At 49.6% G+C, this 71,488-nt stretch overlaps 5 protein-coding genes and 1 pseudogene across 6 annotated transcripts in view; 5 read left to right on the forward strand and 1 right to left on the reverse strand.

Moving 5' to 3' along the window:
* Nucleotides 1-4,646, reverse strand: part of LOC106745583 (ubiquitin-conjugating enzyme E2 R2) — a 19,047-nt gene extending 14,401 nt beyond the window's left edge. Inside the window, exon 1 of the mRNA XM_014621302.1 lies at nucleotides 3,773-4,646. Coding sequence (XP_014476788.1) covers nucleotides 3,773-3,946 — 174 coding nt within the window. The 5' untranslated portion in view covers nucleotides 3,947-4,646. The remainder of the gene's footprint in view (nucleotides 1-3,772) is intronic.
* A 1,721-nt stretch (nucleotides 4,647-6,367) lies between these two features.
* LOC106745585 lies at nucleotides 6,368-7,441 on the forward strand (annotated as a pseudogene).
* Nucleotides 7,442-7,698: 257 nt separating this feature from the next.
* On the forward strand, nucleotides 7,699-10,160 carry LOC106745584 (microsomal glutathione S-transferase 1-like). The gene is made up of 2 exons (XM_014621304.1): nucleotides 7,699-7,977; nucleotides 9,362-10,160. Exons 1-2 carry the CDS (start codon nucleotides 7,864-7,866, stop codon nucleotides 9,689-9,691), a joined length of 444 nt encoding a protein of 147 aa, XP_014476790.1. The 5' UTR covers nucleotides 7,699-7,863; the 3' UTR covers nucleotides 9,692-10,160.
* A 9,953-nt stretch (nucleotides 10,161-20,113) lies between these two features.
* LOC106745575 (titin) lies at nucleotides 20,114-43,412 on the forward strand. Of its 2 annotated transcripts, XM_014621275.1 has the most exons (7): nucleotides 20,114-24,549; nucleotides 29,800-30,086; nucleotides 30,607-30,975; nucleotides 34,114-34,553; nucleotides 34,799-35,001; nucleotides 35,090-35,870; nucleotides 36,057-43,412. In XM_014621275.1, exons 1-7 carry the CDS (start codon nucleotides 20,788-20,790, stop codon nucleotides 43,358-43,360), a joined length of 13,146 nt encoding a protein of 4,381 aa, XP_014476761.1. In that variant the 5' UTR covers nucleotides 20,114-20,787; the 3' UTR covers nucleotides 43,361-43,412. The 2 variants fall into 2 exon arrangements, with proteins under 2 accessions (XP_014476761.1, XP_014476760.1); XM_014621274.1 differs by having other exon boundaries at nucleotides 35,090-43,412.
* An 11,938-nt stretch (nucleotides 43,413-55,350) lies between these two features.
* LOC106745566 (formin-like protein 7) lies at nucleotides 55,351-64,582 on the forward strand. Its single transcript, XM_014621266.1, has 5 exons — nucleotides 55,351-55,655; nucleotides 61,222-61,629; nucleotides 62,601-63,065; nucleotides 63,213-64,499; nucleotides 64,541-64,582. Exons 1-5 carry the CDS (start codon nucleotides 55,653-55,655, stop codon nucleotides 64,580-64,582), a joined length of 2,205 nt encoding a protein of 734 aa, XP_014476752.1. The 5' UTR covers nucleotides 55,351-55,652.
* LOC106745577 overlaps nucleotides 63,904-71,488 on the forward strand; it is a 36,196-nt gene continuing 28,611 nt past the window's right edge. The window contains exons 1-2 of the mRNA XM_014621276.1: nucleotides 63,904-64,936; nucleotides 65,941-66,029. Coding sequence (XP_014476762.1) covers nucleotides 64,776-64,936; nucleotides 65,941-66,029 — 250 coding nt within the window. The 5' untranslated portion in view covers nucleotides 63,904-64,775. The remainder of the gene's footprint in view (nucleotides 64,937-65,940; nucleotides 66,030-71,488) is intronic.

Raw genomic sequence — 71,488 nt, forward strand, 5'->3', positions numbered from 1 at the left:
TCTTGGTAGTATTTCAAGATTTCGCGTATTGCACGGTAAAAAGTTTCGTGTTAAAAAAAGGTTCACGGAAATTACTGCTCGTTACTTTAACACGGAGAATATATTTAAAAAAATACACAAATAAATTTTAAATAAATTTAAATAATTTTAAATTAACGTATTCACTTTGTTAAAGTAACACGGAAAATTGGTGGACCATTTGTAACGCAAGATATTTTACCGTGCACGGTGAACTTCCGGTTTTTGACCCAAACATGGCGGCCACAGCGGCGGCCGTCCAGACTCTTATTATAGGGACTCCGTTGCTCCCGAGCGGGAAAGCGTAATTGTTCGCGGTCGTGTAACGTCGGGACGCGCTCTATTCAAACGCGAAAATGAGACATCGGCGCAACAATGCGGCGAATGCGGAACATTTTTTCCGCGCCGATCCCCATTGTTTTCGGGACAATTTTACATATGCATCGAGAAAGGGAATAGAAAACACCGCGGAATGCGCGCCGGTCGTCGAAGTATCCGTCGACCTCGTCGTTCCTCCTCTTAATATATCGAATAAAGCGTTCTCGTGCGCGCCAATATTTTTCTTCCACTCTCCCCCTCGCCCCTCCCCCGCAAAGTTATCCCCGAGCAACTAGACGCGTACAGGAGCCAATATTTTTTCTCATCCGCCGCGATTTCGGTCACAAACGCCGAACGTACAATGCGGGGGGAGGTAGGTTTAAACGCCGGCACGAGAATCGTCGAAAGTAGTTCCTCCCGTTCGAAATGTTCCATTTCGCTTTAACAAGGTGACGAACGTCGAAAATGAACGAAGGCAAAACGCGATCGGATCGCATGCGCGATTCGCATATCTGTATTATCGAGTCATCGCTACGATCGCGCGCTCGCCGTGTATCGCGGCGAAAATCTCTCGATAAACTCCCGGTTACGCGACGCGTTTACAGACTACCGAGTAAACTCTCCAATGAAGCGATCAAATCAAATCCATTACGAATCACAAGCGAGACCGCTCTCGTCACCTTATATCCGCGCTATTTATACGTATTAAGGCTGCCGCAATGCAGCCGATGCCGCTCTCGCAGGATCATTATCCAAGGCGCGCCGGACCCGACGCAGTTCTGCTCCATAAATCGCGGCGGACGATCGAAAACACGGACGCGCGCGAACGGAGAGTTATTCATCTACGAAGCGTGATACCCGGAGCGTGAGCGCGAGGCGAGAGAGAGACTGTTTACCTGAGCGCAACGCCGATCACGACGCGAGCGTTCACCGGTTAAGGGCTAACGTGATTACGGTAAAGTGGATAATAGATTAATCCACGGCGCGTAGCGGCGTGACGGTGGGTCGCTCGCGCGCAGTCTTTCGAAATAGCCGCGCGGACGGATTTATACGCCGCCGGTATACACCTGGGGGATATATAAGGTTTACGCGAGAAACGACGTTGCACGGTCGCCGCCGCTCGTTACCGTTGCTGTTACGTTGTGGGAAGACACATTGCGTTACGTGAATAGGCGCGTTCACTCGTCGCGTTTGCGACGAGGCAGTGAGCGGAGTTTAGAAAGCGGGCGGCGGGATGACGACCGCCGCCCGACACACCGTGCGGGATATGCGAAAAAGTGTATACCAACCGCGGCAATGACGGGGACTCACTTTGCAGTCCGGCGTTTAACCCGGCCGGCCCGGCCGTTAAGACCACTACCGCCCGCCTCCCCGCTTATCTCACATATCACGTATATTGTGTATCGCACGATTACGTCAGAAGAACGGGGAGTTACGCGAGAATCCTGCCGTCGCGTTTCGAGGTGGACCCGCGCGCCCTCGTTCTGTAACTTTTCTACGCGTATACGCGTTACGAATCTCCGCGCGGGCAAAATGTACAGCGAAAAAATTGGCCGATCGCATCGGATTCCCGGGAAAAAATGATTGTATATCATTATATAAAGTCATACGTGAATTTTGCCCATATATTATGTCTATGCGAGGGAAAATTACGTTGTCATTTGGTTAAATGTCGATATCGTGTGCTGCCAGAAGCACAAATAGCCAGAAGCATTTACTACGATTGTATTTGCACATAATTTGCAAACAATAGTAACTTTTCGCCGTGGGGATTACATGTGCGGGCAAATTTCACATATGATCTTTTTTCCCCGGGTCGTTTCTCTTCTACGGCCGAAGATTAATTAACTGTGACCGGTCAGTTTGTTTACTTCCTACGTCTTACTGCTCGCGTTTTTCTATTCGCCACGGCCCTTACGGAATAATAGGGCGGGCTCGATTTTCTCGCCTCCGGCGTTGCGTATAAATAATTCGTATAGCATGAGGAAGTTTGCACGCAGGCTGTTGCAAATTCGCAATAAAACGAGTTCCGATATTAAACATGCAATGAGGCCAATGTTTGCATCTGATTGTTGCATCGTTGCGTTATTTAATTTCACGAAATATTAATGCGCCGGCGGGAGAGGTGAAGCGTTCAGGTAACATTGCGACGCGACTATTGTCACTCGGTTCGGTCAAGGTAGTCGCGGTGTCTCGTGTGCGATCGTCACGAAGTAGCTTGGCAGAGAAACTCTAAAATTTCCGAGATAAACATTGGCTGAGGTGAGACAAGGCGGCCATATGCGGCCGAACTCGAAATCCCGCAATAGCACACGTGCGAACGCCGTTCGGCGACATCGATGGTCGATAACGGCGACTATTTAAGTCATTTCGCTATCGGTTTGGACGTGGATATCAACTTACCGTTACCGCGACATCGATACGTTACGTAATTCGAATTTGTTCTAAAACAGTTTCCAAGCGCGTTTTATCCGCAGTAACCCGAGTAAACAGAATATTAACAAACCGCCGTCTAAGCGCGATAAGCAGGTACGCGAAACCGCTAAATACGTAAACACATCGGTCCACAATTTATTATCGAGACGTCGAAAGATAACTTGAACTTGGCGTTTAATTGCGCTGAGGGTAGTTCGTTGAGCAGAGAGAGAAAGAACTTGGACGCGACTTAATCGCGCGGAAAACGTGAAATTAATTCGACGCTCTCGATACTTCGTCTTTCTTTCTTGCTCCCTTTCTCTCTCTCTCTCCGCCTTTTTCGATATTACATTAACAGAAGAGCACGCCGAGTGTTCCGACGCGCGCGAACCCGCGAGACAGAGGTAACCGTATCGAAATTGCACTTTCGCGACACCGCGCGGAGATAACTATTTCGCGTCGCATTTAGCGCAATGCATCGCTCCTGCGGCACGTTTATTACCCAGCAAATCGAAACGGGCCCGTCAATAACATCGATCGGGGGGCAGTTGCGTATTACACGCGAGCAGAAAAACCGGAATACGCCGAATGAGCGACACTTTGAAAAGTGTCAGAGGCGCGAGCCGAATGTGGGGCTCCCTTTGTTTACGCTCTCCGCGCCGCTGAGACGGAGAAAGAATCGCTCGCCAAGGTGCAGCACCGGGACGATCGACACCCGGCCGCGTCTCGCGCCGGAAACCGATCAGCTCTTTTATTCCGTTCGCCGAGGGAAAGGAACGAACGCGGGGCAAAGCGACGCTACGCAAGGTGACGCGACGCGTCACGTCGCGTTCCGACATAACCAAGAACGGACGACGTGTATATCGTTGCAATAATATTACCGTCGATAACGCGCGCATAACCCGCCGCTCGAGTACACGCGCGCGAAAGCATACGTTACACGCGGCGTCCGAGAGAGAAAGAAAGAAAGAACGAGAGAGAAAGAGACAGACACACGCTGTAAACAGCCGTAACACTGTACCTTGAAATAACCGCCCTGATAGAGCGTGTCAGGCGGACCGAAGATCGCGACTTCCCACTCGAACATGTTGTCCTCGTTGACGAGTTTGACGCGGAAACCCTCGACGGGCTCCTCCTGCAGGCTCTTGTACTCCAAGGCTAGCGCCCGTAAAGCGCTGCTCGTCGGCTGTGCCATAATATCCAACTTCTCTCCTCTTCCGCTTGTTCAGCACCAACAGCGCGCGACGACGAGTCCGTGAACGACCGAGAGGGACTCGCGCTCTCGCCCGTCGAGTGTGGCCGCCGCTTAACGAACGGCCGAACGACGACGACGTGTCGGACGCGTCCTTTTTTGCGCGGAGCACCACGACGCAGCACGCTGCGGATAATGAGGGAGGGAGGATTTCGGCGAAGAGCGAGCGAGAAGTCCGAGAGGCGAGCTACGACGACGACGAGGAGCGCGGATTCACGACGCGAACACGATGCGACTCGGGTATCGCGCGAGGGTTCGCTCGTGGAGACCGCCCGTGAGCGAAGCGCCAGGCCACCGCGTTCTCTCCCTCTCTCTCTCTCTCTCCCGATCTATGTCTCTTTTCCTCTCTCTCTCTCTCTCTCTCCCTCTTCCTCCTACTCTCGCGCTCTCCCTCACACTCCGTTTCTCTGCCTTCTCTGGGCGCGTACGCGATGAACAAAGGAACGCGAGATTGCTATGACGGTGTAACGGCTACGAGAGAGAGATGCCCCTCCGAGTCAACAATGCAACACCATTCCCGATGACGACGGACGGGAACACGCACGCACCTCTGCCGAGAGCCTTAACAAAACAGCTGACGTACTCCCTGCGTCAGCGATCCGACCGTCGCGCACGCGCACTCCGCACTCGCGAGCGGCTGGCTCGTCGCCTCCGGTTAGACACCCTGCAACTGAACAGTCAATCGGATTTTAAATGTCGGCGAGAACAACGGGGGGAGACATGTCGCAATAACGGGAGGGAAAGAGTACGTTAGTCGAGTCGACGGGCGAGTTAATTGTCGAGTGATTTTTAGCGAACGACTGCGATCGATCACAGTGTTACAATGTACAGGCTGAACGTCGAGGTGTCACGTGTCGCAAAGCGTCGTTGTGATTGGCTTGTATATGCGTTGAAGACATTTATTCGGGAAGATTTTTATCGTTTTCCCCGAGCTTGTTAATGCTATGTTGTCGATAGTTCGTTCGTACACGAAATTATTCGCGTCACTTTCACTCAGTTGAAAGAGACTGGAAGTGACTCAAGATGGCGGATTGCACGAAGCATTGCTCGAGACTCTACTGTCGAGCATTGGACAGCAGAACGTTTTCCACTTCGCACGCGGCCGCTTCGAGAACCTTCTTCGGTAATATCCGAGCGTTCACCTCGCGGATAACAGCGCGTTTTCAACGAACGTCGGGTGTTTGTACGAATGATTGGCGGAGGGATATCCAATCATTCGCGGCGATTTATACTCGACACGTGCAACGAAGAAAGTACTACTTGTGGAGTATACTAACGTCGCAAATAGTTCATGACGCACATCAATTACGCGAGTTAGCATGACTGTTTATAAATAATATTTTCGAAGCTCAAATGTTAACCTTGTTCAAGCTGCTATTTCGCGTCAAAATAACATGATCAAGCGAGTGGAGATAAATGTAAGAAATTATAAAAAGGAAACGGAATATGTGCCGAAACTTGACAGAATAATTCTATTTGTTATCTATAAGAGAAAACCGAGAAAAAATTTCCTTCATAAAAGTCCCGCCAATCTACTTCATTTCAAATGAAGTTCGTGTTAAATTTTTTAAACGTCCTTTACAGAAATTGAAGTCATTAACCTCTTATAAATGCAAAACACGTCCTTCTCTTATAATGCGATTAAATACATACACACAAATTACATCAAGGAATGACTAAGAATTATAATTAGTTGAAATACGTGTGAAACACTGCGTATACTTAAAAAAAAATGTGAAAAAGTTATTTTCATATTTTGTTCATGATCGAAAATTAGTATAATCAAATTGCATAAGACGAATATTCATCGATATATGAAATGTGTACAAACTCTTTCCTTCCCCCGTCTCTCATGTTGAACTCATCTTGTCGACTCGTTGTTAGCTGTATGAAAAATTATTCTATTCCTTTTGTTATATCATTTTGCAAATACACTATATGTTATCGCTCACGAGAGAGCATATATATATCGCATGGATAAGATATTTTTCCTGCATGAAAGTCGCAGAATCACTGTTAATTCTCTGGTCTTTAACGCATGATTCGGGACATACGTAGTCACTGTTATAATCACTGTACTAATAGAACTGAAGAATATCAAAAAGCAAAGAAAAAGGATATCAATCCAGAGATCCTCGGTTTCTGGGACAGTATATCGGTCTTAAAAATATTGACGATGGTACTATTAACGGGACATCAACGATTTCGAAAACAGATATATATAACAAGCCTGACATGTATTATAAAAATATTTAATGAAATACGATACGTATCGGTGCTTCCGACGTTATTTCTACTTTATATAATATTAAACTCCCTGCGAGTTCTCAAGAGGGCCCCTAATTGAACAACAAATGATAAGAAGATTATGGATTTTTTGGGCTTGATAAAATGGCGTGAGAATACAATGTTTATCGGTTATACTTAAAAAGAGTAAAACAACTCGGTTATACGTGCGGCAATATCTCTATAGAGATACAAAACCGACATATGTCAAATGAGATCTATATTTTCTATATTTGGACGGGGGCAAATAAGATCAACTGGTGCTCAGAATTACTTTAGTTAATATTAAATGATAAAAGTCGAGCAAGACCAGAAACTCCTTCTGTCACGGAGAATCTTGAACCATGATTGCATACTTCATTCCACGTCTGGAGGACGAAGGCATTGAATCATTTAAACTCAACGGCCTCTTTCGGCGGTTCATGCGACTATCCGTAGTTAGTAATTTGCAAACGGTATTACGCAGTTTCATGCTTTATAATTCACGCGTATGGTCAGCGACTAGAAGGTTATAATTTTTTTCTTTTCTATGGATTGCGTAACGCAATCTCGTATCTAATAGGAAAATGTATCTCCTGAAAATCCATCCAATCCACAACAAGAACAAATTTTCCTACGGGACAGAATGCGTTCCAAAACTTGTAAAACAAAAAGTGTCACAATCTTTTTGCCGCTGGCCATACGTTCGTGAACTGCACATACATATGTACGACGCGATGATATACAGCATTGTGAAGAGCAATAAAGCGAAAATGGCATATGACGATCCGGATGTGGAGTGTGTACAAAGGGCGCACTTAAACGACCTGGAGAATATCATGCCATGGTTCATAACGGCTGGTTAGGCACCGGGCCTTCGGTGGCATTGGCGAAGACACTGGTACGAACCTTCGTGCTTTCTCGAATAAATTTATATCTTGTCGCACGCGGTTATGCCGCAACAGCCCACCAGAGCTATATCTTTCTTCGTTGGGTTTCTCATTATGGCGTCATACTAGGCGTTTATCTCGTTATTATATTATTGCTAATTTCACGTGCAACGATTAAGCAACGGAGAACAAATACTATCACATATACTATATACTGCATCTATACTATATATTAATAACAGAAATGATGGGTTCTAACTGAGAATTATAATTAGATGAGATATGTTCGAAACACTGCGTATACTTTTGAGAAAAAGTGTAAAAGCAATTTTCATACTTCGCTTATAATTGAATATTGGCATAATTAAATTGTTATTTATTCATCATTAATTCTGTCATTCATTCTGTCCTCCTCTTGTGTTAAATCTTGCCAACTCATCGTTAGCTTATGTAAAACTGTTGTTCTACTCTTTTTGTTACACCGTTCTGGAGTGTAGTGCATGTTATCGTTCATGAGTATATATATCGCACGGATATGGTCTTCCTTCCCGCAGACGCATGCGAGTCGCGCGAGTGTACGATCACTGTTAACTCTCTGGTCTTTCCTCTAACGCGTAGTACGGGATATACGTGTTCACCGTTATAATTACGCTACCAGTGAAACTAAAAGAGTATCTGAAAGCGAGTATCTGAAAGCGAGGAAATATGACTAATATCAATCCAGAGACCCTCAAGGTATTCGGCTTCTGGGGCAGTATATTGGTCCTTAAGGTACTGGCGATGTCGCCGTTAACGGCTCGCCAACGATTTGCAAAACAGGTATGTAGCCCGGCATATGTTATAAAAATACTTAATAAGATGTGACACGGATCGGCGCTTTTGACACGTTGCGTTATTTCTACTTTTGACACGTTGCGTTATTTCTACTTTATATAATATTGTACTACCTGTGCTCTCGAGAGGTTCCCTAACCGAACGATAAAAGATAAGAGGACGTAGATTTTAGTTTTGCTTGATAAAATGATCTGGAGATATTTATCGGTTACATGGTTGCGGCAGTATCTCCACAGCAATACGAAACCGACGTGTGTCAAATCAGATGTATAATTTCTGTAACTATTATAATATATAATATATATTTCTGTAACTATTATAACTATTATACTATGTAACTATTAAATATTTAACTAACTAATATTTGGACGGCAAACAAGATCAACTGATGTTCAGATCACAAATTATTTTAATTAATATTAAATAATAAAGATCGAGTGAGACCACAATCACTTCTGTCATAGAGAATCGCGAACCATGACTCTACGCTTCCTTTCATGTCTGGAGCACAGAGGAACCAAGTTATCAAACTCAACGACCTCTTACGGCAGTTCACGTGACTGTCGAGGTTCTATGTCGACATAGTTAGATTGCAAGCAGTATTATGCAGTTTCATGCTTTATGATTTTTTTTTCTATGAATTTCGTAACGTGAATCTCGTATCTAACAGGAAAATGCATCACCCGAAAATTACTAAGAACAAATTTTTTTAAGGACAAAATTTATGAAAGAATGTCGCAACTTTTTTATAGCCGACTACACGTTCATTAATTACATTCACGCATGCACAACGCGATAATATGTATTTCCATAAGATCACATTTTCATAGTTATCATCTGCGCAGTACACAAGATAAATGTGGAAGTACCATTTTGTTAATGAACGTACGTCGTTTATTGTGATACTTATCGTAAACACATTATGTTGGTTTCCACACACACACACTCACATACACGAATCTACCTATTTTGTAAACGTTGTCCTGATTGTCTTCAGCCATTGCCTAAAGCGCTCATAACATGGCGAGTGGCTATTTTTAAATTATGCAACTATGGAAAAATACAGTCTTATGAGAGATATGTTATATCACGTTAGATTATCAAAGACGTGTGTGCGCGTAAATGTCTACAAAACAGCCGGTGATATAATTAACTAAAAATAAATATTGTATACGAATATTGTATGCAATTGTATTGTAAGCTAATTATGCACGCGTATACCGAGCGATGGGAGCGGTCGGTAATATCAATACTCTTCAGCGAACTTGCCGGGCTGGTATCGTGCGAACTCTCAGCGGATTTTTTTTCCTTTCACAATTTTTCACTCATCCTTGACCCGATTCTTAAAACTTATAAATAATTTTTACAGATATTCGCTAATCCCGAAGATGTTAGCTTAGCGAAGAACAGTAAAGCGAAAATAGTATACGATGATCCGGATGTAGAGCGTGTACGAAGGGCGCATTTAAACGACCTGGAGAACATCGTGCCGTGGTTCATCATAACGTACATCTGGTTAAGCACTGGGCCTTCGGTGGCGTTGGCGAAGATACTGATACGAACCTTCGCGCTTTCCCGAGTAGCTCATACTTTGGCGTATGTGATTATACAGCAACAGCCCACCAGAGTTATATCCTTCTTCATTGCGTATCTCATTATAGGATACGAGGCGCTTGTCTCGTTATTGCATTATTGCTAATTTTATACGCGATTATCAAGCGACGATACAAATATCTAACAGGAATGATGAGTTTTATATATGCGCACAATCCAGCAGCACAAGCCAGTTGGCTAACTATTTCCCAATGTTGGCCGAACGTTGGGCAACGACGAGCCAACCGATTTGCGCGGCTCGGGTAATAACGATGATACTGCTTCTCGGAGATTCGTAGGCGAAGTTCGTAACTATTAAAACCGAAAACTGTCATATTCGTACGGAGCGTACATAATATGTTCACGTATGCTTCCCAAGAAATACATAAACGTACTTTAGATATCGCGATGAATTTCACAAGAGGGTGTTTCAAGGCGGTTTACAGAGTGTAAAATCATCAGATGCAGTCCGACGTATTTTCGGTGGAACAAAGCTAGTATCATATATATAAACGCGTACTATATTGTATAAGGCCATTTCAGTGAAATATATAAGCGGCAAATGTTTACAACAAGTTCACACGCCGGCACCTCTTAAAACCCGAAGCGCAACGTGACGGCGTCGTTTTGCTCTTTGTTATTCTTACCATTCCCCAATTACACTCGGAAGACGCGAAACGATGATACATTGAAAAGCTCGGACGCATGTCACTTACATACCGCGAACGATTCGCGATAGCTTTCGGCCGCGCACGCGTTTTAACACCCTTGCAGGGCGCATACGCGAGTTTTGTCATACGCGGTCGTCATGACGGCGGCACGGCGACGCCGACAAACGCGGGAACGTCAGACGTCGCGATGCGTCTGTGACGTGCCAGTCGTAGCCGCCGTCGGTGCCGCGGCGTCGTTCGACGATCGAACATGCGACGATTCGCACCTTCGCCGCGTTGATCGCGAAAACTCGCCCGATTCTCGAAGCGCCGACGCCGAATGCCGAATTGTACCTGATACCAGCGAAAGTGCTGAAAACCGCCTCTGTTCATCGCCTGCCGAGAAATCGATAGGAGTGGCGGAGTGATCAAGAGACGCACGATCGCAGGTAAGTGATTTCTTTTTTCCTCTACTTTTTTCCTTCTTCAACGTCAAGTAACAAAAACGTGCGCACAAAAACGTGCCGCTGATTTGAATTGCAAGTTAAACAACGAGAGTTTTTAAGAGTCACGCTCTGTGCGTGGCATCTAATCGCGCGACGTACCTATTTTCCCTCTCTCTCTTCTCCTTCATCGCTCCCACCTCGTCGTTTTTATTCCGTTATTATCTCAAATAGTTTCACCACATTTCTCTCACATTGATCGCGCCGTTGTACATGCATGAGAGAGCACCACCTGGAAAATAAGCGAGGTTGAGGCGTCAGCGGCTGAAAAGCGCGCGCGAGAAATTCCTTATCTTATATCCATGCAATTTTCCCCTTTGTCCCGGCGACAAACACAGGATCTCTATGAGTTACACGCGAGCGGAATCAAGAGAACGGATCGTTCCGTCTCTTGCGGCGCGCGATTTTCCGGATGGATCGCGAGTCTTTTCTTCCCCCTCCATCCTTTGGAAAAGCCAGTTGAACGATTCTTTCTCACGTGCTACGGTTTGCATAGGGCGGTACAAGAAGGCGTGTGCCTTATCGAAAATTGGAACCGAGTTTCCAACTTCTTTACGCGTCTGATAATTTCCCGAGCTGTTCGCTCGCTGAATGCATTTTCTCGGGTCGGGTCAGGCTAAGCGGTTATACGGCTCGAGATTGAATGCAACGGCAAAATCTAATCTCGATCGCGATAAGAAAGTTAACACTTCTTGCGGCGAGTGAGTGAGTGAGTGAGTGAGGGGGAGAGAGAGAGAGAGAGAGGAGTTCTTTTCAGAAAATAAGGGAGAAGTAATTTCGCGCACGCAGAATTTAAGCGTGCGTCGATAATTTCGCGCGCTAATTCTTCACGCCGACGAGTCTTATTCCCGTCCTGCAGCGACTACTGGAAGTATTCTCCTCCACGGAAGCGCCAATGATACCGTAACGCGTTTGCCAACGGTGCGCCAATGTTTGCCTACTTTCCGGAGCTTAGGGCGTTATGAAATTTTCTCACGAACGGTACACATCGCGGTGCGCGTAGAAAGATTCCTCCGGGCGGTCCTGTTTTATTACAAGGTCTCTCACGGAAGTATCGATCGCGCGATTAATTAACGTTTCTACGAATGCGCGATATTTATCGTTTCGATTCGGATTCGCGATTTCGGGAGAGAGAGAGAGAGAGAGAGAACGGTCCGTGCGCTTTCGCGCGCTCGGAGTAATAACGCCCGTTACGCGATACCGCGGACTATCGTACCAACAATATTTGCGACAACATTAATGCAAATGGACAAATCTCAGCGTTGTTTCATCAATACCGTCCGTAGTAACCGTATTTGGCACATATAGATCGCACACACGGTGCTTGAGTGCATGCAAGTAAACGCTCGTTACCTCAGAGATGCGCATCTTGCAAGGGAGGTTTCCAGTAAGGGCATTTCCACGCGCTCGCTTAGCGAAACGAAACTCACGTCTGTCTCGAAGAGTCCCGAGATCAATATTAATATGATATTAATAAATATGTTAATGATAATATAACGTTGATAATGCGAGCTTACTATTGTTTTTCACGTTATTGCAAAAGCAGCTTGTCACTGCTGCTCGAGAGGACTATGTTTTTCTTCGATTCTATTCACGACCGCAACAAAGTTTCTATTCAGCGCACGGCTCAATCGGTGCTACGTTCAACGACCGTAATACATAACATACCGGTTTCGAGTATCGAGATACCGGTATTTTGGCATTTATTACAAGCCCAACTGACCAAATGCGCAAGAGATATTCAATACGAGGGAATAAAGACTTCGATTTAACTAAGAAATTCTACCTGTGTTGGTATCTCTCTTATCTTACACATCGATATAAGAATGTGACCGAGTACGAATTTATTTATTTATTTATTTAATTTACCACATTCAAAAAAGAAAAACAGCATTTGTTGCATCTGTGTTTTGCAAAACGTAAAACGTAGATTAAAATTTACATTATCAGACTCCAACGCAGCTGCGCTCGCGTTATTTAGCTAATTACGCCGAAAAAATCTCAATTCACGTAATTAGACAGGCACCAAATTGAAATTCGCTGACGAGAAAATTGTATCTCTGTTGTTGTCGCGAACCTACGCGATAATAGCCAGCAACGATTCGCTGATCAAGATCGAGACTTCAAGACAGCGGGGAATCGATATCGCGGCAAAGAGACATTCAACGTTCCGATACATTCGAGCTGTTTGATGAAACGCCGTTTTTAGGAAGGAGTTATTATTACGAGCCCCTTTGCGCCGCTCGTTGTCACGCAGGTCCTGCGTCCGAACGGCCGGCGGCGCGTCGCTCAAAGGTCGAGGCCCCGGTTGTAATCGATATTTGAGATATTCACGTTTTTTTTTTTGGAATATAGCAAATATTAATTAGCGTTACACAGCGTTGCTCCGCACAGCACGCATGCATGCGCGATTACAAAGCGGCGGTATCGACCACGTACCGTCCCTAAAGGCAGTTTAAGCACAAGGGAGAGCGCGTTCCATGCCGGTGCATGCCTGCGGCGGCCCGGCAGATGCACGTGGTGCGCGCGGTTATCGATAATCGCGTTCAATTTTCCGTGTCGCGTGGTCACGCCTTATGCGTGCGTGCCATCCGAAATTGCATTTCTCTGTATCGGCGGCTGTGACGCGCTGCCGCCGCCGGCTGCGATTCAATTTGTCCCAAGATTCTAATCGCATTTGCGAACGCTTCCACCCTTTGTAAGCAACGGACAGACGGACCGTATCTGCAAGCGCTGCCGCTTATCGATGCGGAGTCAGCTTTTCGCAAATCGCGACTCAAAGCCGCGAGATCGTGTCCCCCGTCGGTGAAAATCCCGGCGACTTCGGGAATGAGTAGACGAAGAGGCAGGTCTATTACGCGAGAGAAGAAACACACCATGCGAGAACCGCAGTGCGTGCGTACATGCGTACATACGTGCGTTTTAGTGTCACGGTCGCGATCTCGTTGAGCGCGTACAAGATCGCGGGGGATCTCGGCATCGGACTTATTCTCAGATATTTATCGCTGTATTAAGAATCCCCGGCGGAGACACCGCGGCCGATAGAGGAGCGAAACGGCTCGTGACATCATAGGCTGCAAATGCACACGCGAGGTCTGCGGCGGCCGGCCTACCCGGACGACCCCGGCGAGCGAAATTCGTGTGCCCGCTTATGGCGTGTGCGCGCGCGCGCAATTAGGACGCATGGAAATGTCGTACTTGAGAACCGGCGTATTGTCATCCTCGAAAGGAAAGGGCCACGGTGTGACAAACGCGAGTGGCTGCCGCTAAGGTCGCGTTGTCCCGCGAGAGTCTGACTCCGCTCGTGAGTCGTCCTTGAAAGGGAGGTCGCGTCGTGTTACGAAGAATCGCGACGAGAAAAAGGGAAGAAATAGGGGGAGAAAAAGAGAACGAAAATCCGAAGAATTCCGACTAATCGTAACGTAACACTGAAACAGTGTGCCCATTGTGAGCGCACGCACGATTGTACATCGCGATCGCGACGTGCGTGCGAGCTAACATCGTCTCACGTCCGATGACTTCACGGCACCGATATAGCGTTTCGGCGTTAAGAGGACGCCATGCTTACGCATACTTGAAAAACTTTACCGATATTGGATATTGCTTTTTTTTCTGCGAAGTTTACGTCTTATTGCTGCGGAATTACAGATGCTTTCACAGAGTGAGAAAGTACGCGTGAAAACGAGTTGAAATATTGCTCAGTATGCGGTGGAAATGATGAAAAATGTCGAAGTGTCTAACAATTCGAATAAATATTTACCTGATACGGAAACTCTGCAGCTTGCAGGGGAGACCGTGGTTAGTTAGTTCAAGGAGTGAGTTGGCTGATTGATTATTTCTGCTGTTTTCCGACAGAATCGAGCAAGCTGGGATTTCATCACCATCTTTGACCACGTTTGAAATCTTTACTTGGCAGCAAGTTGACGAACGACCATTCCCCTTACAACCCAAGAATAATCGACTTTAGTTGACCAATTTTTATTACGGTTAAAACCGTAACGGAAAAATTGCGTGACTGAAATTTCATCACGTGCTTTTAATCCGACCCGTCCATCTCGTGCGGGCGTGAGTACCGTCGGCGTAAGTATTTCGATCGCGACTCCGGTGGTATCCGGACACTTTCGCGTAATCGAGTACAAGCCGACGGACCGTTAATCGCGAAGGGACACACCGCACAGCCTCCACCCTAGACGGAGTTTTGCAGTTTCGCGTTAATTGAAATAACGCCGGGAATTGGAGTGCCGGATCAGAATCGCGCCGGTCGTGGCGCTTCTGATTCTCTGAAGGGGCTATAACACAATAAATTCGGAGCACTCTTAATCACCGAGGGAGGAGGGGGGTGGCGTCATTTTGCAAGATGCGTCTGGTTTTCTCTGACGCCAACGTAACGACGCGTCAGCGAGGAGGAGGTCAGGCTGCGCGTCGCTTCGTCTTAGGAGCGCAATTACAAAAGTTTCCCTTTTAACGTTAATTAATGAGAGTCCGCCGCGCACCGTACTTCATTATGGCACTATCCATTACGGAGGCAGAGCAGCCTCCTCCTCCTCTCTCTCTCTCTCTCTTTCTCGCTCGCTCTCGCTCTCTCGAGTTGGACATGCTTTCAATTCTCCCTCGAGAGAAAGACCGCGCCAAACTGATTTACAGAGAGCGATTGACTTTTTCTCCTCGCATAAAGTTAACCCCGTTAACCATAAGGATCCGCGGACTCGTTTTCTGCGAGAGACGGTAAGCGATTTTTGCGCGATTTCGGTAAGCGGAGCACGCAGCCAAGCCGTCGATATTTCTCGAAATCGTGACTGATTAAGGTATCCCACCGCCGCCTGCGTGGAATCGGATCGCCTGCGATTTTCCCGATCGGAGAAGCGTAAGTGGACCGACCGCGTGTGTTTCGCTGTACGAGGAATGAATAGTCATGCGCCTTACGTACGATCCGGGAAAGGGCAAGAGAGACTCTCGCGAAGACGGGATCAGCAGCGGTCTCGGAGAATGCGTTTGCGAGTCTAAGCCGCAATGTTTTATCCCCTGTTGCCAGTTGTGTGAAACGAACTAACCCGCAAGTCCGACGGATGATTTCTCGACTTGCGTTTGTTTTCGTTAACGCATAAAATAGCGAGATTTCTCAGAGCTGAAACGCAAAAGGCTGCGAGTTTTCTTTCGTGACACGCACACGGAGAGGAAAAGATTGAATTAATGCGGGAATGAACGAACGGGTTCTTTGTTGAAGGAAGCACGGCATTTTTCGCTCTTACGAACGATTCTTAGGACCAGAAATTCTGTTTCCTTCAGTCAAAACGCATTTGTTTCTGTTCATCACGGGAGAGGGGAATTAGCTGTCCATATAATACAACTGAAATTTCATCATCAGACCTAACGTTCAGCTGTGGGAATAATAAACTAGGGACAAAGGAAAACAGCTAAATTAATCGAGTGTCAATTGTATTACACGGACAGCTAATCTTTCAAACCAGTGGGAGCTAGTTTTTTAACCGTGGAAGCTGCTTCTTTCTCCCGTGTTTGTCACGTTGATTCGACCAATCTTTCCCAGCAATTACCGTCAGCGCAGTTTATTTCACGCAATAAGAAACGAAGAGACGAGGAAACTCGGTCTTCTCGTCCATTAAAATTCTTTCATCATTTCTTTCGCGACTCTCAACGCTCGTCTCGCACTCTCACAGCGAATTCGCGAATGCGTGAACCGGGTATCGGTCGGTCTCGAGAACATTCGTCTGGCAGACGCGGAGAGAACGATGCGCGTTTATGCATACGGCAGACCTCGGGTGTCACCCGCGTATTCACAGAACCATTCACGTTGCTCACAGTTCACGGATGACGCGCTCGATCGCTTACCGGTTCGCCTACAGATTTCGACGCATTCGCCAAATACGGCGCATCGGAGTCAAACCCGAGAAGCCGTAGCCGTCTGGTTTTCTACCCACGCCGTGACCCGCCGTCGCTTTTTACGGGAAACGCGAACAGACGGGCGCGGTACTTTCGCTCCTTAAGCGAAATGGTACGTGCGAGCGTCGGGCGTGAATCGGAAGTTTCTCGCGATTCAACGCGGAGACGTGCGCCAAAATTGGGAAGTAGAAATCGGGTACCTCTGCTTCATGTCACTCGATACGACGCTGTGTTTCTCGGAATACTTTTCACAGTTATTTCACCGATCCTTTGTTTTTTTTTTTTTCTTTTCCGGACGACAGTTCCGATTATGATGACGATCAGCGGGCGGAAGAGTCAATGCTTGTCCTATTTCTTTTTCGAAATAATTTTACGCGAGGAAAAGAAGTACGTTGTTTTATTCGAGATATTAATGCAAGTTAAAATACTTTTCTCTTCGAAGGATGAGGAGAAGATTTGCAAATATTTTTTTATACTCGAAGACAGACAGAGGATTAGACAAAGTGCGCTTACGCAAAGCTTCCCAGAAGCAAAGCCGGCGGAGAGCTGTGCCGTGAATAAATCAGCTTAAACTTCAATTCGATTGTTAGCGCAGTCGTCTGCGTGTCTTCATGTAATATGAAATAGATTCCGACGCTATTTGTCGCGTACAATGCACGCCGTCGGCTGTCTCTCCGGTGTTTCTCTCTGACAGCTGCTACTGCTCCGCTTAACTTAATAACACGTTTGATTACACACGTGAATCGCAATCACTATAAGAAACTGGCGTTCATTGAGACTAATAAATGCCTTTAAGAGGCGAGTGTACGTAAGCTTTTTTTTCACCAACGAAACACACCTCACGTCGACGCCCACGTCGGTGGATTTAAACATCTCAAAGTGAGCGTGTTAGCGTTTTGATGATATGAGAAGATTGCCCGTCCGGTTTACCACGAAGGACGCGTACAACGGGTATATGTATAGCAGGAAATAAATATAAATTGCGCAAATATAAACGACTTTACGACCTTATTTCGACGACTTAAAACGTTTCATCTGCCGGCCGTTTATCGTTTCTTTAATGCGCTTCTGCCAACTAACGATTTGTGACCACGTAATCGGCACGTATCAATTCGAGCGACTCGAGCCGCCTTATCGCGCGATTTTCGTCCCGATGACTCAATGTTTTCCGAATAACGTATGCGAGATACTTAGCATTCTTGAGGATCGGTTATCTTATCGTGGATGATCGCGGACTTTTGCTCGCATGGGCTGTTAATTAGGACAGAGAGGCGAATTTGACCGAGTCGATATTCCCCGTCAATAAGCTCGTGACAATCGCAGAAGCGACTGTTCCTTCGCGAATCGCAACTCGTTGGCGTCTATAACACAGCTAACTCTCTCAATCGTCTTGGAATAATAGACATCGGTGACACTTGTCGGTCACCCCGGGAGGAAACGACCACGGTCTCCGTCGTCGTACTTTTGTAGCCTACGTCATCGCCCGGTTTACACCGTGGCATCACGGATGGACCGGTTCTGCGAAGGTGCCCCCACCGATGTCACGTTCGCGGCACACTCGTCGGCCGCGATTTTTCTGCGGCTGCGAAACGTCGCGACGGAGAATTACAGGGCGCTGCGCGCGCGCGTGAATCATTGCTTATATACTAATATAGATATATAAGTGTCTCAAGGATTTTTCGGTTCACCCGTGGGTCACCACGCCCTTGTTCCCCCTCCCCCCCTCCCCATTGTCATCCACTGTGACCGTTCGCCATTTCGCGTATCCGATTGCGCGAGTCCCCGATTTTTTCACGTGTCGTCGTGAATTATATGATTAAAAAAAAGTTTGTAATTTCCATAATATATTCTCGTCGTAAAAACATTTCAGCATAGGCAAGAGCGAGAGGTATGTTGTCTGCACTGAGAGAAAAATATTTGGTATTTGTAACTGTACACTGTTGAAAAAAAAAAAAAGACACGGGGATCCATGTGGGAAATCCATATGAAATCCCATGAGATTGTCCCTGGCGATCTGCACGTCGCAAACTCAGGTTCTAGGTAACAATCCACATGAATTCCTGTATGAACTTTCGCACACCATGTGGAATCCTGCATGGATTTTTAATATCTCGTATGGATTCACGTAAGTTCTGTTGGATTTCCGTGGGAATCCACCTGGGAATTTTTCATCATCACGGTAAAAGAATTTAGTCGGGGAACCATTTTCTTTTTTATAATACAGCGTCAGTGACAATAACTTTACACGCGTGTTGTTATCGCTCATTTTTATCTCGAACCGTAAAAATGACATATAATTGAAGCCGAAGATTAACTATAACTTCTCCCCGGTGTGCGAGTGGAGAAGATAAAATATCTTTTTCTAGCTCGCGAACACGAGGAAAAATAGCAGTTCGGCTGACAACGCATGTTCAAAGCGATTACGGCTAACTGCATTACAATTCAGTTGTAAAAGCTTCATTTAAATGTGCGCGCGCGCGCGCGCGGGATTGCACTTTGCACAGGCTGGCATGGGTATGCGGGAATTTAGCTCGAAGTTTTATCCGCGCATAATGTGCGAGAGAGATCAACAGGTGCACACGCGCACACCGACGCTGGAAAGATAAAAAGCACCATATCCTGCGTTTACGCGAGTGTTGCGTAACGCGTCCGATGTGACACTGCGTGTGCGCGCACGTGCGCGTCGCACACACTCGAGGAAGCCGATGCAACATGAAATACCATCGAGCAATCCTAATTGCTCCCCGTTACACATAGCGAAAAGCGATAGACGACGTAAGCGATAGCGACGTAAAACAGAGAGCGCCTCAAGGTTGTCTTCGCGCAATTAACGTCACGTTTAACCGACGATAACGACGCGCCTATACGCGCTGGAAAGAATACCTCGCGAAAGTGGCGAGCGAGCGAGCGAGCGAGCGAGCATCGATTCTCCGTCGGGCTTCGTCGGGCATTCATAAAAATCCCGCCGACCGATTATTATTCCCCGCCTCTCGGGAATCGCAGGAGCCTCGCGAATCGGCGCTTCATCACGACCGTCGACATCGTCGACCCGCGTCTGTGGTCGCGGGGAACGGCAGCGCGGGACGAAGAGGAACAGAGCAGATAAGCCGGACGCGGGAGGGAGACAGAGCGAGTGGTCCCTCGCGGAGCGTCATCAACCGTGCGAGTGCGTTTTACCTACGCGAGCGGTTCTACACCTGGGAGAGTCGGCCGACTCGGTGTGTTCACGCCGGCTACAGGTCGACGCGCAGCCGGTATATACGCACAATACACGTGAACACGCGTCCCACGCTCTCTGTGTGTGCGGTGTGCGCGGGACACACAAGGATGGGTGGTAACGTCCCACGCCGGGCCACGTACGTACCGTACGTACCGTACGTGCTGAGGTTCGCGCGAATAAAGTAGGGATACACCGGCGGTGTTCTCGAGGCATAAAAGGTCCATGCTTGGTGTATGTCAGTGTCAGTGACGGGGAGAGGTACGGAGCGGAGAAGTGAGCAGAAGTGTGGTCACCTAGAGAGAGAGAGGGCTGACGACGGCGCGGGCGAGTCGGATCGTCGACGCCACATCGACTCGCGGTATCGAGCCGAGAACATCGGCATCACGCATCTCTCGTACACACGGGCGAACAAGCGAGAAAGGACCACGACGAACAGAAGAAACGAGTTTGTAAACGAGGCCGGTCACCGCGACAGCCTTCGGCTCCGGTCTGCTCCGGAGTGGCGCGGCCAGCGAGAGAGAGAGAGAGAGAGAGAGAAAACGGTGTAGTAAAGTAGTTGTATGTAAGACCGCGCGTGGAGAAGACACACACGTAGTCATCTCTAAGAGAACGTCGCCGAGTGCCGAGGATAAGCGAGTACACACGTCGAGCGATTAACGTACGGCTGACGAGCGAGTTTCCCGCGCGCGCGCGCGCGCGCGTTATCTGAGAAGTCGGGGAGACCGCTAATTCGACGGTGAAGTTACAGTGAATCCGAGAAGGGGATCCGAGAAAATCGCCGATGTGTATGTGTGATTTCTTGAGTTAACGAAAAATCAACGGAAAATCCGATCCCCCCGCTTCTTACCGCTTGTTCCACCGACGACCACGAGAGCTCGTGCGAAGATCGTAATCGAGTAACCAGGCTGTGAACGAGGCGCGAGCCATCGCGATGACCATTCACAAGAAAGGTGTCGGGCTGTCGAAGACGAAGGGCAAGGGGGTCGCGAAGAACGAGATGGCGACGAACTCGACGTCCTCCACGGACGTGGCGACCACGGAGACTGTCGAGGTCGTGTCCTCGAGCAGCGTGGTCGAGGAGTCGCGACAGGTAACCCAGAGCGAGTCCAGGAGCAGCGTGGTAGAGGTGACGAGCGGCAGTCGCGAGGTCATCATGGATTCGAAAGGTAACGTGATCAAGGTCATCGAGACTGCCCCGCGCAGCAGCGTCGAGCAGAGCTCGAGCCGTAGGACAGGCAAGACTTCCCAAGACTTCATAGCCGGCGAGCAAACGCAATCGATCAAGCAGGCGAGGACGAAACACGAGATCCCGCGCGAAGGCGCGGAGTCTTTCTCGGAGAGTCGCATGCTTCTTCGAGGAGAGGACGCGAGCGAGGAACGAGTCAGCCAGTCTGTGAGTCAGAGCGAGTCCCGCAGCAGGGTTCAGCAACAGTCGGTCTCGTCGAGCACCCTGACGGAGAGCACCTCGAGCGAAGACCGCACCGGACGTCGGTCCACCTCCCACGACATGAGGAACGGCGACCTCGCGCCCGTGGTCCAGACGTCGTCGAGATCAAGCGAGAGCGCTCGAATGAGCAGCGAGACGAGCGAGGCGATAACGAAGGACGGGCAGACCGTGTCGAGCACGACGAGGATCCGCGAGACCGAAGGAAGGGTCGACGACAACGGCAAGACGATGTCCACGTCGAGCCGGGAGGTCGACAGCGAATACACGGTCGATCCGACGGACGGTCGGTCCGTGAAGAAACGTAGCGACGACATCGAGAGGATCGGTGAGAAAAGCGCGTCGTATATCGGCGACTCGAAAGCGGAGAAGTCGAGCGTCGAGATCGGCGCGCGCTGCAACAAACCCGGCCAGTCCACGTGGGACGGCACGTTCGTCTACGAAAAGCCCGCCACCCCCAAAGGCAAAGCAGACGGGAAGGCGGCTCGCGATGACAAGGCCGACATCGTCGGCAAAACGGTCACCTCGAAGGTGCACGGTGACGGCTGGCGGGACAGCGAAAAGAGCGTTAAAGTCACCCAGGAGTCGTCGTCGTTGTCCTCCTCGTTCTCCGCCGAGGCGACGTCGGTTATCGATCAGGTCGTCTCGTCGAGCACGGCCGTGACTCGGGACTACAAGACCACGATGATCGACGAGGGTCGATCGTCGTCGACGACGAGCGATCGTCGCGATACCAGGTCGCGGCACCAGCTCGCCACGGACACGACGGACTTCGGCGACGAGCGGAGGAGGCACGTTGCGAGCGAGAAGTACGCGAAAGCGCCGGCTTCCGCGTGGGACGGCAGTTTCGTCGTGGAGAAAGCGGCGGAGGTGAAACGACGGCGAAACGATTCCGACAGCGACGTGTTCCTGCATCGTCGTCACGACGACGACGACGTCGTGGAGACGACGCAGCGAAGGGACTTCAAGGAGAAGAGCGTGGACGGTACGTACGAGAAGGAGTTGTCCGAGACGGCGCGCGTGGTGAAGGGTGGTGACAGCACGACGAGGTTCATCTCCGAGGAGCGGCACGACGTGAGTCGGGAGAGCAGGATCCACGTGGGCGACTCGAGCAAGGAGGAACGCACCGCTCGTGTACCCAGTCCGACTCGTCGGAGAGTCGGCAGGCCCGGCGATTCCGCGTGGAACGGCGAGTTCGTCTACGAAAGAACGCCGGACGATGGGAGGAAGAGGCCCTCGGACGTGACCGTGGTCCGACGAACGGAGAAACGCGATTCCGTCGACATTGAGGACGTCACCGAGGAGCAGAACATCTCGAACGTCTCCGAGTCGGTCTCGGCTTCTTACATCGTCGAGTACGCGAGCGCCAGCGACAGGAAGAACGTTGAGAAGGTGACGTCCGTGTCCGAGGTGATCGTGGAGGAAGACGGTCCTCCCGGCGAGGACAAGAGTACGCGTACAAGCCCCGAGAGGCAGCCCAAACCAAGACAAGACGTACCTCCTCGCTGCTACAAACCCGGCCAGTCCACGTGGGACGGCACCTTCGTCTACGAGCAGCCGAAGACACCCGACGACGCTCGTCGCAGACCGGAAGAGAGACGTACCGTCAAGACGGTCGATATCCGGGATGTCACGGAGGACAATTCGATCAACGAGGCGGACGTCACGAGCACCTCTTACATCGTCGAGCATTCGTCGAGTCAACAGAGTTTCTCGGACGTCCGAGACGCCAGTCTCTCGTCCACGATCTACGAGACGGTCATTTACGAGGGCCATCCCGTCGAGATGACGATCAGGATTGAGGAGGACGTTTCTCGGGGCAGAATCCCGACGACGGAACGTCAGACCAGTCCTACTGCGCGTCCCACAAGTCCCGAGAAGACACCCAAGGAGAGGGACCTCCGGGGCACGAAGCCCGGCTCGTCGACGTGGGACGGGACCTTCGTGCGGGAGAAACCGCAAGAGAAAAAGCGACCACCCAGCAGAGAATCCATCGATGATAGACCATCGGACTACAAACCACGTCCGGCTCACAGCCCGAAGACGTCTCCATCGGCGGATACGCCGAGGAAGCACGTCAGCGAGACCACTATCGATCTGCGGGATATCACGCGAGGCGTGTCCGGCACGTCGGAGATCCTGGAGAGCTCCGTCGTAATGGAGCAATCGAGGATGCACGAAAGTTACACGGACTCGAGCAACCTCGGCTATTCGACCACCTCGATGGAGGCTGTGATCGGCAGCGACGGGCAGCCGGTGACGACCACGCAAAAAAGCGTGACCGTTCAAGAGGGCCCTCGTAGCCCCGCGAAGAAGCCGCCCGGCGGTGACGTAATCACCACCGCTGACGTTAAAGAGAGTACTATTAAAAGCTCCGAGAAGAAGGAGTCTTATGTGGACGAGAGAAGTTACCGACCTACCAAGCCAGGTTCATCGACATGGGACGGCTCGTTCGTGCACGTGAAGCCGGAGGAGAAACTACCGGCCGACAGGAAGATACCGAAAGAAACGACCGGAGTCGCGGGTAAACCGAGCCCGTCCAGGGAAAGACCAACCGACATCACCGGTCATAGAACGTCCGTTACGATATTCGAGGACGCATCGAAGGACGTAACGAGCTCCGTCAAGCTCGAGCAAACGCTCGTCACCGACTCGAAGACGTACGACTCTTCCGAAATGTTCATCGAGGACATTAAGGAGGACATAACACGCTCGATCGATTACGACAAACCGAGACGGCCGTCCGACGAGAAACTGACACCGTCGCCTTGGAAGCGTCCGGAGGACCGCAAGGAAATCCCCGAAAAATCGCCGAGGAGTCCGGCGGACAGGACGCAGCGGCCGTTGAAGCCGGGCGCCTCCACCTGGGACGGATCTTTCGTTTACGAGAAACCGCAGGATCTGCGGAAGAAACCGACGACCGGAGAGCCGGTCGACGTGACGAGGAAACCGACGGACGATGGGAAGCCGATCAGTAAGGAGAAGGAACCGACCGAACGGAGAGAGGAGCCGGTCGTCCCGACACCGGTCCCCCGAAAACCGACGGACGACAAGAGACCGCAACAGCAGGACGTCACGGTGGTCAGATATATCGGAGATGTCGCGGATGTCTCGCGCACGTCCGAAGTGATGCAGCAATCCACTTACGTGGTCGATCAATCTTCGAGCTTCACTTCTGTGCAAGACGTCCGCGATGTTAGGGACGAGCGTGTCATCACTGAATTTACAACGGACACGCGCAAGGATGCGGTGAGTAATTCCGCGAGGTCTTCCATTGTTTCCTCTCTTCATCGTCCGCCCGTACCGGGAAATTGTTACTTAAGGTTCTCCGACTCATATCGTTCGGCGGAATAAACTTTCCGATGGAATAATATCCTTTCCCACATTATCGAGTGCATTATTTATAAAAGATAAATCGAAGCTAAATATATATATGACCGAATATGAAACATTTACACCGGCCGTCGACGTGCGTTCGGGCTGTCGGCAACTGACAGTAAGCAGACGTCGAGAGAGAGAGAGAGCAGGTACGGTAGACTTATAAAAATCTTACCGAGACACTTCCAGCTCGCAGTCCTTGCGGAAGAGACCCGAGCGATACTTTCACTTCCAAAGCGGGCGAAGGTCGTATATTCACATGCGTTGCGCCGTTGAAAATAAATCTGACGTAATACACCGCGGTTCTTGGAAGGACGGAGAAGGGTTTGAGCGGCGACGGGGAAAAAAACGGGAGACTCGTCGTTAACGAGCCCGCGTCTGGAAACGGGCGGGATCGCGTTCCTGATCGAATTTCTGCACGGCTGGAGATCGCGGATTCATCGGGACGCTGCAAAAACCCCATGCGAGAATCGATATCTCGCGTATGAAGAACGGTTTTAGGCGCAACGCGCGTCTCGCGTTATATCACGACCGTTCTCTGTACATCGCGCGTGATTGCGCGTAGAATTTAGTAATTTGCACACAACCCGTAATCTTTTCGGTCAATATAGTCGTCGGCGACTACGACGACGATAGCCTCTTACGATGAAAAATCTCGTCGCGATAACACTTCCTCCCGATTGAGAACGTGGACTTTGACGCTCGCTCGCTCGCGGAAGCCGCTTAATAGCCGCGTACAAATCAACAAATCAGGGAATTATCGCGTCGATTATTGTACCGAGATTAAATTAAAATCGACATCTCGCGTTGACGGAGCAATGACAGACTTAAACAGCCGTGTCAAGTATAAAGTCGATAGAAAAGCACGGTTAATTTGATTGCCGGTTGATTGAGTCGCGTCGAAGTTATTTACGAGGGAATATCTGCTCGTCGAGAATTCCTCACGGCATTCGGCGCGCTCTTACTTTCGGCTCGCGAGCAGGAGGTTCTACTAGTCGTCTCTAGCATGCGCCATGGGTGGGCGAGTGTAATCACCTGCAATCAGATTCAATCGGGCGTATGCAGAGTGATAATAATTACATCCGATACGAGTAAATTCCGTAGTGATGTCACTGTCCAACGTAGCCCGGCTTAATGCACGACCAATTGAATTTCACGCGTGTCCCCGCCTCGCTTATCGCGGTCGCCCTGTTAAGTGCTATAGAAATCTTAGTTAAGAGAAGTTAAGAGGTATATACGTGTGTGGCTATAGCCGCGCGCGCATACACAGACGTCATTGTGCATCACCGTGTCCGACAATAATGCGGTCGATAGTGTTAAATAAAATGACGATTTACCGCACTGCAGCGATTATATCGTTTTTCTCGTTTCACGATGATTTATTGCGCGCCGATATGTCGTAGATTTGAATATTGATGTCCTGTAATTATGCGTGATACCGACGATTTTCGCATTATGGTCGCGTCGCATCGGCTGTAAGTAACGTGTTTTCATAGAAATGCCGGATCGATATCGAACCGTGAAAATAAATGCCGCGGATTACACTTCGGACTCTCCGCTAGCGCGGTTGGCTCGGAACACTGCGAACATCAGCGTTTTCAGAACGCTGTAATTTCAAATTCCCAGTAGCTCGGTTTTAGGCTCGATGCTTTCGAACGATTTCCTCGGAAGAGATACTTCAATTCTCCTCAATTGGCAACTAATAATCTTATAACTGAGCAGCGTGAAATTTGCGACTTAATCTGAAGTTTAATAAGCCACTTCTTATATATTTTTGGTTACTAAACGCAAATCTGTGGGCGAAATGTCTGTGTAACGTCAGGACTTTGAGAAATCTGCTGTTAAAGTTGCTAAAAATCGCAATTTTAGCATTTTTCGATAATTAATAACTCAACTATGAAACGTGCTAGAAACTTCCGTTCCTAAGGTTTAGAAGGAAAGGTTGAAATTAATATTCTAGAAGATCAAAAATTATTCAGAAAAAGGCAGCTTAAAGATTATATTCATAGACAGTATAGATATGCTCTAGATCGAGTGTTAAGGAATGGGAATCGAGATGTATGAAAGAGTGCATTAGACACGCGCGTTGACACGCGAACGAGGGAGAACGCAAGAGGCATAAAACCGAGTGCATCTTCTTCCTCGACTCTCACCCCTCAAATAAAGGCAAACGATCTAGATAATCTCACGTTGAAATCTAAGTTGATGGTCAGCACGATACGTCAGTAACGTCCAAATATTACTGTTTTATCAAATTTGCACACGCCATACATTTTGTATCGTCCATTTTGAACTTCGAAGTTTCAAGTTTACGCTCGCACTCGGAGACCCCAAAACCCGCCAACTGCGCATTTCCCAATAGAAAAAAAATTTAATTCTATACGAAAGAAATCCGCATTAACCAGAAACGGAACATGCAGATGCTCGTTCTGGCTGAAGGGGACAGAATTTCTAGTTCTTATACCGTGTTTCCTGCCACCAAAATGCACCTGGTTCCCCTTCCGGCTAACGTTTTCCAACAATTTCCTACGATTTCACGTAACATTTTGTAAAACGTGCGTGGGCGTTAGAACTATCGTGTATCTTGCTCGTCTATTAGAGAGCCGAGGCGAATGCATCTCGCTCGTCAACGACAACAGTGAACTTCCCGAAGACGCGCGGAATAATCTGAAACTTCGCCCTGAGTTCGCGTTAGTACCTCAAATACCGCGATCGACGTACCGGAGTTCACGTCAACCGACGTCACCGCGAGAATATCCCGTCGCTCAAGGATACCGCGCATAATCCAAACCACGCCGGTAATTTGCGCGACGGTAGCGCGCGCGCGCGCGTGCGTGCACATTAAAAATAGACACATTCGCAATCTGTTCCGCGTTACGTGGATTATTGCGCGCTCTCTTATGACCGATTCGCACCGATTCTCGTTGCCGTGACTTTACCCCGAGGTCTCAAGATGATCGATAAAGCGCCTTGGCGAGCGCTTAACGCACGTGTTACTCGCGAATCTTACTTCATCCGTCGCTTATCAATGATATGCGCCCGGATATTTTCCGTAAATAAAGTTCTCGCTGTTGCTGCCGATGCGCGTGTTCACTGTGATTACGATCTCTCTCTCTCTCTCACTCTCTCTCAATGACGTCACTACAAGCAATTCGGAACAATCCATCTCGATAACAGGCGCGTTATACGGACGCTTCTGCTTGTTTTCGATTGTTCAACATGCAAACAGCTATATGTATGCAGAAAGATAGTTAGGGTGGAAAAAAGAGGAGGGGGGAGGGGGAGAGCTCGCCCTACTTGCATCGAGACACGATGATACGACGTTCGCGAACACGCGTGATCGCGTTTTCTCGTCGAATCTGCATTATTATTTTACGACGACGCAGGCGCGCGCGATGTCTCCTCATGTCAGATATTACGACATCGATAAATGTGATATTTTTTTAACGGCGCTCGGTCGTGTTTTGCCAATGCCGTTTCCAGACGGATGTTCCGCCAAATTTCGAGTGAAACAACACCGCACGGCGCGGCATTTGTACTTTCCTCTCTTTTTATTTGTCCCCGTGGAAAAGTTTACGAACACACGGGGTTGCACGGAAATGCATGGAAATTTAGCGAGCACCAAGTTGCACAAACGAGCTTCATTATGAGCGGTTCTCGATATTGCGAAGAAGGGGCAAATCAGCTTAAAGGCTCTCGCAGGCCTGCTTAACTGCTAATTAAATGCCAAAACTCCGGTGCGCTCACGCGAATTACCCTCAGGTGTTAAAAACGGAGGAAAGGATTTGACTAATAGTATCAGCGCGGGCGTTATTTGCTATCGAGTTGCCGCCGTTAAGTCGGCGAGCGAGCGTGCTCGCGAGGTATAATGAGCGGATTTAACGAGGCGAAAATAGACGCGCGCGAAATTTTTAAGCCGGTTCACGCGCGTCCCCACGTCGGGAAACGTCAGCATCCAAATGTGCAATTTCAACGTCAACAACGTCGTAATTAAGAATCGATCATTACAAGCGGAGAAAACGCGAGAGCCAAAAAAGAAGGAGAGAGAGAGAAAGATCTTCGATGAAAGATTCGACTTGGTTCGAAGAGACGATTCGCAATTTCGAAAGCAACCTTTACGAAACGGATCCTTCTGTGTGTAAATCCTTTGCCATCGATAGTATTACCTCTACACGGTCCGCCTCTATCTACCTGTTTCCAGAAGCGACGGCGGCGGTCCCACCAACGGCGAAACTATATATACATATATACATATATATCGCAAAAGTACGGTTCGACGGTTCGGCGAGCACGTTACACGATACGCTGTAAGCGTGCGCATAAAAGCCATACGCTCGCCGATCTCGCGTTACCTGCATTCCGTCGAACTAAGCACTACCACCGGCGCTCCTAATCTCGCTATGCCGGCGGCGGCGCTCATTATACAGCACGTTTGAAGCTCGTAATGAACGCCCGCGGAAAAACAGAGTCGCATTCACGAGTCGTTATTACGCCTTTAAGCCCGCGCAAAACGGTCCTATTTCAGGGCGTTTACGAGCGAGATTAGCCCGTCGATATAAACTCGCGAATCCCCGTGGTATATTTCTTTCTTTTCCCCCTTTTTGTCAAACGACCCTCGCGACATTGTGATCACTGAGCGGGCAAATCCGCGCGTGGCATTCAAATCCTCCGTGCGTCGCCGGTGGGCAAAGTAGCGTTAAACCTTTGCAGGTAGCAACGAGCGCATAAGTGGTCATTCATATTTAGCGGCTGCTTCTTAGCGACCCATAACGTAACACCGAACTGCGAATACTCGGTTATACCCTCGATTTCTCCATCCGCGTGTAAAACAGAGAATAAAGTTTATCGTTGCAGCACAATAGAATTCTGAATATCCGCAATTTGCATAATGATATATAATTTACCTGCGTGATTATGTTCAATGTTATGCTCCGTGTGACAATTAACCTCGCTGGTTCGCACCGCGCGTGAAAACGTTATTAGCAATAATTAACGAAACGATAATTTCGTCGCGGCTGTTGACCGTCATGAGGTATCGACCCGACGATATAGCGCTGTCGCGACGATTCGAAGGAGGAGGACACTGAGCCGAAGGATAATTCATTCGGTTTTCCTTCTCAGAGAGATGTCACCGAGTCAACGAAGGAATTTATCGATAAAGAGCAGGTGACTAGCATGGTAGCACGGGATGTCGTCGACGACACCCGATTCGATACCGTCACCGGCCACGTGCCCCGGACTTCGGCGGACTCCACGAGGAAACCGTCGCCGGAACGGCCCGGCTATCCCCGCGGAATCCCCGGACTCCGGGAAGACGACCGACCGAAACCGATCCCCGCCGCTGGGAAGCCTAGCCGACCTCCACGAGAACGCGAGAGGAGTCCGCAGAAACCGGCGGAACATGGCAGGTGAGCGAAGTTGCCGGGTCTTCCTTGACCCGAAAAAATCTGCAGGATCACGCAAAAAGTATAAAGCCGGCGGTTCGGTGCTGATTACAAAGTCGCACCGGAACAGCACGGCGATGTACTATCCAGAAAACAAAAATGTGTTATATACAATAATATAAAATTATTTATAATTGGATGCGATTTATATATGTGTGTATGCGTGAATCTCGTCTCTATATGGCTGCACATACAGTTATATGTAATTATACAACATATATATACGTATGATTATATATGTCCGCGCGAAATAAAAATACTGTTGGATAAAAAGCGGGAAAAATTGCTTGATTCAATTAAGTGTTTACATCGTGGGCAGCCATAAACGTAAACATTTACTTCAATTAAATTCGTACAACAGCACTTCTTATAGACACGGAACACGTATAATTATATATTACTATATACCGGCCACATAGAGGCAAAATTTCACATATAATCATTTCTTCCCGTATACTCAGACGCGACGTTGATTGTTCCGCAGACCTTCGGAAGTTCGACCGAAATCGCCCGAGAAGCTGCGGGATTTCCCGTTGCCGAGCAAGAAACCGCAACCGGCAGCTGGCAAGCCGAGTCGACCGGAGGAGAGACCCGTAGCGCCCAGAAGACCCGATGAGGAACCGAGCGGACCCACAAAAGCCACGGATCAGAGGCCAGCCGCGGGTAAACCCAGTCGACCCGCGGACAAGCCTCAGAAACCGAAGAAGCCCGAGCAGGCCGACAAGCCGGCAAAACGGGGAGATCAAACCCCAGACTCGCTCGAAGACGAAGACGTTCGCCCTGCGCCGATACCCGACATACTTTCGAAGATCCCTCTGAAGGAACAATGCATCTGCGAGCTCTGTACCTGCGGGTGAGTCCTCAACACGATCGTACCTTCTTTCCTTCTCTTACGGGTAAATGACAGTCGAACTCGAGGGACGTTCTACGTTGAATCAACCTTGAAACACCATACTTGACTATATCGCGCCCATTAATTTTCTCAAGCAAATAGCGTTTTTTGGGGATAAGAAAATTTCAGGCTTCTTTCAAAATTAAATTAAATCTCTCCCAAACGTCAATTCCGTAATTCCGACGACACAGGCCGCGTTCCTGACATCCCGGCATATAATATTTAAATACGTAATACGTTTCGAAATATCCACTTCTCCGGTAGTTATTAATAGTTGAAAGTGGTTAGCCGGGTGTCGTATATCCGGTATGGTGAAATCGGGACTCGCGGGAAGTGTGGTGTTCTCGAGTTCAAGATTGAGACGCTCGATCTGACCGGGATACCGCCTGGGCGCGTCGCAACACGTCCCTGTTGCAAAACTGACGATGAAGATATCGCGGAAGGCAACAATATCAAGTAATATAGCCCACGCGAGCACGATTCGATTCGATCCGTACGCTCGTCCGAGATGAGCACGGCTGACCTACTTCCGAACGCTATTAACGAGATCGGAATACAAAACCTGGCCGTAGCCGAGATGCAAATTGACGGGAAGAGCGGCAGATTGTCCTCAAGGCCATCTTTCGTGCTCTGTTTAATTCGCCCCGACGATCTATCCGCAGTCCGTTGCCGGAGGATTCGTTAAACACGAGTCTGTATCGCGCTGCTTCGACGTTTCGTCCCGAGATGCGAGAGCCAGCCGGCGGGAATATATTTATTTCACGTCAACTCGCTGATTAATGGCCGTCTTCGCCTCATTTCATCTCGAGCCGATGAAAAAAGGAATTACCGAAAGCTTAAGCAGAAAGATATTAACATGGGCGAAACGGTCGGAAATTTATTCGAGAGGAGAACGACATTGGCGGCTTTCTTTTTTTTAGGACGTTATACGCGCGTGTGCGTAGAGCGCGCGAAAGTAGGCCGCGAGACAGATCCTTTTACGGCAGGTTGTACCCGGCCCGATCGCAAATCATCGTGCGATTCCTTCCTTATTTGAGCGAACCTCGAGCCACGTCGATTGTGCGCGCGCGACGGATGACGGATCGTGTAGAAATTTACGATACAGCCTCGGTAATTGCATTTGGACACATCGTCAGCCGCGAAGGATATTCGTCGCCATCCTCCGGGGATGACGCCGGCTGATTATGTGGTACGAGATTAACGTCGCTGCATTGCAAACTTTTTGACGCGCAAATTCCTCTCAAGGTTCTCGCACGGGAACGAGGAAGGGAAAAAGATGAGAAAAATATCCGAGTATCTCGGGTAAACGCGCGCGGCAATCGATATCAACGCCTCGAAAGTTTCAGCAAAATGACTTTCTTTTTAATTAACTTTCAATATTCGTGACCTTCGCCAATGGCAGTAGCTATCGAGCCGCGCCACGTGTATGTGTGCATGCGTGCATGTGTACACGCGAATAAATCCGACACTATCGTCGGGTTAGAAATCCTGACCCGGATAGGATCGCGCACGGTGCAAAGAGATTCGACCGACCGGGGAGTAGCTGGTGGAAAATTAGCCGTTCCGCGGCCGCCTCGAGTAGTAATTGGCGGCTCGTTTTAGTTGCCGCGGCGATTAGTCGCCGGAAATTTCTACGTGAGTCCGAAATTTCTACTCCGACTCTCTTCGAGGGAGCTGCCGGTGTAACTTCTCTGCGGGCTTCATCGTCGGCTCTGGAGGGATGTTCGGCGCGTCACGTTGCACGCGTGGTTTTAGCCGATCGAAAATACACGATGACCTCCCCCCCCACGTCGTCCCCGATCGAGTCTGACTTTTACGGAGTTGTATTTCGCAATATCCCGCTGCGAAGAGGCAGAAGAGAAGGACGGCGAGAGGGTGGGAGAATGACAATGACTGAATCTCGATATCGCTCGATGCACGGCTGGAAGCAGGATGAAATCGCGTTCTCCAAATACGTCGAATCGCTCTGCATAAAATATTGGCAAGAGCGGGCCCGTTTCTTCTTCCCCGCCATCTACGGCGACCGATCGGCATCGTGAAACGTGAAAAGTATCGGCCGAAGTGACGCGTGTCGCTCGGAAAGGAGAGCCGGTCGGCTTTTCGTCGATTAATTCGATTAATTAATGTCGAGGGAGAACGTCATCTCGCGCGGCCGTTCGACAAGATCTCGAGAGGCGCATCAATTTGCAGATGAAGGGTATTGCGAAAAATTCGCGATATGGTCAGATTATGTAAGAACTCGATTGGTATTCCTGCGGCCGGGGGAACGTCTAATTAGCTCGAACAGGCAGAGATAACGATTCATCTTGCGTGAGAACGCGCTTCGTTAATACGCACGTTGCGTCGGTTTGGCTAACGAGATCTCTCCCTGTCGAGTCGCGCATGAATGAAAGATTTCTCAAGTGTTGCGCGACGAATGTTTCCAGCTCATCGACTTGAATCGGTTTAAGTGAATCAAATCCTCGTAATGTTGAACGTTACGATCGACGAGCTTTGTAATCCACCGACATTATCATACAACGCGCACTTAGAAGATTGTCTCTGTTAATTAACAACGCGTAATATATTACGGCTAATTGTACAAGATACTCTTCGGAACGGTGTGTGTGCGTCGAGCGAGCCTACCGCACCGTCGGGGAATTAATGAGTCTCGTTAAAAAAGAATGGCGCCTATAATGGAGCAAGTGGTTGCGTGACAATAACTGCCTAGAGAGAGACCGCAATTACACGAATCCGGCGTAGGTTTTTACGACGCAGATTGCGCTCCGCTTGTACGCGTGTTGTGTCCGGTCGTGCGCGGCAACGGCTCGCTGTGAACACCAGCTGTACAACTAACGAAGCATCGAGGATCACGACACAATCGGACGGACTTTCACGCTCACGATAAAAGGGACTCACGAGTCCTTCCGTGTGCAGCACTTTGAAACCGGCGATGTTTCCCGGTGCTATTTGCGCCGCATGCTCTATTTTTCTCCGGGCCGGAATGATCCCTCGCGAATGTTCTTCTTGTTCTTATATTATAATATTCAACAGGCGTGTGCGTATCGCCGATGTTCGCTCCGCCGTGATTGGAATTTGAATCCGTCGTGATCATTTCAGACGGCATCGTTGCCCGCACAACCTCCCCGACGAACACCTCGACATTTCGCACGACGAGTCGATGAGCGCGGTGAGCTCCTATCGGCAGGAGTACGACGAGAAACACGTGGAGAGGCAGACGAGATACTATCACGAGGACCAACTGCATGTAGGCGGCGAATTTATCGGGGAGAGGCGTGCCGATTACGTGGCTACCAAAGGCGAGAGAGCGCCCGTCAGGAAGCCGCAGGATCATCTCAAACCGGAGGGCGAATTCGTCAGGAGGCCGAAGGAGGAAGCGCCCGTGAGGGGCGAGAGGGCACCGGTGAAGAAACCGCAGGACAATCTGAAGCCGGAGGGCGAATTCGTCGGCAGACCTCGGGAGGAAGCGCCGAAGTTTGGCGAACGAGCGCCGGTCACCAAGCCGAAGGATACCTTGAAATTCGAAGGGGACTTCGACAGTAAGTCCCGACGCGTCGTTCGAATATAGTAATAATAATAATATAATAATAACTTCATTCGTGTGCGTCTCAATCCGTTCAATATATCGATGGATTCATTTTCTCCCGCAAGAAACTTCAAATTCAATCCGCTGGCTTTTAACAGTTTTTTTTACAGTTTCGAAATATATATCTTAGAACGAGTAATCTTTCGCAAAAACGATATCACGATGTGGATGACAGGAGGTTCCTTTATCGCTTTTCAGCTACCACGACGACCGAGCTGGTCTTTACCGGGGCTCCCGGCGAACGACCCAGCCCGATCCGCCGCAACACGTACACGAAGGTGGAGGGTGATTTCATTGACGAAACTACGACACGGTCCCAGTATGTTGATCATCGCACTGTTCAACGCGCCGAAATCGTCCGGCGAACGGATAACCTCACCGTGGGAGAGGGTGAATTCACGGTGGGTGGAGTGTCCGCGCAGATCGAAATGATAATCCTTGCTCTACGTGCTTCTTGTTAGCTTATCGTTTTTAAAAATTGTGTCTCAGGGTACCTCTCATATCAAGGAGGACTTCCAGACTCATGTTATCGAGCGTGAACCTCAATGGCGACCGAAATATCCTGAGGAGACCGATCGGTTCTATAGCAAAACCGATGTGATGGACAGTACCACCACCACTCAGGAACAATATCGAACCTTTGATCAGACGGATTACAGAAATACCACTGTAGTTAGGAGGGCGGACAATCTGAGACCCGAAGGACCCTTCGAGGCATCGCCTCACACGAAAGATGAATACATTGCACCGATATTATCACGTAGACCGGAACCACAGAAACCGAAAGATAATTTAAAACCCGAAGGACCATTCGAAGGACGACCTAAGGATGATTATAAACCAACGAGAGGCGAGCGAGCTGACGTTAAGCGTCCCGAGGATAATCTAAGACCGGAAGGACCGTTCGAAGGCCGACCTAAGGACGATTATAAGCCAACCAGAGGTGAACGTGCTGATGTTAAACGTCCCGAGGATAACTTACGTCCTGAAGGGCCATTCGTGGGGCGTCCTAAAGATGATTACAAGCCAACTAAAGGCGAGCGCGCTGATGTTAAACGTCCTGAAGATAATTTGAGACCAGAAGGACCATTTGAAGGACGTCCTAAGGATGATTATTCACCTAAACGCGGAGAACGTCCTGAGGTGAAACGCCCTGAAGACAACTTACGTCCTGAAGGACCGTTCGAAGGCCGACCTAAAGATGATTACAAGCCAACTCGGGGCGAACGTGCTGACGTCAAACGCCCTGAGGATAATTTGAGACCCGAAGGTCCATTCGAAGGACGTCCTAAGGATGATTATTCGCCTAAACGCGGAGAACGTCCTGAGGTGAAACGCCCTGAAGACAACTTACGTCCTGAAGGACCGTTCGAAGGCCGACCTAAAGATGATTACAAGCCAACTCGGGGCGAACGTGCTGACGTCAAACGCCCTGAGGATAATTTGAGACCCGAAGGTCCATTTGAGGGACGTCCTAAGGATGATTTCTCTCCGAAGAGAGCGGATCGCCCAGAAGTGAAACGGCCGCAGGATAACTTACGACCTGAGGGTGATTTTGTGGATCGTCCGAAAGATCGGTATACACCTGGAGAGAAACGTACACCGATTAGACATCCGGATAATTTATATCCTGAGGGTGATTTCGAAAGACCCGAACTGATACCTTATGGTCCCGGTGATAGAGCTGCCATTGTGCGTCACCCGGACAATCTGTTCCCGATTGGAGAATTTCCAGACAGGGAAGTCGAACCTTTCCGACCAGCTGAGCGAAGAACACCTATTAAACCCGATGATAACCTTCGTCCGGAAGGTGACTTCATAGGAAAGCCCAAAGACGATTACAGACCGACTAGAGGAGAACGCGCTGATGTCAAGAAACCGGAAGATAATTTGAGACCAGAAGGACCATTCGAAGGTCGGCCTAAGGATGATTACAGCCCTAAAAGAGCGGAGCGTCCAGAGGTGAAGAAACCGCAGGACAATCTAAAATCGGAAGGACCTTTCGAAGGACGGCCTAAGGATGATTTTAAACCAACTAAAGGAGATCGTGCAGACGTCCAGCGTCCGGAAGATAACTTGAGACCCGAGGGACCCTTCGAAGGACGTCCTAAAGACGATTATTCGCCTAAGCGTGCTGAGCGTCCCGAAGTAAAACGTCCGGAGGACAACTTACGACCAGAGGGTCCTTTCGAGGGACGCCCGAAGGATGACTACAAGCCGACTAAGGGAGACCGTGCGGATGTCAAGCGACCGGAAGATAACCTAAGACCGGAAGGGCCTTTCGAAGGACGTCCGAAAGACGATTACATGCCAAAGCGTGCCGAACGTCCCGAAGTGAAACGTCCAGAAGATAATCTACGTCCCGAAGGTGATTTCCAGAGGCCAGCGAAGGAGCCTGTTGGCCCGGCGGAGAGACGCACTCCGATTAAACATCCGGATAATCTGAGACCCGAAGGCGAATTCGAACGACCGGATCAAGAAGCTTATCGTCCGGCTGAGCGGCCAACAGTCAAGAAACCAGTAGATAATCTGAAACCAGAAGGCGAGTTTGAGAGACCTCGTCCTGAGAAATACTCCCCGGCGGAAAAACGAACGCCTGTGAAGCACCCGGATAATTTGAAACCGGAAGGAGAATTCATCGGCAAGCCCAAGGATTTCACACCCACCAAAGGCGATCGCGCGGATGTTAAACGGCCGGAAGACAACTTAAGACCGGAAGGACCTTTCGAAGGACGCCCGAAGGACGATTACTTGCCCAAACGTGCTGAACGTCCCGAAGTGAAGCGCCCGGAGGACAACTTACGGCCCGAGGGTCCATTCGAAGGACGCCCGAAGGATGACTTCTCGCCAAAGCGCGCCGAACGTCCTGAAGTAAAACGTCCGGAGGATAATCTACGTCCTGAAGGCGACTTCGAAAGACCGGAGAAGGCGCCTATTGGACCAGCGGAGAGACGCAGTCCGATTAAACATCCAGATAACCTCAAGCCGGAAGGTGAATTCGTTGGCAGACCGAAAGAAGATTTCACACCTACCAAAGGTGATCGCGCGGACGTTAAGAGACCGGAAGACAATCTGAGACCAGAGGGGCCATTCGAGGGCAGGCCGAAGGATGACTATCGACCGGTGCGTGGAGAACGCGTTGACATCGTTAAACGCACGGACAATTTGCGTATGGAAGGAGATATCGAGACGTACAGATCCAGAGATGAATACACCGACTTCCTGATACGCGAGAGAAGCGAAATCACGCGGTACGAAGACAACTTACGTATGGAGGGTGAATTCATCGATACGAGAACACGAGACGATTACAAAGTCGTTAAAGGCGAACGCATGGACGTTATTAAGCATCTTGACAATTTGAAGCCGGAAGGTCCATTCGAAGGCCGTCCGAAGGACGATTACTCGCCCAAGAGAGCCGAGAGACCGGAGATCAAGAAGCCGGAAGATAATCTGAAACCGGAAGGTGACTTCGTACGTCGACCAAAAGAGGAAGCTCCCAAAAAGGGCGAGAGAGCCGATGTTAAGAAGCCGAAGGATAATTTACGTCCGGAAGGCGACTTCGAGAGGCCGGAGAAGAAACCAATTGGTCCAGCGGAGAGGCGTTCTCCGATTAAACATGCGGACAATCTGAAACCGGAGGGTGAGTTTGAAAGACCGAGACCTGAAGAATTCAAGCCTGCCGAAAGACCTGTCGTGAAGAAACCGCACGATAACTTGAAGCCAGAAGGTGAGTTCGTCTCGAGACCGAAGGAAGAAGCGCCGAAGAGAGGCGATCGAGCTGACGTGAAGAAGCCCAAAGACAATCTTCGTCCCGAAGGCGACTTCGAGAGGCCGGAAAAGGCGCCTATTGGACCGGCGGAGAGACGCAGTCCGATTAAACATCCGGATAATTTGAAGCCCGAAGGCGATTTCGAACGACCTTATCAAGAAACTTACCGTCCGGCTGAAAGACCAGAAGTTAAGAAACCAGTAGACAATTTGAAACCAGAAGGTGAGTTCGTCTCGAGGCCGAAAGATGAAGCGCCGCAGAGAGGCGATCGAGCTGACGTGAAGAAACCCAAAGACAATTTACGTCCCGAAGGCGATTTCGAGAGACCGGAAAAGGCGCCTGTTGCACCAGCGGAGAGACGCAGTCCGATTAAACATCCGGATAATCTCAAGCCAGAAGGTGAATTCATCGGCAGACCGAAAGAAGATTTCACGCCCACCAAAGGTGATCGCGCGGACGTTAAGAGACCGGAAGATAATCTGCGACCGGAGGGGCCATTCGAAGGCCGGCCGAAGGATGACTATCAACCGGTGCGTGGAGAACGCGTCGACGTTATCAAACGCACCGATAACTTGCGCATGGAGGGAGATATCGAGACGTATAGATCCAGAGATGAATATACCGACTTCCTGATACGCGAGAGAAGCGAAATCACGCGGTACGAAGACAATTTACGTATGGAGGGTGAATTCATCGATACGAGAACACGAGACGATTACAAAGTCGTTAAAGGCGAACGCATGGACGTTATTAAGCATCTTGACAATTTGAAGCCGGAAGGTCCATTCGAAGGCCGTCCGAAGGACGATTACTCGCCCAAGAGAGCCGAGAGACCGGAGATCAAGAAGCCGGAAGATAATCTGAAACCGGAAGGTGACTTCGTACGTCGGCCCAAGGAGGAAGCGCCTAAAAAGGGCGAGAGAGCCGATGTTAAAAAACCGAAGGATAATTTACGTCCGGAAGGCGACTTCGAGAGGCCGGAGAGGAAACCAATCGGTCCCGCGGAGAGGCGTTCTCCGATTAAACACGCGGATAATCTCAAACCGGAGGGTGAGTTCGAGAGACCGAGGCCTGAAGAATTCAAGCCCGCGGAGAGACCGGTCGTGAAGAAACCGCACGATAACCTGAAACCGGAAGGTGAGTTCGTCTCCAGACCGAAGGAAGAGGCGCCGAGGAAGGGTGACAGAGCCGACGTGAAGAAGCCTAAAGATAATCTCAAGCCCGAAGGTGACTTCGAGAGGCCGGAGAAGGCGCCGATCGGTCCCGCCGAGCGGCGTTCTCCGATCAAACATCCGGATAATTTGAGACCGGAAGGTGACTTCGAGCGGCCGAGGCACGAAGAGTACCACCCGGCAGAGAGACTTCGAGTGAAGAAGCCGACGGATAATCTCAAGCCAGAAGGCGAGTTCGAGCGACCGCAGCCGAAGAAGATCAAACCAGCCGAGAAGAGGACTCCGATCAAACATCCAGATAACTTGAAACCAGAAGGCGACTTCGTCGGCCGTCCGCGGGAAGACGCGCCTCAGCGCGGAGAACGAGCCGATGTCAGAAAGCCGCAGGACAATCTGCGGCCGGAAGGTGACTTCGAAAGGCCGGAGAAGAAAGCAGTCGGTCCAGGGGAAAGGAGAACTCCGATCAGGCACGCGGATAACTTGAAGCCGGAAGGCGATTTTGTGGGCAAGCCTAAAGAAGAGGCTCCGAAGAGGGGAGATAGAGCTGACGTGAAGAGACCGGCGGATAATCTCAAGCCCGAAGGAGACTTCGAGAGGCCCGAGAAAGCTCCGATCGGGCCGGCGGAAAGACGTTCTCCGATCAAACATCCCGATAACTTGCGACCTGAGGGTGAATTCGCGACTCGTCCGAGGAAAGAGACGCCGCTGAAGGGCGACAGGGTGGACGTGACGAAACCGAAGGACAACTTACGACCGGAGGGTGAATTCGAGAGGCCTCAGAAGTCGCCGATCGGCCCGGCGGAACGGCGCACGCCCATCCGACACGAAGACAACCTATATCCGGAGGGCGAGTTCGTCGGACGGCCGAAGGACGATTTTGTTCCGAAGCGTGCCGACCGGCCGGTTCAGAAGAAGCCTAAGGACAACTTGAAGCCGGAGGGTGAGTTCGTAGGGAAGCCCAAGGACGATTACAAGCCGACCAGAGGAGAGAGAACGGAGCTCGTGGTGCATCGGGACAATCTGAGGATGGAAGGCGACATTGACGTCTACCGATCTCGCGACGACTACACGGCGACGACGAGGCGCGAGCGCGTGGATATCGTTCTCCGCGAGGATAACCTGAAGATCGAGGGCGAATTCATCGATATCAATCGACGGGATGATTACCACGTCACCCGCGGCGAACGTAGCGAGATCGTCAGACGCGAGGACAACCTTCGTCCGGAGGGCGACTTCGAGCGTCCGGAGAAGTCGCCGGTCGGTCCCGCGGAAAGGAGATCTCCCATCAAGCATCCCGACAACTTGAAGCCGGAAGGTGACTTCGTGCAACGACCGAAGGAGCTCGCGCCTGTCAAGGGTGACCGAGCGGTCGTGAAAAAGCCGCGTGACAACCTGAAACCCGAGGGCGACTTCGAGAGACCGACGAAGTCGCCCGTTGGCCCCGGCGAGCGACGATCGCCCATCAAGCATCCGGACAATCTTCATCCGGAGGGCGATTTCATCGGCAGACCGAAGAAGGACACGCCGCTGCGGGGTGACCGAGCGGACGTGAGGAAGCCGAAGGACAACCTTCGTCCCGAGGGAGAATTCGCGAAGCGCACGCCGAAGAAGGTGGAGCCGGCCGAGCGGAGGACTCCGATCAAGCACGAGGACAACCTGCATCCCGAGGGAGACTTCTACATGGCGCCTAAGGACGACTTCACTCCGAAGTGGGGAGATCGCTCACCGGCCAAGAGGCCTCAGGACAATCTCCGTCCCGAGGGTGAAATGGAAGTATCGCCCTCCTCGAAGGACGATTACAAGCACGTAAACGGAGAACGTGTGGAAGTGCGTCGTCACGAGGACCACCTGCGCATGGAGGGGCAAATGGACGTTCGTCGTTCGCGAGACGATTACAAGAAGATCACGAGGACGGAGAGGGTGGACGTGAAGAAGCGCGAGGACAACCTCAGGATGGAGGGCGAATTCATCGACGTGCGTCGCAAGGACGATTACGTGCACGTTGTCCGCGTCCCGATCAGGAGGCATCCGGACAACCTGCGCCCGGAGGGAGACTTCGACACGCCCCAGAAGACGGTGGTCGGCCCCGGGGAGAGGAGGTCGCCGATCAAACATCCGGACAACCTGAAGCCGGAGGGCGATTTCGAGCGCAGAACACCGGACAAGATCGGCCCGGGCGAGCGGCGATCGCCGATACGTCACGCCGACAATCTGAAGCCGGAAGGCGACTTCGTCGGCCGTGCTCGCGACGATTTCACCGGCAGGCGAGCGGAGAGGAGCGAGATCGTGAGGAGGGAGGATAATCTGAGGATGACGGGCGATTTCGAGGGTACGACGTCGCACAAGTCGACCTACACGGTCGTGCGTGGCGAGCGCGCGGACGTCAAATCACACGAGGACAACCTGAGAATCAGCAGCGGCGCCATGGAGACGAAGACCACCAGCAAGGACGCGTATACACCGTCGAGACGCGAGGTGTCTCCCACCGGTAAAACGGTGAACCGTCGCAGGCACATGGAATCGTCGATCACGCTCGGCGACGACACCGCCGTGATGACCACGACGAATCAGCGTAACTACAACACGTACACGAAGCGCGCAGGGAAGGACGTAGCGGCGAAGATGAGCAAGATGGAGTCCGACAGCAGGAAGACCACGGAGTCGCAGACTCTCGCGGACGGAACGGTCGTGACGACCGTGAGACGGACGACGACTTCCGCTCAGTCCGATAATCAGAGAGTCACTAACGCCCAGACTAACGTCAGTCATCAGCACGTTACCGAGCGGCGCGCGATCCAACCGATCGACGGTCCCACGGACTCGCGAAAGACGAGCGAGCAGCATCACTCGCGATCCTCGCAGAACCTCGCGCAGACACGTCGAACGCTCGAGGACAGGTCGATCACGGAGGCGCAGAGTCACCGTGGACAGATCCTGCGGGAGGACACGTCTCGTTACGCGGTCGACGCCACGCACGGCGAGCATCATCACCACCGGCAGCAACACCAGCAGCACGTCGAGCGTCACCAGCAGGAAGCGAGCAAACGCGACTACGTGAACACGCAGCACATGGAGAGCCGGCAGAGCGTCACGAGGTCCTCCGCGAAGCAACACGAGCAACACACGCAGCACTCCAGTCAGGTACGATACCACACGACGCAATCGAGCAGCCCGGAATTCCGGCAAGCGATCAACGGGCAAACGACGGGTGGGGAACGATCGCAGGTGGACTCGGCCGCGAGGGTCAGTCATCATCGGAAGAACGTGATATCCTCCTCGGCGGCGGACGTGAGCAACGCCGTGCTCCACCGACGCGGCGTCGCCTCCTCCACCGAGGCGCTGCACACGATCTCGTCGACGGCGGCGGATCAGCGCAAGAGCATCTCCAACCTGGCCGAGAGCGGCCAGTACATCAGCAACTCCAGCCAGAGCAGCGACAGACGGAGTCTGACCTCGCTGCACCGCAGCGCGAAGGATGTCAATCCCTGGGCGGCTTCCAGTTACGAACGCCCGCAGAGAATCGTGCGGCAGGACAACCTGACGGTCGGCGGGAAATTCTACTCGCAGAGCGAGGCCAAGAACTACGGCAACTTCTCGAGCACTCAGAGAGTTGAGAGGGTTCACAGGCAGAGCAACGTGTCCAACATTAATCTGGGCGAAGGCGGTACCGCCACTTCCAGCATGTACAAGAAGGAATTTGTGCCCAGGCACCGAGGACCCTGTCCGGCCGCTCTGTTGGAGGCCAAACCGGCGCCCTTCAAGCACACCAGAGACACGCCGAAGCACAAGTTCTATTTACCCGTCATATCCAACTGAGTCGAATCGCACGAGTTCGACCTTCTCCGATGTGGTTTTTTTTTTTTTTTTTTAAAATNATTGAAGTCGCGGATTTTGCGTGTGCACGCGGAAAGCAGATTAACGTAAATTGATTTATCGGGATTGAATATAACTGTATCTTATATACATCGACCGTCGGGGATGAAGTTGCGTTGAAAAGTAGAAAAGTAGAAAATTTACGCATATCTCGCGTAGTGAAGTTCACTTCCGAGGTGTTCGGACATTTCCATGACTGATGATCTGAGAGTAAAAGTTGTCTCGAATAATGCGGGCTGTGATGAACTCGCACTATTGGAAAGTTAATTTACGTCGCAACCGTTGAAACGTCACTGTGGGCAAACGGGATCGTGAATGCATAATCGTTTTTAAATTGCAACGTCAACGAATGAGATTTCATTTATCGTGATAAATGGCTCCTCAGAGCAATATTAAATACATAATCTATTGAGAAATATATATATACATATACATATATAATTAATGTATACCAGCGATATACGCTGTCCCCTTTTAGGATGCGATCGCAAGCGAAAGTATAATAATTACATGGTCGATAATTACTAACTTTTATCTGCCGGCGAGCGGATAGCTGCCCATTATGGATTCCTTTCTTCTTGAAACACGTGTATACAAAGCAATAACTAGAGCTTAAATCCGTGATACGGTCGAATCTAATCGAACATTAGTTTCGTCCAATAATTAGAACGTAGTACATGCAATCATATTATTCTATTTCGCTGACACCATCATATAAGGTTTTTATATGACAATGAGTTCTTCGCGCTTACGTTTTATTTAATTTTCAGCTTATTTTATCGTTACGCATATAATCTAGCGTTATATTCCACACAAAAAAATATATATATATATTTCCAGCAATATATTAAACGAAGGTCGCACGACACATTTTCCCCTTTATGTTTTTCCGTTAATTAACGCCCGTTATGAATTATTTACTGGATGTTGGTTTATTTACTTTATTTACTGAACATTTATTTTAATCGAATAAAATCGTTCCGCAATAATTTGTTGAGTTTTATGTTTTGTTACCTTCATCTTTATTTTATTAATGCACCCACGCGAAAACGTTGTACACACGATAGAAAATTACTCGATGTTATTATTTGCTGCCCGCACAGTATAACGTTCATGTACATATCGATGTATAGTTATGTATATCACCGAAGTTAATTAATTAACAAAGAGACTATAAATAGATCTAGTTGAAAGTGACTATAGAAGTTCAGCTGAAAGCGATTATAAATTAATGGTTTATCTATTTATACTCTTGAGATCTATTTCACCGAAACGATTGAACTCTTTAAGTAATTAGGTAATTTGAGACGAAGGATCTGCCGTTAAAACACGATCCGGAGAAGGTAAAGTAAGGTTGTACATATGTAACGTAGGATGACAATCGGATCCTGTTAATAGATATTGTCGGCACGGCCATGGGCAATTCACAAATAATGTGAATGGATGAAGCTTCACAGGCCGTTGCTGACGCGAAAAGAGATCTCAGTTATGTTCCTAATTTCCTTTGAAACTCGGCTGCATGGAGACAATAACGACTCTGGTGCGTATGCTAGATTTTACGCGCCGTAGAGATATACTAAAAGAATAAATACGAGAGACATCGGGAAAAGAGAGTTATTTTCTAACTATATTTTTACGAAATGACGAAATACATAACAGTGTTTAAAGTAACTGTGTCCGAAGTAATAACAACTGCGAATAGTTAAGACGATCGAACGAACGTTTGATAGCGCGAAGTTACCATAATTTGTGCAATAACGTTGTTATTACTCGTGTATCGATATCATTGCTGTTACGTGGATATATAAATAGATATTAGACAAGAGAACATAGCATAGGACGTGCATACGATTGTATAGTCAGTGGCAAGAAAACGTCAGCGGCAACACTTTTCAATTCGACGAGCTTCAAAACACAGGGTGGCGCACCGTGAGGTGGTGAATATGCGAGGATATGTCCTCCACGGAGAATAAATTCCCGCGAAATTATTTTTTACTCTGTTTATTTCTAATATCGTGCAATTAACAAAGATTTTATTCGCGAAACAAATAGTAGGTAGTATCGTACGCCACCCTGTAAATAAAAGTGATCGTCCCTGCAACTTTCATTCTCTATTCTTTCCATTTCAAAACGTATCGAGAAGAAACGGCCTCGCATCTTTCTCACTGCCGACTGTACACATCGATAAACGGCGTAATAAAGAGTATGGTATTTTATATCTTCGGAATTTCCTCGACACACACACACACACACATACACACAGAGGAAGAGTCTCACGTTCACGCGCACTTGCTCTGTGAAATTTTTAGGAAGAGCGCGGCTCTGCGCGATCACGAGAAAAAATTCATCCAATTTCTTGTAAGTCTCACACACACATACACGGCGAGTCTAGATCGAATGATCGAGAATAAAAGAAATTATTTTGCGTATTACGCACACGGAGTTCTCTCTCTCTCTCTCTCTCTCTCTCAAGTTTCGCCCAAAGTTTGCTTTAGTCTAAAGGAAGATCGACAGATCGACATGTTTGATCGGTAAATTCCTCGCGACCTTCGCGCTCTAGGTCAGGCGCGAGAGAGGAGTGTCGTACAAACGGCGATAACCCGACTAACAAGTGGAAATCTCACGCCACTTGCCGGACTTCGGGAACACTCAGAAGCGCACAAGGTGAGGCGCGCGCGTGTAACGCGATTTGCAATAGAGACATCAGCGATTAACATCTATACATGTCCGATCGATGAAACGTGACCGACGCGTTTCGCTGTTTCCGTGTAAACACGCGAGCGTGTGCGGCGAGTGTGTTTACACACACACACACATATATATTAATTACCGATGCTAACGACACGTAAGCGCGAAAGCAAGATGGTCCGAAGCTGCGGGTACCGTTACTACCTGTTTCTCCGAGCACCTCTCGCTCTTTCAGTCTCTCCTTCCGCCAGTCGCAGTCACGCTCCCGGCGTCAAGAGAGAGGAAGAGAAGAGCATGGTCCAGCGTCCGTGAACGACCAACCGACGTCTCCCACCGTTTCGCTTCACCCTCTCGTGTGTTTTTTACAAAGCCGCACGTCGCAGGACGAAGAACCCCCCGAGCGATGTGGCTCTGATCCGCGCGCCTCCGAAAATTTTCCATCGCGCTGTTGATTTCACTCCGGACCACTTTCGTGTCTCTTGCAAAAATTATAGGCTACCGCTCTTTCTCTTTCTCCCTGTCTCTAATTACTCGACCGCTCGAATTCGCTCGGCGGCGAACTTTCGATGTAACCATGATCGGAGGGAACGTTTTATCTCGGCGACGAGAGTCGTAAAACTTTCTATGCGCGATCGCATCGGGCGCGCAAGCGAATCGTGACGAGCGTTACCTTCAAGTGCCGCTCTTGCGGAATTTTTGATGTTCGCTGCGTTACGCGAGCGGACATCAAATGTCGATAATAGCGCGCATCATTTTAGAGAATACCCGAGCCTAACGGTATCGAACCACGCATCCTGCGCGTATTTTTCAGCGCATTAGCAACGCTAGTTCCAGTCTTCGAATTGCAGCGGACGTTTCCCGAGCGCGATTTGTTGTTGTTGAACAGCGCGGTAGTATCTGACTCTATTTATCGCCGACTTCGTAATGCGTGGAGCGTTCAATTAAAGTAGCGCGGAACCGTTACCGCCGTTTCTTCTGCCCGATACGTTTCATTGCTGTTACATAAATAATTAAGTAAAGCTCGGCGATCTAGTTACGCGCGAGTCGAACGATTAAAATGCCGGCCTATTAACCGCTAATCGACGTCGGGCGTAATTACGCGGCGCGTCCGCGGTGTGGCACGATTCTAAGGAAGCGGTTCGAGATCGTCGACCTCTTTTCCCGGCCTTTTGCGACCTCCGAACACGCATATGCAAATATACGCATATGCGTCGTAATTCAAAATAAACGGAAAGACGAAAAAATCAAGAAAATCGATCGGAAGGACGGTGTCGTTTTAATGCGCGCGCGTTTACAGTAAACATATCGAATATCGAGGTTATGAGGATATGTCGCAGCTCCAGTGGAAATTTTGATTCCTTATTAACCCTGCGAATTCCATCGAACTTGAAGAGTCAATGGAGAATTTCGGGTTATAATATTATTATAGATAGTCATTTCCTTTGTATTGAATAGTCCTTAAAGGGCTAATCAAAATTATTGAATTTTTGATTACTATTATCTCTCTCGATTAATGTTATTTCAACATTTTACCTGCGCTTCATTTATTATTAATTACAATGAACAATGCAATTTATTAATTATGCGACTTATTTAACTGCGAGTAGGATATGTGAAATGAGGAAATATTAAATAATTAATATGAGCAAATGATGAGTAAAAAAAAAACAAATTGTATCCTCGTAATCTCTCTTTTTCTTTATTTGGCGTTGGAAGTCTCGATGGGATCGTAGCTCTTAAAAAAGCTGATAAGGAAGAAGTTGTGAAGGCAAAGATAACAGTTATGTGCCCAATAATGCTATCTATCGATGGAGATTTAAATTTAGATTCGGTACAATAACAAGGCTAAACAGAAATAAAAAAGAAGACGTTGGCAGATATCAAGGTGAGATTCGTGACTCAAAAAGCATCAACGTAAAAAAACTTACGAAATTTACATTTTATTCTACGACCGGTGTTCATAGTTGGAAATTATTTTTTTATTACAACCTATTATATCTATTACTTTTATTATTATTTTTTATCACAATCTTTTATTATAATCTAATACTTTTATTATTATTTTTTATTATAATCTATTATATTGAGAGCAGTGTTAATTATAAATTTGTCTTTAAGAACCGTTATTCGGCTGTTTGGATCAACGGTTTTTGTTGTATGTTATTACTCCAATGACGAAAGATTATGAATGTGTCAGCCTAGGTATCGACTTGGGTATCTCTCTGTTCTCGGTAAGTTTGTTAAAATCGAAAATTTCCTATGTAACAAACAATTTGACATACCTGGAAATATATGATATATCGCTGTCCGTGCCCCCACAGCCTGCTTCCTGGCTTCTCGACCCAACATCCTGCTCCCGGCTGCTCTGTTGTGGTCCTCCGGACATCCATCCGCGACACTGTAACTGTCACTCGCGTAGATACGATCCGATCGGAGAAACATACGTTCATTAACGCGATGTTGACGGAAAAGTCCGATTAAATACCTCAAAAACCGACGAAATATTATAATCATACGACGAGAATGATAACTAACGTACGGATACACACATGTTCCGCGGTATGCATTTCGTTAGGCGCTTCAAAACATTGTATCTCTAGGTCTCTAATGGAAAAAACTCGGAAAACTACGCGACACACGGAGTAAGTTTGTCGATCGTCTTGAAGGTTCGGAATATTTTGAAAGTACTGATTGTTGTTATCGCTGGGCCGTTCAGTGGAGGGGAAGGGGGAGAGCGATTGACGCAGAATGACCCTTTTTGCCTATTGTTTTGGTTCTCTCGCGTGTGTTTTGCCGTGATTGGATGATTGAATGACGTTACGAGCCGGTGAGCGAGCACGTGTATCGATGCGTTAGTTACACACACACATTTCCCGTCGAGTGATTAAAATATTTCGTCTGCTGTACAAATATTCAATCGGGCTCTCGTCGGCACCGCGTTAATTAATAACACGAATTTATCCGCTCGAATCGTATCAACGAAAGTGTCAGTGTCAATGTTACAAACGAATATCCGGAGGATCACAACGAAACAGCCGGAAGCAGGATATTGAATAGAGAAGTTAGAGTGGAGGAAGCAGAACACCGGGACGCGGTAAACGATACATCATATGTTTCCAGATGCGTGAAATCGTTAGTTATATATATTTTCGATTTTAATGGACATTGAACGAATTTACACGAACTCGAAAATAAGGAGATATCCTGGATCGAAATTTCGACCGGCATTCGAAATCTGTTTCATTATTTGACAAATAATAGATTGACAATCATAGTTTCACGAATCTCTGATTATTCGTCAACCTATATCCGTTAATTTATATATTGCGAAGAACACATAACTGCAACCTTTCTTTCTTACAACTTCTTCCTCTCCACTTTCCAGAAATTCTGCAAATACTGTCGAAATTCCCAACTCTGATAAAAAAAAAAAGGTAATAACGAATAGATTATAATTATAAAGAAAGTTCGATGATTCAGTTTCTCTGTAATTATATAATTACATAGTTTCTCTGTAAATTACGTAATCAATACGCATTACTCGTTAAAATGAAGATATGAACAAAGATCAAGCACAGGTAGAAGATATGGGAAGATATCATAAAGAATCAAGTGATCTTGAAAGAAGTCTCATTAAGACTCAATGCCTTCAAGTTCGACAGGATTCGCTGGGTCGATGTGGAACCGAAATCTCGACTCGGGAGCACATTGCACGACGAGGCGAGCGTATCGAGCGCACGTTTGCTCGAACATGTAACGCATTCTGATACGGATACGAGTAAAACGTGGAGATACAAAACAGCGACCTATTAACCGGCAATCGTCGTCGTCTAGGCCGCGAAGTGGTACGATTCGGAATAGCCGGCCACGCCGAGAGCGTTGTCCTCTTTCGCGCGGGGTGCTCGCACGTACCTGCAGGCGGTCGTAAAGTCACCTGCCGCATACCTGCCTGCCTCGCTGCGGCCGCGAGCCGAAGACCGCAGGCGACCGCTCACCTCTCTCCCTCTCTCTTTCTCTCTCGCTCCTCTCTCTCTCCCCACGATGATCGGGAAAAAAACATTCGCTTTCACGAAAGTCCATGTCGCCGCTTCATAGGCCACTTCTTCATCGTCTACCCGGGCGCTCGATGCATCCCGCCGCGTATCGGGCTTGCGAGCGAGAGAGGACGTATACCGCACGCGAGGGACCTCTTCGGTGAAATCCGCGCGACTACCGGCCTTTGCGTTTCTTCCGCGAGGAAGTTGCATGTTGCAGAACGGGCACAGCTCTCGCGTTTCGAAACAGGTATTCGCCGGTCCGGAGTTCGGAGCGTCTTTTCTCAAGACACTCGGCGATTCGCGTCGAGTAAGACGCGGCCGCGAGAGTCGTTTAGCGAGATTTCCTTATGCATTCGCACACAGGTGTGCCCTTTCTTTTCCTACCGCGCGTGCGTCGTAAAAATACATCGTTGCCGGCCGGGCGGGTTGGCGTTTTGGAACTGCCGATTGAAGTCGCGCGGGGGACGAAAAAAGTAGACGAACCAGTCTCCGCTTAGGGGACCTCTCGCGTTTGTAATTCCTCTCGCCGCCGTCTGTTTCGCGGCGCGACGCTAAATGTGCCTTCTTAGGAGCTCCGGACAACGGAGCCGTCGGACGAAATTCTCGGCACGCGGCCCCATTGCACCGTTGTTCGCGCCGATTACCGGCCGGCGTTCGTGCTCGCTCGTTTTGCGAGAACCACGTTGAACCACGTACGACCTGGCCGCGTCTCCTGTCGAACAGTGTTCCCTCACGGTCGGCGAATCGCGATCGCCGTGTTAAACGGCTGAATTCGACACGGCCGCCGACCGGCGCCGATTTTCTATCATATCGATTTCACGCACTCGTGCGCGAACGCACGTCGGATTTCGCGGTCGCCAGACCGTTCATTAGCGTGAATTCCCTTATTTGTAGAGCAAACCGTGTGCCGTTTTTTCCTCGTTCCTCATCGCCGTCGCCGTCGCGAGTTTCACCTTTCCTCTCGTGGCGGAGCAAGCAAAACGTTGAATTCGCGCGGTGACGGTTCAGACGTGTCTCGTTTCACTCCTTCGTTTCCAAACGGATTAACGAGACGGGAGGAAAAAGACTGCGTCGAGCAACTTCGCGATAAGTATCCTTCGCAGGATAGCGCGAATGCGTCGATCTGATGATTTCTAATCGTCGGAGCGACGTCGGCGGCTTTTTACGGGCGTAGTGAATTTCCAAGCCGGGGCATGGCGTTAACGCGTTCACGCCCGGCGCGAATAGAAACGGGAGGGAAAAAGCGCCATCCTACTCTGTAATTTTATTGTCGACGCGAGAAACCAAAACGTACGCGCGCGCGCGCGCGCGTTTCCAGCGCCGCTCGTTCCAGCAACCCAGATCTCCGCGCGCGCGCGCGATGGAAATATACCGTTAAAACGCGCCACAGGCTCGCAGCCGTTACTCCTGTTCGACGAATCGTTGACTGGCAGGAATCTCCTCGGTTCCTCTCTTTCTGACACTCACGCGATCGGTTCGCCCGCGGATTGTTCCACACACACATACACACACATATAGTCCCGCGAGAAAGGATATCCGGAATTTCTACCTGTCTCCGCAGATATGTCCGTCGAGATACGTCCCGACAATCTCGGGTATGGCCGAAAGTTTCGCGAGATCCAGCCGATCGAATATTAGATAATCCACTCTCCCGTCAAAGAATAAAAAATTCAATCATTAAGATTAGTTCAATATCTTGTTCGTTAAATTTTCAGGTGTCTTTTAATGTAGCTTTCTAAATTCCTAAGTGTTGGGATTGGCACTGAAAAGCGAGTTTGGTTGAATCTACCTGGTGAACAGACAACCAAACGTGTTTTGCTTGGAGGAGGCAAAATCCCGAGTTCTGTTGAATCAACTCTGATTATTATGATCTAAAATTCGATTTCCTTTAATCAAAATATATGTCATAATATTCGATTTCCTTTAATCAAAATATATAAATGACTTTGTCCATTGTTAGGTGTATCCAATTACACGGTAAAAAGTTTTGTGTAAATAACAGTCCACTGAAATTTGTATTACTTTAACATGAGAATATGTTAACAAATACACTAGAGAAATGTATTCAATTGTATCAACAAATTCTTGTTTGGATAGGGGGGAATAAATATTTTGCTTATAAGAACCAAAGCAAAATGATAGCGTTCTTTCTTTTAATAATCGAGTTTTCTTGAACGGAGACGACACAATTTTTATTCAAACGCATAATATTTCGTTTAAGTACATGTTTCTACGAAGGAAATTTCAGTCAAATCAATGGAGATGCTAAATCTAAGGAAAACTTTTTCTCGCGATGACGCAAGCGACGAACAAGCGTCCCCTCCCCCCCCCCCGAAATGTCGGAGGAAAAATTTGGCATCGTTACCCACGGTAGCACGTGCTCCGGCGCGCACTCGCGAATTTCTGGCATCTTTACGCGCGTCCTTACGTCCGCGTATCCGCTAGCACGATCCTACGAGCGAAAGTACTTTTAGCGGCGAATTATCGGCGCACACGGCTCGCCGGTGGGAAGGAAGGATGGCATTCGGCGATTCCGGCGTCCGAACAGATTCGCTCGGTTCCCGTGCTACTACCCCGCTACCCGGGTTTTGCGGTTTAGCGAGGCGACCGCATGTCGGACACGTCTGATGAGATTACACCGCGAGATATCGGTGAGAAGCGGTAACTGACGTAACTGGAGTGAATTTCGTTTTCCTAAGCATTAATTCGCCCGTCGCACGTGACTCTCCGTCGGCTAGGACGGTCGTAATCGCCAATGGGATGTATTATTAATTCGTTTAGCATAGTCGGAACTTTCGCTCGTGCACACGCACACAAGAGCGCTCGGATGCCGCTTCGAATGCGAACTCGGTGCGCAATATTTTCGCGGAGACAAGTGTGCGCTCCTCCCTGCTCGATTATACCGAGTATCGACTCGGTGACCGAGTTCCTACGTTGTAATTCACACGGACAAAGCGCGCGCGAATCAAAGCCGGCCGTTATCGTTTACCGCGGAGTGATGGTCCGTGCGGCATGTCGGAGGCGTTTACGGCGCGATTATCGCCACTCGCGAGATATATCGTTGAAATGCGAATTGACGTAACTGGAGTAGCCTTCTTTTCTCTTCTCTCTGTGTGTGTGTGTGTGTGTGTGTGGGCTCTCTCTCTCTCTCTCTCCGACGATCGATCGCGAGAACTGCTGCCCACCTTGCTTCACCGATTCTACCGATTAGCAGATTGTCTCGCGTAGCTGTAAAACGAATTTTCGAACGAGGCGTGACACAGCAAATTACGCGTGCTGCAAATTGCAACCGTAATACGTTTCAACCGTGATTCAAATCGCCGGCTGGTACAGCTAATAGGCCTACGGGAACGCTGCGAGCTGTCAAAGGAGCTTAACGGTGCCTCTGAACTATTTTCTGGCCACGGTCCAATATCGATAAGTCTTGCAGGTTCGCGAAAGGAGCCAATAGCTCTCGCCATTTATTAAGAGTTTCTCGAGCGAGCTTTAATGGATCGCGAATGAGGACTCCATATAGAGATAAGAACTTATACGACACACATTAAGCCGCGAGAAGTAGACCCGCGCGAGAGGGACCCGAATGCACGCCTCGGTCGAGATTTATTAGTCGCATCGAGAGAATCGTCAGCGTGGGTAACGTCCAGGCTGTGAAAGATCGCTCTATGACGAAGTAGGAAAGTATAATATACGCGATGGAGAGGCGTACCGAGAGCTCGCCGCCGGCACTTTTCTCCCCGGGCTAATCGTTATGGAAAGTCCGCGGATAATATGGGACGTTGTGCGCCGCGGAATCTCGCAGGATCGGAGCCGCGCATCGTCGTCGTCGTTGTCGGCGACGTTGCTGAGGCGAGGAAAATAATACGAGCTGGGACACGGTACGAGCTTATCGCGGATCAAAATATATTCGGACATCCTTTTCGCGAGCGGGTTACCCTCGAGTGATATCCGTCCCCTGTGCATCGCTCGATTCGCGGGCGGCCGATAGGTGCGCACGATACGTCAAGTGAAAGATGTTCTTTCACAGTTGACGCGTCCTCCGATCGATGCGCACGGGAGAAAAGGAGTGAGATCGAAATGCCGAAGTCTCAACGCGTATCTAATTCTGGATATTCCTGTCTTGTGTTTCGATCTTGAAATATGAATATTCAAGTTTCAACGTAGAATATGTATACACATATGGTACAAATATTTTGCGTTTAAAAGCTAAACATTCGTACTTGAAGATCAAAACAATAAGAGTGCCCGCGTTAGGTACAGGCGTTGATGCTTTTGTTAGTCCTCGAGGGTAAACATTAGCTGTCTATATAATACAACTGAAATTTAATTAATTTAATTAATTCTTTTTGTCCCTGCATTTGGTTTTTAACTCCCGCGATTCTGGTGTAACATAATGGTCAGGTCTGGTATAAATTATAATATAAATAAGTTATTAAAAAGAATAATGTAAGCTAATTTCAGTTGTATTACGTGGACGGCTATTTCTTCTTTCCGTTTAGGAATAAAGATGTCGCGGGAGGAAGACTCGGGAAGACACCGCTGGAAGGCGGAAGTTTGCGTATCCGCGCGGATACGCTCTCCGGCCGGTCGACGGCGCGAATCTCTCGGATCGGCGCGACCGCTGAATTCACCGGCAGGACCTTTCCGCTTCGGATTCGATCGATCATTGAAAATCTCGCGGATGCAATATGGGACCGTCGCCGTCGTAGAATCTCGGTAGGATCGGTTCGGCACGTCGGCGACATTGCTGAAGAAAGGAGTGGTACACCCGTAGAGAGGATGGAAGAACGGTCGCGCTGCGCCAGTGTGAAGGAGATTGGCGAGACCTAACGGAGAGAAAGAGCTGGAACGAGAGGGAACGGGGGGGAAGGGAACGCGCGCGGACGCAAACGAGACGGACGCAGGTGGACGAGAGGGAGGGAGGAAGAGAGAAAGAGAGAGAGAGAAGGAGCGAGCGTGTGTGGGGAACGTGAGGGAGCGAGCGAGACGAAAAGAGGGACACGGACGCGAGACGGTGTTCGTAATCAAAGGGGCAATCCGCGCGGCCGCGGCGTGGAAGAAAGTCAGCCTACCGAGAGCGGCTCATCAGTCCGGCACGGTGCGGTGTCACGAATGCACGTCGAACCATCGATTTTCCGCGTGTCCACGCCACGTGATTCCGCCCCATACGCAAGTTATGCGTCCGTTCACCGGCACCGAGTGCAGCTCATCGGCCGAAACAACTCGACACCTCGATCGCTCGATCTTCCTCGTCGCGTACGCGCCAGACAGGGAGATCGCGATCTGTCGTGCCGATCGGGGATCCGCTTCTCGATAGGATCACGTGCGCACGCTACGGAGGATATCCTCCGAGATAATTCCACGCGGGGCACGCGGAACGCCGGCGAGGAGTGCGCGGAGGGATAAGAAGGGGGAATCGTGGATCTTCAGGATCGACCTGTACGAACCTGTGCAACGTGCTGGACCGTGGCCGAGGGTCGAGGGATTTTGCAATGCTCGCGAATGGCAGATGAATGGTATGTACCGGATGACGATAGTCTTGGGAATTGCGGAGAGACGCGAGAAAACATCTTGATAAGTCATCAAGGATATCACTATTTTCTCGTCTTCGGTCCTCCTTGTACTTTGCTCTTTGATATTTATGTGAGATTCGTTAATGGTAATAAGTCGATGCACTTGAAAGGAAATGCTAGGCATTGTAAAAGCAGGTGTTAGTAAATTTTGCGTGAACGATAACTACAGGAAGACACCGGAGTGGGGAAAAAAGAGAGAGACGCGTTGAAGAACTAAGTTAAATATCAACCGTGTTCTTTTAATGTCATGTTATATAAAACGTCGATTATATTAACGATATATTTAACAATTCGCGCGCGTTAAAATGTTATGAAATGTTATGTTATGTTCTGAGGTTGTTCGAACTAATAAGTATGACACGTGTCAAGCGGAATCAAAAGAATGTCCGTTTAATCCATTTAGCAACACTCTACGTACATTATACGGCTTCGGTGAGCGTCACAAAAATATCAAACTATATGCTGCTAAATATTTTCACTTTACGTGATAACCAATTAAAAAAATTTCTTAAAAAGCAACTATACTACGAGTTATTCGAAGAATCTCGAAATGAAAAAGAAAAGCAACAGTGCTTCGAGAATCTTCACATCGAAATAAAAAGTAGAGAAAGTCCATTTTATGTGAGAGGATGTTTCCATTAATTAAGAATATATTCCTCGTGCGAAACCAGTTTCAAGTTGTTTTCTTATCGAAGTCTGATTCGCCATCGAGGGTTCGCCGATGTGATTTTCTATACCCGCGAGGTACTCCCTCGTGCATAAATGATTATTCCCAATTCCGTGAAAGTTCCCGCGCGTACCTATCGCTTCGGGCAGGAAGCGTTCGTTGCAAAAGAAATTGTTATGCACGCGCAGAATCATCGTCCTGAACGCGATTATCTGTCCATCGAAGTTCCGACGTCGACGTAAGCGTCTCTTCAATAATTAACGTCAAGAAGGAATACCTTGAAGTAAAAATTATGATTTGCAACATTGTTGCTGGAAAATTCTCTGATAAAATGATATCACGATATTATTCGTTTAATCGGAAATTTTATGCGAACATTCTTCAAAAATATCTATAAATATATAAAATCTGAAATACAATAAATTTCCATTCGGCCATGCGCGAGCACCGTTTTTTGTTTTATGACCACTCTCTATCTCTCTTCCTCTATAGGAAAATTAAATTAGCTGTCCATACGATATACATATAAAATTTAATCACCCGACCTAGTTTTTGGTTTTTTAATTTTTGTGAGAACTAAAAACTAGATACGAGGACAAAAGAATCAGCTAAATCAATTAAATATCAATTATATATCATCTAAATATCAGTTATATCATATAAATATCATTTATATCATATGAACAGCTAATTTTTATCTGTGGAAGCGAATTTTTAGCTGTGAGAGTTAATTCTTTTTTCCTATATGGTAGCTTCAACGCATCATCCGCTCAGGATCGCTCGAATTTTCCTTTCCTGCATGCCTAAAAACCGCGCGAACTTTTCGGACGGCCCAATATCTGTGCCATCGGTGCATTGTCACGCGACATTCGGCAAACTCATTGAAAATCAGCACGAGACGTCCCCCATGAATAAAAGCCCGCTTGATCCTTTGGCGCTCATACATTTTTCCAGCGGCCTGAATCGTCTCTGTCCCCCCCGTAAATACACGCATTCTCATGCATATGATATAGTGACACGTAAATCGGCGCTCTATTGTGTCTTCGGTGCGTGCGGTGAGCACGCAGGTCACCGCGACGACGACGACGGCGACAATAACGACGACGAAATTGAATACCGTTTTTCCAGGACGGCTGGAACGCGGCTGGATTTCGATAATGAATGGAGCGCGTTGTCAAAATCCGCGGAGCGTGTCGGCGGCGAGCGGCCGTTGTTGCATAACGCGTTGTTGCGCGTCGCTTATGGCTGGGAAAATGCGGAATTCCGAAGGCGCGCAAGTCCCATTTAGCCGAGCGTGAGCATTTCCGCGCGTAACAGTCGCGAAGTAACGTTAATGGCCATCCGGTAGATTCGAGACGGCCCCTCTTCAGACGTGCAATTTATAACCCATTACGACATTCGGTCCCGTGCTTCCTCCCCCCCTCCTCCGGGCTTCTAATTACTTCGATTATCCGTTTAATATTAGTACGACGTGGCGGGCCGTGCGGCGGGACGTCGCACGCGAGCGCAATTCAGACGCTGGTACGACATTAACCCCGTCTCTGTCGCGGTGGCTCTCACGTGCTTTCCACCCATTATCCATCGAGGACTTTGCCCATGGGTGGCCATATAATGGCTGTACAGTTATATGCAAATGCTTTCCCACGCGCGCGCGCGCGCGCGGAATGTACTAATTAGAAAAAGAAAGCGCAACTCGCACTCCGCCCGTGCGTGTCCCTTTCATAAATTTACCTTTACGAGGTGTCGAGCGCGACATAATATTGCCTTATGGGACAGAGTGTGCCGTATATATATATATATGTGTGTGTGTGTGTGTATCGAGCGCGCAAGAGTTAAACGGAGCAGCGGATTAAACTGACGTCACCGCGAAGCCCGATTCGTTGGACGCGCGTTCGTTCGGAAATCGCGGCTCGGCCTCGCGATATTTTTACGAGGTTTCGGTGCCCATACACGGGACGGAGCAACACGGCGTATCGGGAGAATGTGGCGATCGGCCTGCGGCTACGAATTCCGTTACACGCACTTGTACGGCTCTCCTCGGATCTCCCTACGCGCTGCCCACGACGGACGAAATTTTTCTGTTCCATCTGCCGCGCGATCTCCGACGGCTGATCGAACGGCTCTCGAATCGCGGCCCACCGACGACGGCGGAAATATCGATCGGATGTGCGCGACGTACTTCCTCCTTTTGGCACGGTGTGAAAAAACGTAACGGTGCGCGCTGTCGTACGGTGAAAAAAAGGATTCGGCGACAACTACTCAAGTCTGGTGAATGTCCGCCGACCGAATATTTGATCACTGCGACCGATAATAAAACAATTCAATTCCGTACACTAAATATATAATATACGGAATTATAGTACCGTATGTATACAGTATGCGGAACTAAATTATTTGGTTATAGTAAACAGATGTTAGGTCGGCAAATATTCACGAAATGTTGATACTTGTTACCAGATCCCCTTCAAATCAGTGTAGCTGTTAAAGTCTCGCGCGGACGATATGACGTGATAAAAAGAATGATCATTGAAACCTCATTCGGAATACACAATTGTACTATCGAATATTCTAATGTGGAAAAAAAGAAATAAAAATACAAAACAAAGAGTTTTAAAATAATTGTGCGAGAAATGGAACGGCATGATATTTCGTTAAATGCACACGCAACGACGCGGGGAACAGCGCAACGCTTCGCGATCGTGAGAGTTCGACGAGCATGTATTTCATAAAAGTCAGTAAACTCGCGCTCTTTCCACGGGGTAACTAATTTTAGATTTACAACGTAACGCAGCAACTCATCGTTGCACTTGATTAGTTTGTCGGCCACTCTCCCGGTACTTTCCTCGGGAATCTCGCACGATTATTTCCAAGCTTCGCTACAAATACTGTTATGCAAAACAGGTATGTATTTTTTTTTACAGTGGACAATTTATATCGGCGCCTCTCGAATTCCCGTTCGGTCGAGCGGAGTCGCAAAGCGGAGCCGAGCGAAGCCGTGTTCGTAAATACACACGTGACGAATATTCGCATCCGGTATCGCCGTATCGTTTTTATCGCACGTTACACGCAGAAGGATTCTCTTTGTGCGAAAAGATTTGATATCGCCGAGGAGGAGAAGGAGGAGGATGGCTCGGTATCTAAAGTACATCTTAAATACGACGATAAGTCTGAGGGAACCTTCGCGATCAGCTGATTGCTCGACAGTGACCCCGGGTCAATCTACTTTCTACTTCTCACATTCTGGCGAGATCAGAGGTGATGTAGCGAGACGGGAGGCTGCGATGCCTTCGAGTGGAAGCGGACATACTTTCACGCGACGGACGGTATACATATCGTTAAAATTATCGAGATGCTGATGAGTGAAAACGGGACGGAGGCGGCGCGCGTTGTTCACCTGCCCGCGGAGAGAAAAATAAGCGGGGAGATTTATCGGCCGGGATACGCTCTCGCGAGGAGAGTATGTCCTCGCACGAAAGAATGTTTATGACGACTCGGGAGGGGAGCGGGGCCGCGAGGGATTCAACTTTGCAATTTGCCATGTGTGTGTGTGTGTGTGTGTCGCGCGCTCAATACCCGATAAATCTCGCGGCGGTGTGCGATGAAAACAACCGACGTGAGGGAACATTCGGCTTGAAAGTCTCCCGCAAGACTTTCAAGCGTACATTCTTATACTTTGTAATACGCGAAGTAATTCTCCGGAACCTGACGGGAGTGCCTCGGAAATAGTTCGGAAACTTACCCGGAGATGGGATCGAGCGTCTATATTGTTTTAATTGCTCGTAACATCGATGCGATTATAATTTCCGAAACACCTGCCGCGCCGAAGGTTAACGAGGAGCGAGGCGGAGCGAAGGTCATCTGTCGCGGCGAAACAAATGTCAAGCATAACAAAATACTACGCGCGGTAGTTGACGTTAGGTCGAGTCCGCACGAACGTCCTCGCGTCACAGTGTAATTCGTAACGACTCGTGTGCTCGGCTGTTTTGCTTGTAATCCGCGAGCATGTACAATCCGTTATCTATGTGTAATAATATAAACGGCGAAACGAGCGGGTACGACGCGGGGAGAACATGAAAGTTCCGCGTTAAGTTGGTCACGCGACTGCACGGTGTGTGGTTAAGATCGCTTAATGGTCGTCCGCGATCCTCGGCGCAATGTGACACGATTCGTCGGCATCTGTCCGTCGATCGTCGGTCCCGCGTCGCGGGCAAATGAATACGACTGGAAACTAGGCGCCGTGGAGAAGAAATAGCATGTTCTTTTAGCTGAACTACACTGCAAGTCGAAGTGTGTAATTTTACACGTAGTCACTTTTCACGCATTTGCACTACGTGCGTTAATACTAAAATCTTGTACGCATAAGTGTGTGAAAATTACACGTTTGGATTTGTCGTGTAATTTTTACACACTTATGTGTGTGAAATTGTAATTTTTATACTTATGTGTACATTAGTTATACATTAGTCCTTTTTATAGTTTTTTGCTGGTTTATTCCGAAGGATAAAGTCAGGAACAGAGTAAAAACCGGAATTTATCATGGTTTTTCCACCTGCCGGAATTTTCCGGTCAATCCTGAACGTAGTAAATTCCCTCGCGCACATACACACACACAAACACGTCCCATTTGCCCTTTGCGGTAATTTGTAACGACCCGACGAGTGCGCCGGTCACATCGAGCGTCTCGTTGACTTCCGCATTAGCATTGACACACCGCACGGAAATATTTACGGTGCGAATTAATCGGGGTTCTCTCATGCACGGGGAGACCCCGACGAGAGAGACCTGCTCCCCGATTACGCCACGGTGCGCCAATCGTCTACAAACGATTTGACCTGTTTCCAGGGAGTGGCTAACATTCCGGAGCATAAAGATCAACGAGCTTGCCATGAATTAAGAGCGACTCGGAAAATGGACGTCGCCAAGGGCACAACGGAGGAGTTCGTGACGGTGGTCAGCGTCGGCAGTCAACCGGCGCCGGAGAATTTCGTGACCGTTCTGTCGATCGGCAATGGCAGGAAGGAAGACGAGGACTCGTCGAGCAAGAGCCTGGCGAACGGCGTGGACGGACACCTCGAGGAGGAAGTCGAGGTGTTCAGGTTGCCCGGTGAACGTCTAGGCTTCGGTCTCAAGTTCGAGGGCGGCAACAAAACGTCCGAGAGGGTCAGGAGATTGTTCGTGCAGAGCTGCGCCGAGCAGAGTCCCGCCAGCAGGGCGAAGTGCTCGTGGGGCACCTTGGGCGAGGGAGACGAGGTACCGAGAGAGAGAGAGACTCCGATACGCGGATGTATTCCGGAAGCCACTGCTATCTCTCACGCGCTTTCGATTTTCCCCCATTTCCTCGATCCACACATTTATTTATTACTCAAATCTCTTTACTCCACCGGGATCCGCGAGACGAAGGCGCGTGCGAGCGACGCTGCTGCCCTGTAAATCTTACTTCTCCCGCGTTAACACACTTCTTCGGTGCTTTCGCTGAAACATTTTGTGCTGTAATGCGCGTGATAAATTCAAGAAAGTAGCGTCCATGAACATGTATGATTCCATTAATCCTAACGGTACGTGAAATCCCGGCGCGTCGTACGTGTCGCTTTCATTACGGAACCGACAGGTCTCATCTCGCGGCGGATAAAGATCACAATGGCCGGAGCGTTGGGCGCCTAACTGGTGTTTCAATGTCGGTATAATGAATGACGCGCAATTATTTGCACGCTCCGAGCCGCAACGCTCGCTCTTGCATCTGCGTGGCGTAATTTCCAGCGACTTGAATGCGCCCGGAGAGAGAGAGAGAGAGAGAGACGATAGAAATTCTCCAGCCGCCCGGCTGAATTCAGTACACGACCGACGGTGTCTGCTGCGTCCTGATATTTACGCCGGGGAAAAATCGGCTGCGGATTCCGCGCGCTTATCGCCGCGAATCAAGGTCGCGAATTGTGGGACGTCCCCGCGCGTGTCGCATTTTGTTTTCTTTTTCGCGGGCCGCACGAAGCGACGAAACGCGACGCCGGGGAGGCGTACACACTCTCTTTTTCGGGTCGCACGCTGTACCGGCGCAGCCGCCTCGCCGTCTATGATTTTCAAGACCCACTTCCTGCGTTATGATTCCCAAGAGAGGTTCCCTCTCACCTCTCACGCCGCTTGTTTACTCGCGTCGCGAATCGTCGTAATAAGCCTGACGCGCGGCTTCCTCCGACGCGCGATAATCGACGTTGCGTCTCTTCCAGGTGCTCTCGATCGACGGTATACCGGTGACACACATGACCCGGTTGGACTGCGTGAGGAGACTGAAGGAGTCGCAGCTGGTCATCAGACTGATAGTGAGATGCCGCGGCGCCCTCAGGCCGGAAGTGGTGAGCGCCGAGAGGAAAATGTCGACGGAGAAGAGCAAGGTGCCGCCGGAATTACCGGCGGCGCCTCCGCCTGTGCCGCCGAGGAAACTGAGACAGCCGCGAGGATCAGCGGACGGCGAGGCGAATCCCAGCCCCGTGAAGAAATCGTGGGACAGCTCGAGGTCGCAAAACTCGTCGGTGAACGGATCGCAGAATAGTTCGCCGGCTTCGCAAGCCGGGCTGCATTGCGTGGTGAAGACCAGCTCGTACGAGAGCTGCGAGTCTTCGCCGAGGAGCGGCAACGGCTCGAATCAGGAGAGCCCGAAGGACCGCTCGCCGGAGCTCTCGAAATCGAAGCAGGTAACGATATCGGCACGGAGAGGGTAAATTCGCGGAATGTTTCAGAGATTCATCGGATTCGAATGGACTGAAGGGGGATTATTTTTCACCTTCAATCTCTCCACGCCGCGAAAGTCTGAAAAGTGACGATTTGCTTTTCTTCTTCAGGAACCGCCGGAAGCGATGGTTTATCTGGACGCGAGATCGCAGTGCGGCTCGACGCACGGCAGCACGTCGGACGACACCGGCAGCTCCATGTCCACCGTGGTCGACAGATTCTCGACGTCCGATCGCGTCTCGACCATCTCCACGGCGTCCTCGGCGTCCACCGCGTCCGAACAGCCGGGCGAATTCTCAGGTATCGATCGAGACTTGGAACGATCGTCCGATCGAGATGTATTGCTGTCGCGAGCGATTTGTCCGCTCGAGCATCTCGAGCGGGACTTCTCCGCGAACCCGCCCGACTACCTGCTCCGTCGTCTCGCCAGTTCGGAGGCGGTGACGCACGTGGAGTCGCGGGGCGAAGTCGAGAGGGTCACGGCGGTGGTCGCGCCGAACACGGTGCTGATCGAGGAAACGATCACCCTTCAGCCGCCCCTCAGCTTCCAGGACGCCCCGCTGAGTTACGGACACGAGCCTCGGCCGGATCTCTTCTACACGGCCGACCTCGCCGCCGACTCGACCACGCACTTCAGGCCGATCAAGGACGACGTGGAACTCGTGGAGCGCGTCAACGAGGAGGAATTCCACGAGGCGACCGGCACGGAGACGTGCGAGAAGAGCAATGGCGACAGACTGTCGTCGTCCTCGTCCTCCTCGTCGTCGCCGCCGCCGTTGCCGGCCAGAAATCACGTTAACAGGATCTGCGTGAACCAGCCGACGAGCGAACTCGCGAGCGAGACGCGTACGTCGCGAGTCTCCGCGACGGTCTCGCCCGAGAGGGAACCTCCGGACGCGCCTCTGTTACCGCCGAAGCCGTTGCCGAGGAAGGATGTTAAGGCCAGACGGAAGAGGCCACCCCCGCCACCGCCACCGCCGACCATAGCACCGCGAAGAGAGGCCAAGCCCTCGGCCGAGTCGAATCAGGCGACGGAGGGAGAAAACGGGGATCTTTCGCAGGCCGAAAACGCCGAGTACGTTCAACCGGGGTCGTGTAACTCGTCTTCGCCGAGCAGAAATAACGTTCATGACGAGAAATATCAAGGGAACGTGGAAAGTACATGCGAGAACTTCGAAGCCGCGGTGAAGAGCGTCGATAGCGAGACAGGTGTCGCAGCCTCGGGAGAAGACACGCAAACGAACAAGGTTTTCGAAATTATCGAGATCAGAATAGCCAAAGGTCTGCAGTCCAGCCAGAAGGAGGAAGTCGCGAAGGACGAATCGGGCAGCGCGTCCGAAGCGGTGAACACTTGCGAACGAACGACCGCCGCGGAGCAAAGCGAAGTTAAAGACGAGGTAATTGGCAAACAAGAGCAGTCTGCGAGTGATTCGAGCAGAATTCCGACGGAGCGTCAAAATTCGAATGTAGAAGCGGGTGAAAAACGTACCGACGAGAACGACGAGAAAGAAAAATACGTCGACCCCGAAAGAAACTACGGGGAGAAAACTAGAGCGAATACCCGAGATATTTTTAAAGAAGGATTTCCATCCGGCGGAGAGGTCGATAACCCGGTGCTGCGGGAGAACGAGGACGACGAAACCTACCAATCGCTGGACGAGGTGAATGACGACATGAGAACTCCGGAGGTGAATCGAATGCTGGAGGATGAGGAGATTATGGACGAGGAGGAAGACACAACCGACGAGAGCGAGGATGGCGATTATTATTGGCAGAGCAATCTGGCTACCATCGGCGAGGAGGAGGAAACCAACTCTTTGGAATATGTGAACGCGTGAGTTTATAATTATATACTCGGCACGTCGAAATATGCGGAGAAAGAAGTGAAAAGTAATCGGGAGCAAGTTTAAACTAGGTTTTAGAAGTATCAAGGTGGAAAGAAAATTGCTTATTTATTTATTTATACGGAAATATCCACGAATAGGATGTGTGTACATATATATATATATACACAAATGTACATACAAAAAAACTGTTATAAAAATATTATATTAAAATTATAAGATAAATAGCGGATCGCGTTATCTTGACATTTCCTCATCGAATAAATGATGTTAAGATCAGTCACTTTTGATTACCTTAAATATTTGGCAAACAAATTACAAACACACTTTGCAGACGAGAGAAAATTACATAAATATTAATATACATTTCAATACGTGGCGATTACAGTATCCTACTGTACAACTGTACAGAATGGTTACGCTTAGCTTGAATGAAGTATACGATTAGTTGCGAAATGAGTCGCTAGAAATTGTCTTGGGAAATGGATTGATATAGAACTTGCTAATGTGGCGCACGCGTAAATGAACTTTGCAAAGAAATTAATTCGCTTTCTTTATGGATATGGGTCACCTGCCCCGCGTGCGGCATATGTAGAAAAGGTTAATTGACCGTTCTAAGAATAGGAAAGAGGGCTGTCGATTATACTGGGAATCGAAACAGCCGGTCGTTCGATTCGACCGTCCCACGGAGGTGAACGCCTCCATGCAAATGCTCGACATTTGCTTATTGCTTCGAGAAGCAATCTCTCCTTCTTTGCATGACGTTGCAATCGTCTCTTCTAAACTATTCGAACAACGGTCGCTGTTTATCAGATCCGGTAACGGAGAGCTCGGCGTGTTGAAATTCAACGTTCACACTTTAACGAGCCGATATTACATTCATCGTCGAATTTCGGATTTCTCACTTTTAATATCGTTACGGAGAGATGCGGGCGATAAGCACGTAGAGAACGGTAAGCAGTCGGAGAAAATGATTTTCTCTCATCTGTTACAGCAACACGGACGCGGATGATTCCAGTGAGTCGCCGGTGGTGCCGGAAGAGTCGCCTCTTACAATCAAGAAAGAAACATTCGTTAAAACCGGTGAGCCCGTTTAGTTTACACTAATTAACGTCAAAACGGCGACTTAAGCTGAATGAAGCGCAATTTATCCAATTAAAGCAGGAATGCGAGGTCAGCGCGGAACGATTAGAGAAAGAGAGAGAGAGAGAGATAGAGCTCCGCGTTCGCTAATCAGCGGAACGCAGCAACAAATCAGACATTTGTGTCGATTAAAGCGGACGCTGCGCAAAAAAGTTAGCGCCGTCGCTAGCTCGAATCGCGGCGACCTTGAGCGATTAATCGATCGGATTCTACCTCGATCGGTGGAAGACCGCCCGCGTTTTTGCACCGCCGATCGAAGGCGCCGATTGGAGACCGATTGGGAAATCGACGGCCGCGCGACGAAGAAGCGGGGAGGAAAAGAAGGTGACATTTTTAAAACCACCCACCGGATGCACACACCCGGAGGACACCCGGTATACACGCCCACGCTACCGTGGCGCGCCGCGTCGAGTAAAGGTTACGCATTAATCACCTTGCGTTACGCGCCCATACAGTTCTCCGGTTTCGCGCGCGGGTACCTACATTCAAAACGGAGGCAGGTCGAATCGAGACAAAGGCGTGTAGCGGCGCGCCTTCTCCTCCTCGACTCGGGAGAAATTCTTATTCACCGGCCAGTGCATACCAGTATTTTCGCGCGGATGACTCGACGTTCGCGTTTCCTCCTCGCGGCCTCACTTCGCGCGCGCGCGCGTAACACTTGGCGGACATGCGGCCCGATGCATGCGCGACGCAAAGCACGCCGCCGCGCACAAAGAAGACGAGGGGAATCGCGCCTCGTCTTTCGGAGTTGCGTCTGTGTTGTCGGGGTTCGTGGCCCCTCGCAATTTACCTCCTCCTCCGATCGCCGCCACGTCGGAAAACGTCTCCGTAATTTTCCGTCGGCATTGGAGGAGCACTTATCCTCAATAAGACACGCGTAAAGTACACGCTTTCCGCGCAGGAGAAAAGGGACGCGTTATCCCACGCTCGCGCGAGCTCAGGGCAAAAATAACCGCCGATGTGGATCGCCATGTGATCGATCGGACGTAAACGTGTCGACTAATCCCGTCGCGCGCGCCGGAAATCGAACCGCGCGAGAGCGATAATTCGCGCTCCTCTACGCGCCCTACGGAGAGAATGTGTTAGCAGGAGCTACGATACGACCCACGCGATCTCGCTCGGTCTTTCCCGCGCGCGTTCCTCTCTTTTTTCCTTTTTTACACGGGGGATAGCGGATGCACACAGCCGGGGAAGGTTCCGGGGGCAGGGATAAACAAAGCGACGCTAATGGAAGGAATTAGCGTAGACTAATAAGGATACCATAATGAGACGTTTGTACAATAATTAATTCGCGCGGTATTTTTCCGAGACGTATCGATCACGTCGAGCACCGTAACGTTAGAAGCGGCGTGTAATTTTCTAATGACGAGTCTTCACTTCCCCCAGCGCGATGTCGACATTGTTTTTATCCGCGTCCTTCTATCTCTCTCTCTCTCTCCCTCTCCCTATTTGCAACGCGAGCGGCGCGATTCCCGAAGCGAATCGCGCGATAAGGAGTGGATCGGTGGATCTCTTACCGGAGATCAGTGACTTTGCCGGACGCTTTGTAAAGCGGGAAATAAGGAAATTCCATCGGCACGGTCTCTGATCGGCGCCGCGTGCTCCGCTCGCTCGATTCCCAAGCCGCTAGGATGTGGGTGTGAGAGCAAAACCGTTAAGAATAATTCGAGAATCGCGGCTTCACCAGTGATCGGCGCGATGCTCGCGCGCGGGCGCGTCTCCTCGCCGGCGCTAACGAACAGTCGAAGCCGCCGGAGAAATAGAGAAAGAGAGAAAGAAAGAGAGAGGGAGAGAGAGAGAGAGAAAGGTTCATATTAAATGCGAAATTTTACGGTCAGGCGCCTCTCGCTGCGCGCGCGTTTCAACCGATCGTTTTTCCAACGCACCGACGTTTCATTCCTCAACCCTGTTAAATATGGAGTCGTAAAAATTCTCACGGCATCCATTGCACCCACCGTCTCGACGCGAGGAGAGTCTGGCCACTTCGGGAACACGTTGCGTCATTTGCGTCGCGCCTTCGAGCTCCTTTCATCTCGAGCTCTCGAGTCTGCGAGAACGCGAACGGAGCTTTCGGAGGTGATAATAATAATAATAATAATAATACGTCGCAGAGTCGCGCGTCAACAAATAAACGATCGAAGAGAAGAAGCTCATAAATTAGCTCGTGAGATTAGTTCGCTTTAAACACGAATCTCCCTCTCGGAGATCTGCGAAGGTGCGAAGGCCGGCGCGATCAGAACGCTAATGATATAATACGCGACACGCTTCATTTGAATAACGTGTCGTCGCACGATCGTCAGGGAACGAGACGGGGGAAGGGGGCCGCGTCGGGTTCCCAATTACCGTCGCTCTCGGCGATTCCCTAAGTCCTCCGTTAATTACCGCGTATCTCACATTGTTTCCTGACGCATTTACGATCGATTCGGCGCCGTCGACGGCTCACGCAGCCGTTATAAACGCGAACGCGACCAGGCTCCGGCGAACCTTTACTAGTCACAACAATATGGCGGTCCCGAACGGCAGTCCTCCGTCGAAGTTCTTCCAGTGGCTGACCGCGCTCAAGGTCCCCCGTTCCCCTTTAATCGCCTTCCTTTTCGAGATCTTTCACTTGGTTCCAATCGAAGAGACGGCGATCTCTGACGCATACTTACGTACTGACGCGTGTTGCACGCGCGATCGTAGAAGAGACGGCATTCCAGCGCGCCGCCGGCCGGCACGAGTCCTGCGCTTACTAGTATACTGACCCAAAGATAACAAACGTCGTCCCTCGATCGGCCGACACTTATACAAATCTATTGCTAGATCAGGCACCGATCATTCTCTCTCTCTCCTTCTCTCTTTTGCTCTTTCCCTCCTCTCGAGACACCGCTCTCTTCGCGTCTCTTCGAGGCCGGAGAGTCCCGCCTCGCTCGGCGTGGACGTTTTATTTCGTGTGTTATCGCTTTGTAGCTCGTTATTCGCCACGGAATAGCTTACCGAGTCGGTATTCTCTGGGAACAACACGGAGATGTGTACATGTCCCTCGTGATTTCGAGAGATTGATCAAACGGCCGGCCGGTGAATCGACGAAGGAGGATGACGCGATTCTACCAGGTGGGTCCATTTTGCGAGTTTACGTCGCCCCGAGCGTCGAAAGATGAAAAGTGGCGATCGTTAACGTAACGCGCCACTGTACGACCGCTAATTCTTGATCCTCCGCTGAACCATCGATCTTCCGCGCGACGTGGAGCGGCGGACTCGCTCGTTAATGTTACGTAATTGCGCGATCCGAAGATACACAGACGAAAAGCACATTCCATAATTCCAGTCGAACTATGCGGCTATCAGCGTGCGAGCGGCTGTTAAGGGGCTTCGACCTTTCCCAGGCGATCCGACCCGCCCGTTTCAATTTGCGATTGCGAAGGGCGACGATTAGTCTTGACCTCCCGAGACGAGCTCCCCGTGTCCGGGTAATTAGTTGAATAATCGATTCCCGGTGGTTTTCCATTAAATATCGATACGCACAGAATTTCCCCAGGCGGTCTCCATTTTATCCGGACTACATAACTCGACGGTGCCGGCCTTAAGATTACTCGCGTCCGACGTCAGTTTCAATCTACGATCATAACCGATCGTAATCTCGGCCCGTATAGAAAATGATTCGCCATTCAGAACTGAACGGAACTGTTCGCGGATACACGCGCGTTGAGGGAAAGAAGAACAACGGGCAGATTATCAGTAAACGGGATAACGGGTTTGAGAATAGCGTGTTTAGGAAGTTTCGGAATACAAAGTAACGCGAAGTTCTAAAAACGTATAAAAAACATTTTTCTCATTTCTAACACGTTGAGTGCCAGTTTCACGTGAATTGCCATTCACGCCGCGTGGACTACCGATGGTCTACGTTACCGTATTTATTATAAGGTGTATCTTACAATATTTATCAGACTATACAAAAATCATTATTATGAAGAAGGACAGGTAACGTAAAATGCATGCGCGTCATGCAGCCTGAATGAAAAGCCCAACGTGGGCCACTAAAATTTATCTCTCGACGACGGATAATTCCGCAGTTTTCGCGGCCCCGAGAAAGACCGAGAGGAGATTGCTTCCTGAGAATTCGCCGAAAAATAACCAAATGAGAGGAGAGCGCGCAATTGGCTCTGAAATATCCCACATCCGCGCTTTAAATAACAACCGATTATCGGACACTCGCGATCTTCGTCGTGCGGAAAAACTAGGCCACGTTTTGTCACGCTAGCGCGTTGAAAGAGTCGCGCGCTCGCCGGCAAAGCGCGCTTAATGCATCCGATCGAACGAGAGCTGCATTCCATTGCGCCAGCTCGAACGGTGCACGCAGCAAACCCGCCTAAAGATGACTCGCCCCGTTCAAGATCGGCCGGTATCAACGAATTCGACAAAGTGTTTCGCGGCCGTTGAACGGGAAATTACGACCGGCGCTGGAAATGGAAACACGTTTGCCAGCCGTGAATTACGTTACGCGTGTTTCTCAGAGGCAGGATGGGCATTATCCTAGATCGCGCCGGAGAATCGAGCTTGAGCTTGACAGAAAGTCGACACGAAGAGGTAACTCATTGTTATCCGTTTGGCATGAGAGGGAGAGAGAGAGAGAGAGAGAGAAGAGAGCGAGCGGGAAGGAGAGAGAGACGAGGATATTCCGTTCGCGGAGTCAGCCGTGGTTGAAAGCATTCACTAAGTTGCCTATGTAGGCATATCGAATAAGTAAGATCCGCGGGACGACATTCCGTTGCAGCAGCACCCGGAAGCGCCCCGCGCGCACCGATGTCAATATAATTAGCCGCGATGCGTCATACTTACCCGCGGATCGATCTCTACAAAGCAGACCGGCGACAGGATTACTTCCACATCGAGAAGTGCCGAGAGGAAGGGCGGNATCGTATAAATAAATAAACGTGGAATCGCGCGACGTGCTCGTTTTGCGCGCATCGTCTTAGTGTCGACGATCGTTCGCGCCAACGTCCACCAAGTTTATACACGGCCGTCTAATGCGAGCGGTACGAACCGTGAAATGTTTCCATAGCTTTTTCTACGTCGCATGGTTATGGAAGTAATGGGTTATTGCGACAATGAGTAGCCGTGAAATTGCCACGGCTACTTCGAACGGCAAACGATGAAGAAGTGTTTAACCGTGGATCGAGTTAAGCCGCTCACCGGAATTGCACGCGTCGCCCACAACGGCGCGCGGGACAGAAACCCGCGCGCGTTAACGACCGCGGTGTACTCTATTTCCATAACTTGTCATTATTTCACTCGGTAAGTCCGTCCGTCCGTCCGTTTTTGATGAGGAGAGAGCTCCGGCTTAAAAATACCCCCGGCACAGTTATACGAAACTGCCGTCTTGCAGCCGACTGCGGCGACTAACTTATCGCTGACCCGGC

The sequence above is a fragment of the Dinoponera quadriceps genome, unplaced genomic scaffold, assembly GCF_001313825.1.
Source record: "Dinoponera quadriceps isolate SergipeBrazil2010 unplaced genomic scaffold, ASM131382v1 scaffold1476, whole genome shotgun sequence".
Taxonomy (NCBI): Eukaryota; Metazoa; Arthropoda; class Insecta; order Hymenoptera; family Formicidae; genus Dinoponera; species Dinoponera quadriceps.

What these genes read in the sequence shown, in the direction of transcription:
- LOC106745575 (XM_014621274.1), top strand. Translation starts at nt 20,788, where the DNA reads ATGACCATTCACAAGAAAGGTGTCGGGCTGTCGAAGACGAAGGGCAAG. An exon ending in CGGACACGCGCAAGGATGCG is followed by an intron (nt 24,550 to 29,799) that starts GTGAGTAATTCC and finishes TTTCCTTCTCAG; the next exon opens with AGAGATGTCACCGAGTCAAC. An exon ending in ATTCGAAGGGGACTTCGACA is followed by an intron (nt 34,554 to 34,798) that starts GTAAGTCCCGAC and finishes ATCGCTTTTCAG; the next exon opens with CTACCACGACGACCGAGCTG.
- LOC106745584 (XM_014621304.1), top strand. Translation starts at nt 7,864, where the DNA reads ATGACTAATATCAATCCAGAGACCCTCAAGGTATTCGGCTTCTGGGGC. An exon ending in GCCAACGATTTGCAAAACAG is followed by an intron (nt 7,978 to 9,361) that starts GTATGTAGCCCG and finishes TAATTTTTACAG; the next exon opens with ATATTCGCTAATCCCGAAGA.
- LOC106745566 (XM_014621266.1), top strand. An exon ending in AGCTCTCGAAATCGAAGCAG is followed by an intron (nt 63,066 to 63,212) that starts GTAACGATATCG and finishes TTTCTTCTTCAG; the next exon opens with GAACCGCCGGAAGCGATGGT. An exon ending in AAAGCGAAGTTAAAGACGAG is followed by an intron (nt 64,500 to 64,540) that starts GTAATTGGCAAA and finishes TGATTCGAGCAG; the next exon opens with AATTCCGACGGAGCGTCAAA.